At 47.9% G+C, this 70,938-nt stretch overlaps 2 protein-coding genes across 3 annotated transcripts; both read right to left on the reverse strand.

The window, feature by feature from the left end:
- Nucleotides 1-312: 312 nt before the first annotated feature.
- FBXO41 (F-box protein 41) lies at nucleotides 313-27,997 on the reverse strand. The gene is made up of 13 exons (XM_043603686.1): nucleotides 27,554-27,997; nucleotides 12,959-13,989; nucleotides 11,248-11,473; nucleotides 10,678-10,751; nucleotides 10,049-10,407; nucleotides 8,975-9,216; nucleotides 8,645-8,760; nucleotides 8,370-8,522; nucleotides 8,094-8,189; nucleotides 6,631-6,749; nucleotides 6,294-6,452; nucleotides 4,736-4,851; nucleotides 313-4,603 (listed from the first exon to the last, which is right to left on the reverse strand). The coding sequence occupies exons 2-13, from the start codon at nucleotides 13,849-13,851 to the stop codon at nucleotides 4,541-4,543; spliced, it is 2,616 nt and encodes an 871-aa protein (XP_043459621.1). The 5' UTR covers nucleotides 13,852-13,989; nucleotides 27,554-27,997; the 3' UTR covers nucleotides 313-4,540.
- Nucleotides 27,998-34,100: 6,103 nt separating this feature from the next.
- EGR4 (early growth response 4) lies at nucleotides 34,101-36,895 on the reverse strand. 2 transcript variants are annotated; one of them, XM_043603691.1, is made up of 2 exons: nucleotides 36,348-36,895; nucleotides 34,101-35,946 (listed from the first exon to the last, which is right to left on the reverse strand). In XM_043603691.1, exons 1-2 carry the CDS (start codon nucleotides 36,787-36,789, stop codon nucleotides 34,628-34,630), a joined length of 1,761 nt encoding a protein of 586 aa, XP_043459626.1. In that variant the 5' UTR covers nucleotides 36,790-36,895; the 3' UTR covers nucleotides 34,101-34,627. The 2 variants fall into 2 exon arrangements, with proteins under 2 accessions (XP_043459626.1, XP_043459627.1); XM_043603692.1 differs by having other exon boundaries at nucleotides 34,101-35,943; nucleotides 36,348-36,543.
- Nucleotides 36,896-70,938: the final 34,043 nt, after the last annotated feature.

Genomic DNA, 70,938 nt, shown 5'->3' on the forward strand with positions numbered 1-70,938 from the left:
GCCCGCTGCTCCTTCGTCCTTGTGCAGGGATTGTCCTTAAAGATGGCATCTCCCAGCTGAATCAGAAACGACACCCCAAGGTTTTTTGTCTGCATGCAGACGCTGAGAAAGTGAACTGGGACAGGGATAGTGACCTGCATGGCTTTCAGCGACGACTGCAGTCCTGACAGGTCTTCTTAATGCTTTATTCACTCTGTTGATGCCATTCAGGTCATCCAGCCACTTCCTGCCTCAGTGCAGTTTTGCTGCAGAAAGGCTTGGTGACGCAGATGGACAAATACGGCCACCTACCATTTACTTCCCTGGCAGATATTCCAGTTTCACCACCTTTTTATTGGATACAAAGTCATAAATTCTCTGATGCCCATGTGAGTCCTTTTAAATACATACACTCAGGTACATTCGGCACAGGGCATCTGTGGATAATGTGGAGCAAAGTGCTGGGATGGTGATGCCTGGGTGGGGCAGAGAAGTGGGGCCAGGGAAGGCCCCCTGGGGGCTGGAGGTACAGGCACCACTTCAGAAACAAAACCAAAAAATGCTCTCCACCCCTCCACCTCATTTGCTGGGGGTGGGGGGAGCTACCCTCTCACGGCTCAGGCGCATTGGAGCCTGGCTGTGCGGGGAAGGCAGGCCTGGGGGCCACTTGTGGAGGTCCCCGCTAGCGGTGCCCACTAGAGCCAGGCCTACCGGTGCCAGTCATGAGGCAAGCCTAGGTCACCTCAGGCCTCTGCACCGAAAAGCAGGAACCCTGCTAGGGCAGGGCTGAGGCCAGGGAGCCCGAGGCCAAGCCTCCTGGAGCCATGCCAGCAATGGCAGACAAGGCTTGGGCTCATGGTGGGGAAGCCTGCCTGATTGTCAGGGCAGTCTTGGGACTGGCCAGGGTCCCGGGGGGTTGGGGAAGAAATAGGAGCTGGTTGCCTTAGTCGGCCCTGGTATTCTGGTCTTCACCCAGTCCTAAACCTTATCCTCAGGCAAAGGCTGCAGATGAATACACTTGTCCAGGAATAAATACATACACACGATACACAGCAGTATATACAGAAATGCGGGCCTGGAACAAGGCTGGGTGAGAAAGCATGACCACCAGGGTTAAGGAGAAGTGCCGCCAGGCCCCTGGGGGAGGGAATTCTACTCCTCAAGGACTGATGGGCTAGACAGATCCCATCAGTTTGAGTTAACTCCTCTGGGCACGTGGGCCCTGCACCCGCTCACCATCTCCCATCTTCAACCCAAGTCCACCAGGAATTGGGTCTTTGGCACCAATAGTCACTCTGGAGAGGTCTTCAGCTTAGTGCCTTAGAGGAACTTAGGGACTGGGCAGCTTCCCACCCATGGCCCAAAGGACCAGGGGAACAAGCAGAACCCAAAGGAAAAGGATGGAGCCAAACCTTGGAGCAGCAGGCGTTGGGAAGGAGGTGGCTTTTTCGTTGTTGAAGGACTTCCCATGAGAGGCCGGCTCAAACCACTCACAGGACCAGGAAATCCTGGACTGCCTTGCTCCTTAGGTGGTTTCTCGGCCAGTGAAAAGCCATGGTTCTGGGCAGCACATTTCCTCTCCCCGGGGGGTCAGACATACACAGCATCTCCTTTGTTCCCTGCTGGTGCCATGGGGAGACAGCCCAAGCAAAGCCTGATGAGTCAGCCTACCATTGCAGGCTATATAACAGGGAGAGGTGGTAGGGACACCAAGTGCTGGGGCCCATGGGACCTCTGCATGTGCCCGGGACCCCCGAGCAGGGCCTGCCTTGATTGGGTCTCTCAGGTACTCCTCTCCCTTGCATCTTACTAGGTGTGAGATGGAGGAGGAGGATTCTCCTTTGAGTGAGTGAGGGATAAGGTGCCTCAGGGATGGCCAGGCCCTCCGTCCCTGTTTTCCATCCTCAGCCTGCTGTGTGGTTGCCAAAGAAGTGAACAAATGGAACAGGCCTGCAGACGAGCTCCCCGCACAGCAGCAGGGCTCATCCCGCTGAGAGTCAAAAAATAGCTTTGAGTTGGGGGACAGGGGGCCTGCAACTTTCCGGTTCTCAGCACACCTGAAGTCCAGGGTGCAGGAGTCTGTCAGCCCCAGGGGCAGCTGTGCAGTAGAACACGCTGTGACCCATCGTTCCCGTCGGCAGGAGCCTGTGCAATACGTACTCCCATACATCCTTTACACACACACTAAGCTGGCAAATACAAGGTGGGGACTTGCTGGCCAAACTTCCTGCCAGCCAGGAGAGGGGAGGCCCTGTTCACTCTTCTGCCCCCAGTGCTGGTGGTGGTCAGGGCTGTTGCAAGGATGTGTGGATGGGTGGGTGGAGTGGGTGAATGAACCTACTCCTGGAATCAGTTCTTTCAGCACTTTCTCCCACTCTAGCTCACTGCCCATGCACCCTGACCTCCTTTCCTAACATTCCAGTGGCTGCCCACCCCGGGAGAAATTACCCAAAGCCGCCTATTCAGGGATGGAAGCTTCCTGGGGCAAAAAAATCCCTCAGTAAGGCAGGCTCAGGCCAAGCAGGGCATCCCTTTGTGCTTTGTCCAGGAGATGGGGGGGGGGGGGGGACGACGGGGGCATGGGTGGGCAGCACCTCCGGTCCTAAGGTCTCAAGCGGGAGCTGTAAAGGGTGCAGTTGGCAAGGCAGGACAGATGCACCCAGGGTACCCTCATATCTTTTCCAGGTCCCTGGAGGACAGAGAAAAGTTGTGCTTCTTCCTGTGACTCCGGGGGACAAGGCCGGGGAGGTGGGAGCCAGTGGAGCCAGCCGCTCTGGAGTGGGGGATGCCACACAGCCAAGGCTTTGTGCACGACTGGACAGGGAATTGCCGACATGACACCCTTGGTATTTGGGGTCTTCAAAGGGCAAGGCCAGAATAAGCCACGGGAGGAAAAGTCATCAACAAGAGCTGGGACAGAGCTGGGTGTGGAGCCAGGGGAGCTGGATGCTGAGCCTGTGGGGTCCCTGCTCTGGAGGACTCATTACAGGGTAACCCAGGCTGGGTCTTGATGTCTAAGCCAGGCTGTGGCAGAAAGTTGGGTCACTGCAAAGGGCTGAGAAACTAGAGGAGTCCAGCCCCAGCCAGGACCAGCAACCTAATGGTTAGGGCAAAGCTGGTCCTGTATAGGAGAGAAGGAAACCCTAAGATGGATTGAGGCTAATGTTTGAAAGAACTTTCCAAATGAATGTTGGCAGGACCCGTGGCCTCTACACCACCGTGAGGGTTCTGAGAGTGGGAACTGGGGAGACCTGAGTCTTTGGAGCCTTAGTGCCAGAACCTGGTCTTGCTGGAACCGTGCAAGTCTGTGAAAACCTGCTTGCGTTCTGTGACTTCTAAGCCAAATGGCTGTGGCTCAGGCCCCAGCACTGCCCCTAGGCTAAAGAACTCCAGCATAGCCCCCAATCCATAGGGCCAGTGGAGACTGGGGAGGGAGGCAAGTCTGATGAGGGTGCTCTTCCTCATTCTTGGCCTCATGCGTCTGGTTCCCTACCAAGGCTACATCTTCAAGCAAGCTAGCCAGACAAGGAAGCAGCCCAAACCACCCTCCTGGCCTCCTCCAGACCCCAGCACAGAAGGCAGCCCAGTGACTCCCTCCCACCACAGCACTGGAGATCCAGAGGCCATTACATTGCTGCCCAAGCACCTGGAATAGAAGTTGTTTCTTGAGGACAGGAACTGCTTCTCACTGCTGATAAAATTTCCAGAGCTAGTTCCTTGCCTCACCAGAGGCTCAGGATTGGTGGAAGGTATAGAAACATGCACCTTTTAGCTCTGAATTTAGCTCTGGTGTGCCATGGGGGTATGTGGTTGTTGGGAGGAGGGGTCTTGTTTCTACAGCAATAAAAACTAAGTTTTCTCTACTTGGCAATTTCCCCACTTTGGGAGTGGTAGTTTCAGTATCCTGGGGAAAAGTTCTAGATGAATGTTTTGCCATTCCAAGCCCATTCCACTACCTCACTGCCCCCTACCCCCCACTTTTGGCTGACCACATTCCCAGACCCCCAAGGCCTGTCTGTGTTATCCCTGGAGAATGTGGACCCAGAGCCTCGGCAGGCTGTCTGATGGGGGTGCCCCTCAGAGGGCTGGAACAGGGCAGGGGGAGGAAAAGAGCCCTTCTTGCCAAGTCTGAGCTGCTTTGGGGAGCCCCGTCTGGCCTGGGGACTAGCAGAGGCCCCTGACAAGGGGAGGCCTGCCCCAGCAACCCAAGCAGCCGAGGAGCCACTCAGTGATTATGGCACGTCCTCGGGGCGATGACACCGGGTGCTGGTGGTGACTCAGCTCCTTCCTGGCTGTGCCCAGAAGGCTGCTCCAGTTGGGGGTGGAGTGGGGGTCGGAGGGCAGCTTCTGTCCAAGCCCTTGCCCTGAAGAGCCAGTGCCCGACGTCAGGCCCGTTGCTCTGCTGTCCCAAGAGGAGGACAGGAAACTGTCAACCCCTCCCTCGAAGCTAGGGATAACACAAGGCCTCCGAAGGTCTAGTCCAAATCAGGGTCCCTCTGGAGGTCCAAAGAGAGTGCCCTGGTGTGGGGCCGGCAGGGGCCCTGCCGCCCCCCACCCCGGGTTAGCAGCCGCCGTCCACCTTGATGTGCAGGATCTTAGAGAAGCCGGGCCTCCGTCGTAGGGCCTGTAGACCGAACCCTGGTTAGTTCCCCTCAGGTCAAGGCAAGTGGGGCCCTCCCATCACACACCCAGGTCACCAACCCCAGCCCAGGGATGCCACCTGGGGTTTTGGTTGGCCTAAGAGCCAACTCCTTACCTGGAGTTTTGTCACCATGTCCTCAAACAGCTTCTGGGCCTCAGGACTGCTGGGCTCTTTGAAATAATCAGCAATCCCAATCTGGACCACGATGGACTTGAGGTTCCGGCAAATGCCTGGGAAAAGGTGGGTAATAAGGTGATGGCTCATGTTTGGCTTGGGCAATGGGGCTGCTCTTCTATCGCTAATTCATGAAATCAGAACCCTACGGAGATGGTCACGTGCCAGGCGTTGGGAACCACCTAGAGGAGAGCACACTGGTGGCACCCAGGGGATCAACCACATGGGAATGCAGGGGAGGAGGAGGGCAAGGTCATAGAGCAGAGGCTGCAGTGAACTCTGGGAGGATGAGTGGGAAGCAGCCAATTGTGCAGGGACTCTAGGAACTTCCCTGGCAGAGAGGACAGCTGTGCCATGGCCTGGGCATCTGGAAATGAATTAAAAGGACAGAGTGGCTGAGGTGAGGCTGATGGCTCTTCTCTGGAGCATGGAGGAGGGGACAGGCAGCAAACAAGTTGGGAGCAGAGGGCTTAAGGGACTAGATGTTGCCATGAAGTCAGTGGAGGAGGAAGAAGAAAATCAGGTGGCTGAGAAGGTTCTGGAGGTCATGATTTTAGAGGTTGAGCAGTTCTGGTGGTCAGTCCAGGGCCAGGCCATGAGGCTGATGGGGAAGGAAGAAGAGGATCCTAGAAATAATAAGAAAGTCAGGGAGCCTTCAGTGCTGACGATGTAGGTGTGACCAGGGCCTCAGGAAGGGGAGGCCTGCCCCAGCAGCCTGAGGAGCTGAGGAGCCACTCGGTGGTTACTGCAGATCCTCGGGGCGATGACACTGGGTGCCGGTGGTGACTCAACTGTGCTGGCTGTGCCCAGAAGGCTGCTCCAGTTGTGGGGGGGGGGGGGGGTCGGAGGGCAGCTCCTGTCCAAGACATTGCCCTGAAGGAGTGTGAGCAGCCTGAGCTGGACACCCATGTCCTCAGTGAAGGTGGAGGAGTGGCCAGGAGTGAAGTAGGTGGCTAGAGGGAGGTGGGCTCAGAGGAGGCATGGAGTCTACACCATGGAGAAAGGAGTCTTCACCCTGAGAATGGTCCTCACCCTCCCACCCACTCCAGAGGGTCAGCTTAGAAGAAGGGGATACAGAATCCAGAGAAGTACAGTAACTTGCCCAGTCACACAGCTAATAAGCAGTAGAGCCAAAATTGAGACCTAGGTCAGTCCAGCTCCAGAACCTGTGCTCCTAACCTGTCTGTTCTGCCTCTGCCCTTGGCCAGAGGCTCATGTGGGGCAGATGGCATTGTACAGCTCGTGTCTCCAACGTACGTAGAGCATAGGGCAATAAATGTTGAACCGAACCGTTTGGACCAGATGCTGGCAAGACTTGAACACCACACTGCCCGCAGAAGACACTTGTGGCAAAGCCAGGATTAGCGTCTCGTTGGTCTGCCCCCAGTGCTGGCTTGCTGACTAGGAGCGACAGACAGGGAGCTGGCTATGCTACTTGCTGACGTGGCACAGTAAGTGGTGACAGTGGTAGCCCCCCTCCTGCATTCCCATCGCTCACTGTTGAAATGCAGCAGGGCCTTGGGGGTGACGGGGGTGGCCGTGAGCACCAACATCTCCAGTCCCTTCAGGCCTTCCCGGCAGACCTCAGCTGCCACCTCCTGGGTGATCTCCGACACATGGTCCAGCTCCAGGACCTGCAGCCGCATGCAGTTTCTTGCTAGGAAGGGGGAGGAAGAGGGGAGGTCCTGCTGACAAACTCCCTAGGCTGCCTCCCGCCCAGTGCCTTGGTGCTCCTGCCACCACCCAGGCTGCAGCCCCAAACCCCCTGGGATTTCAGTGTTGCACCCACACCTGCTTCCCACCACCCTCCACCCCAGTCCCAAGGAAGGACTCACCGAGTGATGCCAGGCCCTGCACCCCACAGCCAGCGCCCCCAACCCCCAGGGCCCGAAGGTGGGGCCAACAGCGGCCGATCATCTGCAGGCAGCGGTTACTGAAGCGCGTGGGCTGCTGGCTGGAGAATGGGGCGGAGAGAAGGCTGTCAAGGAAGTTTCTGGTTGCATGACGCCCCAAGCCAGCTCCTCTTTCATGCCCTGCCTTAGGCTGGGGCCCCCGCCAACCACCCAGCTGCTCCAGTTAGAAACCTGGAATCATCCCTGACTCTTCCTCCCTCACCTCCTGCCAAGACCTACAGATTTTGATTCCTGGATAACTCTTCGACCTCTCAATTCAGGCCACCATGCATATTCATCTGGATTCATCTAGAAGAATCCTACACACTGCTGACAGTGAGTCATTCATTCCTACATTCTCTCAGTCATTCAACAAATGGGCCTCAAGTGTCCACTCCAGCCAACAACTGAACTAGCCCCTGGGGATACATCAGTGACAATATAAACATGGTCCCTTCCCTCAAGGAGTTGGGGGAGGGAGGGACACAGAAGGTAACCAATCTGATATAATCCTGTTTTTAAGATCTAAGATACCCCAGTGGCTTCCCAAGCACTCTTTAGATGAAATGCAAAAATCTAAACCCCTTAGGCCAGACCTGCCTAACCTTGCCCCAACCTTCCTTTCCACACTCATTGCTCTCCTCTGCCCACCACCCACATCAAACTCTCTATTTCCCTGAACACTTCATCCCTCAATATTCGCCCTGGCAGCAGGTTCTCTGGCGTCTGCTTGCACTTGGAAGCAGAGATATGGAAATGGGCATTCAGAGCCCCTACTCTGAGAACTGCGAGTACACCGTGAACTGAAACATGGAGAAATTATTGCAAAACAAATGACAACAGGGGTTGGGACAGGGTGCAGTAGGACTGGAGGCGGGGAGCAGTGCCAAGTTCTACCAGGTGTTCACAAAGGACACTGGATGCCCTGGGAGGAGTTGTTCTGTGGAGAGAGGGCTTGGGGGACAAAGCGCAGGGACAAAAACGCCTGGTCTGAGGAACTCCGAGTAGAGCGGTGAATGATCTGGATTCTCTAAAAACCAGCTCAAACAAATGTGGCTATTTCTAGCTAGCGTTGCCTGAACACCTACTGTGGCCCCTGCAGGCTTTATGTACACATCTCACTGGAGCCAGCTACAGTCCTCCCAAAACTGAAAGATCTCTAATACCATCTTCACTCTGCACTTGAGAAACTAAGACATGACTGGATTGCCCAAAGTCTCACTGCCAGTAAGCCAGGGCATCACCCCCTGTCTGATTTGGAAGCCCTGCTCCCAACACTTACTTACACCGACTAATGAATGTGAATCTGTCTCCCCAGTCAGCTTTTGGAATGGCTCAGATCTGCTCAGTCCTCAGCCCCAGCCCCAGCCCCACCCTGTCCCCACCTGACCCCTGCCAGGGCTCACCAAGGGTGAAGTGGCGCCACCTGGAGGGAGACAATCTCTCTGCAGCCTGCACCCAGAGCCCAAATGACTTCGTGGCCCACGGGGTCTGTGGCACTCCTGTTGAAAAGACAAAGGTGAGACCACCCACCCTAGTGGCCTTTGCTCCCTTCCCTTGGACCATAGAACTCTTGAGTCCCTTTGCCTAAGACCCCTGGGGAAAGAGTATGCAGACCCGAGGGATCCCTTTGGCCCGAGGCCAAGAGGGTGTGGACCTTGAGTCTAGTGGTGTGCACCTACCTGTAGGTGACGGCCTGCAGGGCACGGCAGTAGCAGCTGGCCAGCCAGAGTGAGCGGTCAGTGAGGATGTTGGGACAGTGGGAGATGCGCAGGATCAGCAGGTTCCCCCCAGCGGCCTTCAACAGGGACTCCAGCCCTGCTTCCAGGCAGCCTCTGGGGATGGCCAAGAGGTCAGGGCATTGCCTGTGGCCACCTCCCCCTCTGGGAAGCAACCCCCAATGGAATTCTGGGTCTGCAGCCTGCAACACCCACCCGCCCACCCGCCATGGGCTCACCGGGTGCTCCGGGCATATTCTTCCTTGCTCTCCTTCTTGCCCCGCTGCCGGGGCTTCAGGTTCTGCAGCGTCAGCGAGTGGGCCTGGGTGCACCACTGAGCCAGCATCGCCAGGAACTGCAGGGAGACAAGGGTTACCTGGGGATGAAGGGGTCTGTGCTTGCCTGCCTAGAGGCAGACCAGCCCCTAGACAGGAGGCCCCATGAGAGCATTGTGGGGAGTCAGGCTGAAGCTGGGGTATTGTAAGCATTTCAAAGACCTGACCTTGAGGGGCCAGATTCTGCTGGGAGAAAGGTGGGTTCACAGCAGGGGCAGTGGACAGGGACAGCACCTTGGAACAGACGCGGGCATTCTCCAGCAGCACCCGTGTCCAGACCGCGGGGTGACGAGCCACAAAGCGCCAGTCCCGGCAGACCTCGGCAGCGTGCAGCAGCGTGCGTGTGTCCAGATAGGTGAAGATGCAGAACAGGGCGGCTCGCATCTTGAGGATCTCTGGGCTGATGACCTCGTTGGAGCGTGAGGGGCTGCCCCTCTCAGCTCGCCGACCCCGCCCACTGCCTCCCTCGGGGCGGGCTGCACAGTACCAGAGGGTCAAAAGTCAGTGTGGAGGGTCAAAGGCCAGTGTGGAGGTGCGGGTGGGGAGATGGGGGGGGGGGGGCTAGGAGCTGCCAAAGGAATAGTCACGAAAGACTCATGCTGGAGGGCCAGTGACTTGGGAGGAAGGACAAGGGGCCTCTGCTTCCCCCTCCTCTGCCACACTCTATCTCTATACAAATTAGAAAAAGGTGACCCTTCCTCAAGCAAACTGTCTTTTTAAGATCATATATCATCACAGAGTCCAAACTCACCCCTTAGATGAATCAACTGAGTCAAGAGTGGGAAGGGTTTGGAGGGTAAGGGTACAGATGGTTAGAAACCCAGCCTCTGTGAACAGAAGGCCAGGGTGAGGCTGCCCAGAGCACTCACTCTACAGCAGTCACGCACCTGATCTCAGCCCTCTAACCTCCTGACCCTGACCCACCCACATATGCACATGGCCTTGTCCGTATACAGAAGGGGGCTCTCCCTGCTGCTCCGGGACTTCAGCCTGCAGTTAACATTCAACTACTCTCCTGTAAATGTCAACGAGCCCACCATGTGAATGGACCCCTGAGATGTGGCATCCTTGTGCAATACCCAACCTGAGCGCCCCTGTGCTGCAGCCCTGCTCTGTCACGTGAGTTCCTTGCCCAAGCTCACAGGGCACTTGTAGGACAGTTTGTCATTCTCACTGTGGGGAGTCTGGGACAGGGGGGGAAACAGGTGTGGGAGCCCAAGGGATTTACCGCCTCAGCCCTGTGTCCCCTGAGAGGGCCCAGCACCAAGGAAAGACTGGCCTCTCTGGCCTACCCTCCCCAGGACTCACCTGAGAGCCGGCAGCTGCTCAGTGGCCCGGCCATAGCAGGCCCAGAGCGGGGGGCATCTGAGGGGCCCTCAGCCTCTGACTCCGTGGTTCGGGAGCCCACGTCCGAGACATCACCCTCCTCCCCCTCCGTGCTGTGTCGGCGGGGTCTGCGCTGCCAGTTCTGGATGGCCTGGCGCCGCAGGCCTGAGCTGCGAGGGGGCTGGGTACGCTCCGAGCCGCCGTTGGCAGCCTGGGCCCGTGTGCTCAAGCCCCCAGGGCCACTGTCCTCGGGGGCCCCCTCTTCTGGCCGGGGTAGCTCCAGACTGTCACTGTCATAGCAGCCTGAGCTCTGGGATGCAGCAGGGACACGGCTGGAGGCCCTGGGGTGGGGTGGACCAGACGGTGAGGAGCGAGGGGCACCAGGACTGCCCGAACTCCCCATGCCACCCCTACCACCGGCCAAGGGCAACCCACTCCCCCTACTTTCCAAGAGCCCCCTTCCAACAGTGTGGAAAGGCAGACATAGGTGACCCAAGGAATATGGGGAAAGGACAAGGAGCCAAGGCCTCAGATGGGCCAGCCATCCAGTGGGCCAGTGGATCTTTCCAGGGAGAGGGTGGGCTGTGGGGCGGGCCAGGCCCGAGGCTTACCCTGTGCTGGGAGAGGAGCCATGCCTTGACACGGCGTATGTGCTAGGCATGGCCGGGCCCACGTGGTGTTCTCGCTGTGGGCCCCCAGAGCGGGAGGGAGAGGCAGGGGGCAGAGGAGGCCAAAGGGTGAGAAGGAACGGGAGAAACAGGGCACAAGATGGAGAGAAGAGAGGAGGGAGAGGAGAGAGAAGGAAAAAAGTTGGGAAAGATGGACAAATAGACAGACAGCCCAGAGAGGCAGGCTCCCCGGCCCCCTCCCCACACCCACCCAGCACCCCAGACCCCGAATTGTGGCTCCCGGGCTCTCATTTGAGTGGAGACAGGCCCCTGAGAACCGGAGCAGCTGGATCACACTTCACTGGATCACAGCCTCAGGGGCCGGCACGTCTGCCCAATCAGAGGGGCCCCTACTTCAGGCCTCGAGTCTGCTCGTGGGGAAGAGCCAAAGAAGGGAAGCACGGAGCATGACGGGGGGGGGGGGGGGGGGGGGGGGGATGCCAGGCAGTGTGTGAGGTGAGGCTGCACGGGGCAGGGGCACAAGCAGAGGGGGGAAGGCAGGCAGGCACTCACCATTCTGCCTGGACCCCGGGGGCCGGGCCCGGCACCGCTTCCCCCGGCTCCACGGCCCAGGCTGGCGCTGGGCGTGCTGCCACAGCTGCTGCTGATGACCTGCAGCTGCCGCTCGGCCCGGTCAGCCCGCTCGAGCAGCTCCTCGATGAACTGCTGCAGCCGCAGCTTGGCGCTGGCCTCCCGTGCCGCCGTCTCCTTCAGGAACTGGTCGATCTGTACCACCTCCCTGGGCCCAGAGCAGTCTCTTACCCCCGTGCCTTGGCCTGGCCGCCCACCCACCCTCCGGAGGGGACCCCGAGCAGTGGGGAGAGACACGGGCACAGCTGCCTGTGGTCACGTGGGTGCACGCGGAACAGGCCCAGGCACAATGCCCCATAGGACAGCACACACAGAAATGCGAACATCCACCCCGAGTCACACACTCACACCCCGCTGACCCAGCCCCAACACTCCTGCCAGACACCCCTCCTCCCCACCGAAACAGTCATACTCAGTGGCACTCAGAGCCACCCCCTCCCTCCAGCAACGCTCACAGGCACACAGCCACGCACACTCATGTACGTGTCAAGTTCGTGTCATGCTCGTGTCAAGTTCACCCGCAGGCACACACGCAGTCTGAGGCAGGCACAGTCCCAACGACACATTCCAACACACACACACACACACACACACACACACACACACACACACATTTTCAGAACCATTCTCAGACGCAGAAGCCTCCGGGAAGTGCATGTACACACAGCATGCTTCAGAGTGACTTCAGGATTCACAGTTGGTCATGCATCCACTCAACATTTACTGGGCACCTTCTAGGTGTCTGGCACTGTATTAGGGACACAGCAGTGGACAAGCCTGAGAAAAATCCCTGCCCGTGTGGAGCTTACGTCACAAGGGGGACAGATAAATAACATCCATCTACTTCGAAATTCTACATTTAAAGACCAGGGAAATAAAGAGAAGCCAGCAAAGAAAACCGAGGAGGAGCAGACAGGAAAAAAGAAGGACATTCCAGGAGAGTGTCCTGGATGCCAAGTGAAAAAGGGGTTTCAAGGTTATCGCTGTGTCAACGATGTGAGACGCTGAGATGATGACTAGTGGCCTTGGCAACGTGAAGGTCGTTGGTGACACAGAGGACAGTGGTGGAGGTGGACATCTGATCAGAGTGCATTGAAGACGGAAAGTGGGGAAGGAAACTGGAGACAAGGGATATAAACAATACTTTCAAGGAGTTGTTCTGGAAGGAGAGAAAAGGGGCTGTAGCCTAAGGGGGGCAGTGGGGTTAGGGCAGATGGGAGTAATGATCTTATGTCTGGATGCTTTTAGGAATGATACAGTTGACGAGGAAAGTCTGGTGATGGCAAAGGGGGAGAGCAGAACTGCGCTATGTCTTTGAGTAGGCAAAAGTAGGAAGAGGGTCTGGTGCCACAATGTAGGAGCTGGCCTTCGCTAGAGAGACAGAAAGGGAGAGAAACAATTTTCACAGCAGGCCCGTGGTCACACTTGCATGTACTCACAGTCCCAAACACATACCTTCATGACACTCTTGGCCCCACCCACACCGTCATTACAGGCTTGTGGCTATTGATGCCATATTACAAAGCCATGGCCACACAGACACAAACAGACACACTCAGGCCCAGTCACAGTGGTGGCAGCGGCAGTGACACACACGGGCACACCCGCCCACAGGGCCCTGCGGGCCACTCACTGCTGCTTGCGGCTCAGCTCCTGTTCCTTGTGCACCAGGTCCTGCTTGAGTGAGGCGAGCAGCTCCACACTCACGTCCACCTGGCGCGAGAGCTCAGAAGCACGCTCCTCCAGCTCCTCCTTCTCGCGCCCCAGCCGCGCACTCTCCTGTCGCGCCGTCTCCAGCTCTGCAGCCTTGCGTTCCAGCTCGGCTTGCAGCCGACCCACCTGGCCTGCGATCTTCTGCTCCACCTCTTCGCTCAGCCGCTCCAGCCGCCGGTCGACCTCCAGCTTCTCCAGCGCACGGATCTTGAGGCGCGCCAGGCCCTCCTCGTAAGCCACATCAGCGGGTGACGGGGACGCGGGGGAGGCGGAGGCGGGCCCGGGTCCCGGCCCGGGCGGCGGCGTCGAGCAAGCCGAGGAGGCCACGGACTTGCGGGCGAACAGCTCCCCCAGCGGGATTTCGATCTCTCTCAGCGCGTAGCGCGCGGCGGCTGCGGGCACGAGGCCGGGCTCAGCCAGCTCCTCGCAGGGCAGGCTGGCGGGAACCAGGTCGCCGGCAAAGTGGGCGAGGGGCGCGTGGTGGTGATGGTGGTGCAGCAGGTGCGGCGTAGCGGGCGACGGCCCGGCCGCCTGCTCCTTGCCCTGGAAGGACGTGCTCTCGAAGACCTCGCGCCGGGCGCCCGGCACTGCCAGCAGGGCGGCGGGCTCGGGCGTCAGCGGGAAGCCCGAGGCGGCGGCAGCGGCGGCTGCAGCGGCTGCGGCGCCGTCGCAGATGCTGTTGGTCTTGGAGAGGATGTAGAGCGTCTCGTACGTGTGGCTGTACTCCAGGTGCGCGCGCAGCGACGACAGGCTCCGGAAGCGCTTGTGCTCCCCGCAGCGGGGGCAGCGGTACGGCAGGTCCAGCGAGGCCATGGCCCCGCCGCCCCCGCGGCGCCTGGGCTCCACCGCGGCCGGCCCGCCGGTCAGCCGGGCGCGCTCATGGGGGGCTGCGGGCGAGCCCCCCTGCGGGGTCAGGAAGGCCCAGGGCGCTCACGGCCAGGGGCGAGGAGGCTAGAAGAGAGGGAGTAAGACTTAGGAGGGTGGTATCCCCACCCGTGAGGAAATGTACTTCCCCAGGAAACCCATGCCCATAATAGAGGGGTGAGGGGATACCAATGGCTTGACCTCCTGGAGGAGGCTGGCCTGCTCTGGTACTGGTGGGAGGGCCTGTACGTGTATGAGAGTGAGAAAGAATGAGGATTCTTTAAGGGGGGAGAGGGGGGAGAGAAAGGCATTAATATTATGTATAACACTTCCAAGCTATATTCCAACTTAACCCAAATGCCCAACACCGGTAGAATGGATAATTTGTAATATATTCATAATGGAATTTTATCCAGCGATAAGAAAAGGAAGCACTGGTACATTCAACAACGTGGATGAATCCATTCAATATTATGTTGCATGAAAGGAGCCAGAGGGCGTGCATACTAGAGGATTCCATACATATGGAATTCAAGAACAGACTAAATTGATCATGACAGAAGTCAGAATAGAAGTTACTCCTGGGGACGATAAACTGAGAAGGGGCTGGAGGGAACCACATGTGATGCTGAAAATGCTCTAGATCTTGATATGAGTGGTGGTTTTACATGTGAGTACGTGTATACATAAACAATCAAGCTGTATACATAAGGTTAGTGTACTATGTGTATTTGGCTGTATGTATGTTACCTCTGAAAACAAATCTTTGGGGCGTCTGGGTGGCTCAGTTGGTTGAGCATCCCAACTCTTGATTTCAGCTCAGGTCATGATCTCCTGGTTCTTGAGATCAAACCCCACATCGGGCTCAGTGCTGACAGCACACAGCCTGCTTGGGATTCTCTCTCTCCCTTCCCTCTCTCTCTCTGTTCCTCCCCTGCTCACGCACACACACTGCTCTCTCGCTCTCTGTCTCTCCAAATAAATAAATATACTTTAAGAAATCCTTAAAAGAAGGTGTTATTTCCACCTTGATGGAAATACCCATCAAGACAAACTATTGGTACCATGTTGCAGTGACCAAATTGTCACCTCACCTGATGATACCTGTGTGTGTGTCCCTGTTTGTTCCTGTCCTGTTTCTGTACCACATACTCCCATCCCTGCCCTGCTAGGCACGTAGCTCCTTTTTCAAATTTCTTTGCTAGGTTGGTCTCCAGTAAGTGCCCCTGCCCTGCCCTTTACTCCAAGGGCCACCGTATTTGTCCTCTTCAGGCTTCTAGCACAAGACACCACCCTTCCTGGCATCCTAACCCTGCTCACTCTCAACTCCTGCTGCCCATCCTCCCTCATCTCTGGCTTCTGGTCACACCACTCCTGCCTTGTGGAATCTCTACCCTATTCGTCACTGCTCTCCTCTTCCTAACTGCCTTCAACCACCCTCTGCTGTCCCTGTGCTCCTCCGGGTCACAGACCACTGCTTATCAATCCAGTTGTCATCAAGGATCTTCCCCCACTGGTCCCACCACTCATACTAATGACCAGTCTGTCTTTACAGGCTGCCATGAAGCTGCCCCATTTGGGTTCTCTGACCTCCTCTTCTTACTGCCTTCTGAATCTTCCTGTCTCCTGATGGGAAGTCCACCTTCATATCTACCCTCTCCCCAGCAGTCTGGTTTGCTCCCATTCACTCCCAGCTTTAAGCCACTAACTCTCAGCTCTGCCTCTCTATCCTGACTTGCTCTTGACTTCCCTTTGCCTTCAGGCATTTCCACATGGATATATGGGTGAACATCTGTTCCCTTTACCAGCCCAGAACCCAGTCCTCCTGGTAAAATCATTCTGCTTTGCCCTTGGGGAACCATCCTTCCTTCCCCACTTTCTCAGTCCCTGTGGTCTGAGTGGGGGTTGACGGTCCACCCCCGACTCCAGGGGTAAGAAAGTAATATAGACCTGGCCAAACAGAGTCCTGGGTTGGGCAGAGATCGCCCAAGTTGAGTCAATGAGTCATTCCTCCAGGACTTTTCTGCAACTACTGGGGAAAAGCATCCTCTTTGCATTCAGGTTTCTAAGCTGATGGGGAAGGCTAGAGCCGCAAGGGCTATCTTTGTCTCTTTGGGGAGGAACCTCCTGGGAATGAAGCCAATACAGAGAAGCAGAGCTGAGATGGACAGATTTCTCACAGATACTGTTTGAGATTCTGGTCTGTTCAGTTGGGTGAGCCAATCAGTTCCCCTTTTTTCTTGACCATTTGGAGTTGGGTCTGTGGCACTTGCACTAGAAAGAAGTCCGAAGCCAGAAATTAGAGTGAGAAATTGAATGTTTTAAAGGAATAGGCCCTAAGGAAGAATTAGCTGAATTAAGTGGGGAAGTAAGATAGTACCAGATCCCTCCTCAGAAGCTGGTGAGCCCTACTACATAGCAGCAAAGCAGCTAATTAAACTCTTGCACTATCTCCCGAGCTCAGCTGATGTTCGTACCTGGAACTTTAGGGGACCTGTAGAAAAATGTCACCATATGGGGTGTGGCCTTTCCCATGGCCTCAGTAAGGTCCGACAAGAACGAGACACACTCTGGCCGAAAGGGGCACATCTGAAAGCAGACAGGAAGAAAATGCTGCTTTGCCTAGAGAGGCCCTTTCTGCCTGAGGCCAGTAATCCAATATGGCTGAGAGTCAGATAATTAAGAGCCAGTTCTCTGCTTCTAGCTAAAGTCAACTCAAGCAAAGACAGGGAGGCTGGAAACACAGACAGAGACAAACCTGGGCCCTCACAGGCTCCTGACTCCTCAGGCTCTCCAAGAACCCCTCCTGCTGTACCCTCCCAGCTCAACAGAGGTTATCATTGCTTTCATCAAAAGAGCCTTCCACTGGGATACAGCTTGAGTGAGAGAGGACAAATGAACTCTAGACTAGGGGTTTGCATTGCCCTTTGCAGAGGCCTAGCTAGAGGCAACAGAGCCATGGCTCCTGGGAAGGGCAGAGCACCAAGAACTGTTGCTAAGAGACAACTCCTGCTCCTCCCCCAACACTATCACCAGGGACTTGATTCACGAATTACAACTTCCAATGAGGTCTCTAGTTTGGTTAATGGCTCTGGGGACAACTGAATGCAAACTGACTGAAAGCTTCCTACTGATTAAGGGGATTGTATTGCCAGAAAAACCCACAAACCTGGAAAACAAAGGCCGGGGATTACTCAGCTACTAAAGTTCCTCACCCCTTAAACTTGCCGTCAGTGGGAGGTGACTCCCCCCACCCCGCCCCGCCGCAATGCCCCTTTTTGCGTGTGGCACAGAGCATGAAGAACAACGAAGGCTCCTCGAGATGGCAGAACCATAGCAGCCAAATAGATGAGCCAGGGAACCTCATCCTTGCCAACTGGTCAAGCATGTGGACCATGCTATGGGTCTGTGACCACTGAGCATTTTTCCTCATCTCCCCTCTTGAGCTGGGAGGGTTTTGTTCTTTCAGCGATCCGATCTTTCCTCCATCATAGTCTGGCCGTAAATTAAAAGACCATGAGTGGCTAGCTGAGTACCTTGCCAAACAGCCCATCACCAAGATCTTGAATTGGGTCTAGATGTGGTAAGTGGATGAGAACTTGGAACATCTCCTTCTGGAGATGGGACAAGTGTGTTTGACGTTTTGTGAGGGATAGTTGCCTTATCATAAACAGAAACATTTTAAAAAATTGTACAAGTGGGGGGGGTCTGTGTAGATCTTGTTCAGACATGGAATGTAGAGGACATTTATTGTTTTTGCTGTTCAGCTCCAGCCCTGCTTTGTGGATAGACCCCCAGTTTTCCCTTGAGAACCATTGCCCCCACTTTGGGTGGGGCTCTGGGGGAGCACATATGACCTTAGCCTGTTCGTCAGTCACAGCGCCAACTCCAGGCCAATATAGCCACTCCAGGACCTGTGCTCAGCTGGTAGAATGTGAGCCTGGAGCTGCTTGTGGCCACTTCTTTTTTTTTTTTTTTTTTTTTAATTTTTTAATGTTTATTTATTTTTAGAGAGAGACAGAGTGTGAGAGGGGGAAGGGGCAGAGAGAGAGACACACACAGAATTCAAAGCTGTGCGAGCTGTCAGCACAGAGCCTGACACGAGGCTCAAACCCACACACTGTGAGATCATGACCTGAGCCGAACTTGGATGCTTAACTGACTGAGCCACCCAGGTGCCCCTGCTTGTGGCCACTTCTATCCTCCTTGGGCAAGATGAACAACAAGGCTCCTGATGACCTCCCTTGAGCATCCAGATCCAGATCTGCCTAAAACTTTAAGCCAGGACTTGTCAATTGTGTGAGGCAACAAATTCTTTTTGTAGCCTAAATCATCTGAGTCAGTGGCCAGTCACTAGTGATGAAGCTCTAGACTAACACAGTGACCCACAGTGTAAAAAGCAAACCTTGGACTTCTCCTCACCCACTCCCCAGCGTCCATCCCTGTTCTCTTCAACAGTGCCACTGTCCTCCCAGTCATACCACACCACTGGCCATCTTGGCTTTGCTCTCTGCTAACCATCAAGACCTGCTCATTTTCTCCATCGGTTCTCTTCTGCTCTGTGCTCTTCCTCACACCCAGACTGCTGGCCCAGGCTTCAGCTCAGAGCTCTATCTCGTCCCATATTAGGCACCAGATTCCTCTGTCTACCGAGAACTCATGCTCCTTCAATGGCTCCCAGCATCTACCAACTACAGCCAAACTCAGCTTCACCTTTGGCCTCGCTGTACTCTCTCTTTTTTAAGTTTATTTATTTATTTTGAGGGAGAGAGGGGGAGAGAGAGAATCCAAAGCAGGCTCCGCACTGCGGAGCCCGATATGGGGTTCGAACTCACGAACCACGAGATCGTGACCTGAGCAGAAATCAAGAGTCAGAGGTTTAACCTACTGAGCCACCCAGGTGCCCCCTGGCCTCACTTTACTCTTGCCAATTTGAGAGCGAAAAGTGGCCTGGCTCTTTTGCTTGCATTTCTCTGATTATTATGGCTGGATATTTTTTTTCCCACATATTGAGCAGTCATTTATATTTCTTTGGTGACTTGCTTATGTACTATTCTTTGCTCATTTTTATACTGAACGTTCACATTTTCTTACTGATTTGCAAAGGCTTTTTATAATGTTGATCCCTTGTCATTTATATACTACGAATGTTTTACTCAAGTCTGTCAATTGGCTCGTTTACAGTCTTTACTGATATAATAAAGCTTATAGTTGGCTTCAGTAAAAATCTTTAGCATTTCTGATTTTGTTATCATGCTTAGGAAGTCCAGCCTTACCAAAGATTTTATAAACAGTTATATATGTTTTCCTTTCATACTTTGTGTGATTACCTTTTTTTTAAAAGTCTAGAACAATTTTTTAAAATTAAGGGCCTTAGGGGCGCCTGGGTGGCTCTGTCGGTTAAGCGTCCGACTTCAGCTCAGGTCACGATCTCACGGCCCGTGAGTTCGAGCCCCACATCGGGCTCTGTGCTGACAGCTTGGAACCTGGAGCCTGCTTCAGATTCTGTGACTCCCTCACTCTCTGCCCCTCCCCTGCTCACACTCTGTCTCTGTCTCTCTCAAAAATAAATAAAAAATGTTTTAAAAAAATTGTTTTTAATTAAGGGCCTTAAACAAATAATCATCCATAAACTGACAATGACTTGGTAGCATACACATACTTCAGGCTGTATGGTTTCCTTTTATACAATGGAGTTTTAAATCCATCTAAAAATTTTTGGTATGCATGGTGAGACAAGGATTAAAACAAAACAAAACAAAACAAAACAAAACAAAACAAAACAAAACACTCCCTCTCTCTCTGCCCCTCCCCAGCTTGTACTCTGTCTTTCTCTCAAAAACTCAATAAAACATTAAAAAATTTTAAAAAGACACAACTTTTTGTTACGGACATCTTCACATATATTCAAAAATACAATATAAGGATAAACTATGTTATATGCCCATCAACCAACTTCAACAGTTACCAACTCATGATGCTTTTGTTTTATCTGTATACCTGCTCCCCTGCTTTGTACTTCCCCCACCCCCACCACTAGATAATTTTGAGCAAATCCAAGTTTTATTTTACCCAAAAACAACTTAGTTATCTATAAGCCAAGGACTTAAATTAAAAAAAAAAAAACAAAAAAAACAAAAAAAAAAACTTAGCAGGTGCCTGGGTGGCTCAGTCAGTTAAGCATCCTACTTCGGCTCAGGTCATGATCTTATGGTTCACAGGTTCGAGCCCTGCATCAGGCTCTGTGCTGACGGCTCAAAGCCTGGAGCCTGCTTCAGATTCTGTGTCTCCCTCTCTCTCTCTGCCCCCCCGCCCACTCATGCTCTGTCTCTCTCTCTCTCTTAAAAATAAATAAACATTAAAAAAAAATTTTTTTTTTAAATACTTAGTCACTGTTCTAACATCACCATCGTTTAGGTATATTAACATCAAAATCATTATCATCCATCACCGTTATCATTAGGTATATTAACACCAAAAAAGTAGCCTTGGGAGGGAAATCCAGAAGAGAGTTCTCTGAACAGACCAACAAAATAAATAGTCCTGTGGCAAATCTATTCAAAGTGCAAAAAAGAAAGAAAGAAAACAAATACATAACACTGTGAATGAGAAAAGGGATATAACCACTGACACAGAGATTTTTTTTTAATTACTAAAATGCCACCAGGTACAATTCTTGGCCCAAATTGTTGAAAATCTGGATGAACTGAATATTTTTCTAGGAAAATATAAATTATCAAAATTGACTCAAGAAGAAGTAGAAAACCTGAATGGATTAATAAGTATAGATAAAATTGAAGAAGTTGGCAAGGTGACCAGAGATGTTATAAATAGAATTCAGTTCACACACACACACACAACTGTTCAGGAACAGGGTTATTCTGTGATGTATGGTCAGCTTGGTATCGGGGCACCCGGGGGTACCTGCCCATCCCAACTAAGTGCTGAGCCCTCCAGTGGGGGCACTTTCAGGGATCAGAACTGGCCAACCTGTTCCGTCCCCTCCCCACATACTTTTGAAGCATCCTTTTCCTACACAGCACCCTGCTAGCCAGGCTCTGACAAAGGGGAAAGTCTGGGGGTGCAGGCCTATGTGTGGACGTGCAAGGTAGAAGTAGGAAGGGACTTCTTGGGTCCAGGTGGCTCTTCCCCTGAGGCCAGCCTGCCCCACAGTTTCCCTCCATATGCTGGAGCTGGAGGAAGGACTATGAATCATTCTTAGGAATATTTTTGCCTAGATGTATGTACTCCCTCAGCATGAGCATAAGCTTTGCCTGGATGCAGGCAAGAAGGTGATGGAGGCAGGGGGAGGTAGAAGAGGAAGAAAAAGAAAAATAGAAGTGTTGCCTGTTCAAATTCTATCACAGTCCTGTATTAGGAGTATCATGACAGAACAGTTGGAGATTTTCCTTTGCATTCTAGTCTCTTCAAATCAGCAACCTCTGCATTCCTAAGACCTGCCTCCTTTTTCAGCCTGGCCCTGCCCCTTGCCCCCATCCCCAGGACCTGTTATGCTCCTGCCATCTTTCTGAAATGCCTATCTCAAGTCTACTTTCTTTCAAATCCAGCTGAAGGTTTGCATTAGGTAGAAGGATTCTACAAGATGAACCACAGGATCTTTTTTTTTTTTTTTTTTTTTTTTTTTTTTAAGGCTTTCAGGTGTGTGAATCTCATCTCCTCAAACAAGACCAACCATTTCAAGATGTGTGTCTTCTCTGGCTCCTGTCTACTGTCACGTTCTCACTGACTCTGACAGAAACACAGATTATCTTGCATTTTCATGGCTTCCACTACCATGTAATCATTGAGAATTCCTGCAGTGGATATTAGTATTTTTATCTGCTCAGCAAGTCTTCTTCACCTTCCGGTAATACATCTCATTCTTTCTTTGGTAAGCTGGCCCTCCCCATTCCATGTGGTTCTGACAGGGCTGCATGACCCAGGCCTAGCCAATCATGTCAACCATGGTGCCCCCATCTCCTTGGCCACAATGAACGACCCAGGAATGGACACATTCCTCAAGCTGAGCCAACAGAGCCATTCAGTGGGAATATAAATGAAAGACTGAGGAGTCTCTTATTCCTCTGGAATTACATATTAGGATGCTAAAGCTATCTATGGCCTTGTGTAACCCCCACCTACTACATGGAGAAAGCCCATGCATGGCGGGGGAAAAATATGGCCACACTCAGAGTGCAGCTGAGCTAAAAGCTAGAAAGAGTCCTCACCACATTTTTGAGAACCCAGGTACAGTCATACCCCAAACACACCCATCCCCCTTCTTTCCAGTTACATGAGTTGGTACATATCCCTTTTTGCAAAAAAATAATTTGAGTGGGATTTCTGTCACTTGTAATCAAAAGTCCTAATAATCTCGCAAATCTGTATTTCTAGCCTAGCATTCTCTCCTGAGCTCTATTAAAACATGAATTCATTCAGTGTATGTTTACTGAATACCTGCTCTGGGCCATGAATTTTATCAGGTGCTGTGCTAGGTATGCTAAGGATATCTTGAGATCTTGCCTTCAAACAGCTTGGGGTTCCCTGGGACAGACTAAGTAAGGTATTAGATGATACAGCAATAAAATAAATGCTGGGCAAGAGGCTAGTATGGGATTCTACACTCAACTTAGCTTGAGGAATTGGGGAACCCCCAGAGGCAGTAGCATCTAAATGACTGGAAGAGTCGAGTCAGGTGAGAAAGTGTAATTATGAGATTGGGGGAGGAGAAGGAAGGCATTCTGAGTAGTGGAAACAGGATGTGCAAAGGCAAAAAAAAAAAAACATCTCTCTCTGGGAACTAAACCCTAAGCTCTGTCTCAACCACTGCCACTTCCCCAGCACTTCCAACACTGCCTGGCATGGGGCAGGTGCTTGGGTAAGTGTTTGTGGAATGAAGGAAGGGCAAGGACTTAATCAGATATACAGTTTAGAAAATGGACTACTGAGGGCCAAGGTCAAGCAGAAGGCTGTTGGAGGCAGAAATTGTTAGCCAAGGTAGCAGGAGTGCAATGAGGACAAGGATGGATACGGGCGCAACATAGGAAGGAGAGTCATGGGGCGCCTGGATGGCTCAGTCGGTTAAGCGGCCAACTTCGGCTCAGGTCATGATCTCGCGGTCCGTGAGTTCGAGCCCCGCGTCAGGCTCTGTGCTGATGGCTCAGAGCCTGGAGCCTGTTTCGGATTCTGTGTCTCCCTCTCTCTCTGCCCCTCCCCCGTTCATGCTCTGTCTCTCTCTGTCTCAATAATAAATAAACGTTAAAAAAAAAAAAAAAGGAAGGAGAGTCAAGAAGGCTTGGTGACAGAATGATTGTGGCTCATACTAAAGGGAAGAGTCGAAGATCAAGCTCAGGTTTGGGTTTTGAGCATGTAGATAAATGGGGCTGTGGTTAAGGTAGGAGGGAAAGTGAAGGAAAGCAGGTTTGGGGGAGAGACGAGCCTGGTTGTAAATTCCATGAGTTTGAGGTTCCAGAGGGCCTTGGAAATAGAGATAGTCGTTGATACATAGTTTGCAGTATGGAGCCAAAAATATAGGTCTGGCAACTTAAGCATAAAAGTGGATGAGTAGGACCAGGGAGAGGGTGCAGAGAGAGGAGAGCAGAGTAATAAAGGTGGACCCTCAGAAAAGCAGGGGAGGGAGAAGAACCAAGAAGTTTCTAAGAACCAGAAGCAGCAATGGGAATTCTGGTAGGAAACCTTTTGGAAGAGAGGATGTCAAGGAGGGAAGAAGTGGGCAGTAGTGTAAATGACAGTGTAAACAACAGGAGTTGATGACACAAGTCATAGCAGAGGTGGCAAGGGTCCACTGGGGACTTCAGGGAAGACCTCTTTGATGAGCCCAGCTGATGGGGGCTGAGGGGAGAGTGAGGTGGAGACAGTGAGTACATACAGGAAGCTCAACTATGAAGGGGAAGAGGCAGCATGGGAGATTCCAGAAGGAATTTTTAAGATGAGAGACACCAGAACATATTTAAATGCTTCTTAGAGATAACCTAATTCTAATCTCTACTATCACTTCCACTAGCATGAGGCATACATAACCCATGCCTTAGACCTGACATTTATAGCAATCTTTTTTTTTTTTTAAGTGCTCCTTAGAAGCAGCCTGTAGAGAGGGAGACCATGAAAAGGTGGTATTTTAATGTAGGTGGCTCAGAGCTTAATGTGGCTAATAGTGTACTCATAATACATGATTCCTTCAAGCCCGCATCTTTCTCCTGTTTCCCATCTTGACCAACATCTTCATTATCTACTCAGCACCCTGGATGCAACCCCCAAGGCACCTCTGCATTCTCAAAGTCCTCTTCAGACCTCATCAATCACCGGTTTTCTACTGCCTTCTAGGTATTTGATTCTTATTTCCTCTAGTCCCTCCCCCAGACCATAATTATCGGCTTCTATCTGGTCTGTTGATACTGTTTCTAACTGAAGTCTCTAACTCCTCCTGCTTTTTCTGAAAATACCAATCCAGTCATGTCACTCTTCTTCCAAAATAAATCTCTGAGGGCAGGCCATTTTCTGGGAGGTAAAGTCCACCCTGCTTTGACTGCCCTCAAGCCTGGCCAGGACCAGACCACCAGACAGCCTTGCCAGCCTAGCTTTTGTGTCCTGCTTCCCATGTGCATCCTTAATGAGCCCTGCAGGGCTCAGCTTCACTGAGAAGTGCCATGTGCTGTCACACCCTCAAATCTTGGCTCATCCTGGTCCCTCTTCCTGGGACTCCCTGCACCAAATGGTGAATTCTGCAGGGCCACCTCAAATGCTACCCTTTCCGTGAAGCCTTCCTTGACCCCCTCCTTCAGCTCAAATCACATCACAGCGTGAATCACTCCTTACCACAGCTCTTCACATACGGTAACAGGTGTCACATGCTGGATGGTCATGGACTTGTTTGCACATCAGATCCCACCCTATTCGTACACTGGAAGGCAAGGACAATGCAAATGATTCACCCTCACACCTTTCTCACCCACAGCAGACATCAGTATATCATTCTTGGAGGAATCACACTGAATAATGGATGAACTGATTGATTTCATGTAACCAAAGTGATTTCTATCACTCATTATCATGGAACTGGATGAATCTGGTTATAATTAAGTCCATCTAAGAATCACCTGGAATTACAAGTGCTTCCCTGGTTCGGCTTACGTCCCACCCACTGGGAAGTAAGAACTTGCTGTGTCTTCTTGCCTCTGTCACTCTAACAGAGCTCCAAGGCTTAGGGCTTCTGTGCTTCATTCTGTTTTATCCGCCCGACAAAAAGATATCAAACACAAGGGCCATGCCAGCCACTGGGAGACACAGGGATGAATAAGACAGTCAAGCCCTCAAGACGCTTACAGTCTAATAATCTAAACAGTGAACACTTACCTACTAATTATTCTGATCAGATACCATGCTTCTCATTTAGTCTTCATGACAGTGCTGCCACATAGGTGGTATTATCTCTATTTTAGGAGGAAAATGAGGCTCAGAGTGGCCAAATCACTTGCCCAAGGCCAGGAAGTGACTGTAATAGACTTTGCTCTGATGGCCTCCCTGGAACCATGCTTCCAGGATTCTTGCCCTTATGTTGTGCCCTCCCACACTGACTCAAAAGTTGGCCATGTAGTAGCAGAGGTTTGATAAGCAATTGTACCTTAGAGCTTATAACCTCTTACAGTATTTCTCTAGGGATACAGCTGCCATAAAAAAAACAAAACAAAACAAAAAAACAAAACAAAAAAAAAAACAACCTCCGGCTGAATTACTGAATGATTAGATATTGTGTGTAGAGAGACCCTGAAGGATGAAAGACCACCTTGATGTTCCTTTCCAGCCAGTCCCTCAACTGAATGCTGCTGAGAGGTGCCAAGTGAACCCACAGCCACGGCCATAGTCATGGCCAACACACAGACCATGAAAAATAATAAAGCATTATTGTTTTAAGCCCCTACATTCTGAGGTGGTTTGTTGCACCACTGAATAATTGAAACAGTTACAAGTCAGGATTTGACTTGTAAGTCTACCTGATCAAGTACTACCTGATTTCAAAACCCATACTAAGAGTATATCAACGTATGTTACTTCTAATTGGGAGGGGAATGTGGCACCAACTCTACAATATTCACAGTAAATATTCGTTGATTGAATGAAGGGAGTGGGGCACTTCCATACAGACAGGAAAGTCCAGGGAATTCAAAGGCAGGATAGCAATTACCTTTCAACAACTACCACCCCCTTCCAGCTACAAATATTCCAAAAACAAAAATATACTAGGCATCCCTAAATCTAGAAACATTTGTGTGGTCATCACCAAACTTCCTCTCTGTCTCTTTTTCTGTTAAATTCAGATCAGGCAAAATCGAGAAGTTAGCAGAGTTTGGTTTTTGATGGTCACCCACCCTGCCCTCGACATCCCCAACATGTCTCTGGCACCTCCTCTACCCTCTCACTTGGCCCTCTAGGCCCAAGAGCTCTTTCTCCCTCTTTCCATCTAAAATCCACATGCAGAGGAGGGGAAGAGGATTTGGATGTTAATAGATGGCTTTACAGGCCAAAGAAATGAAGCCCTAAGTTCAGTGCTTTCAGGAGACATCTGCCAGCAGGTGGAGGAGGTGTTCTAAGGATGGGGAGGCAGCTGGAAGTGTCCCTGTGGATGGAGAATAAAGGAATGCCCCCCCCCCCCTTCAAAGCCCTCCAAATCCCCAAGAAGGAGGGGGTTGTGGCTCTCCACACCTGGGGCTGTGGTCCCCACTTGTGTACCTCCCAGGGCAATCACTATAGTCTAGTGAAGACCCACAGGGGTCAATGCATCCAGTCCCCTGCTTCCTGGCAGCCCTGACACTGCCTTTTCTGTTCTAAGCTCCCCTTCCCTCTTGTGCTCCTGCAAACATGCACACACCTCCCAAGGTCACACACACATGGCTCCAGCACCTGGATCCCACACCCGGAAAACCATCGGGCCCCTCACAGCACACTCTACCTAAGGAGAGCAGGCCCCACTCCCGCTCCCAGGCACACCATGGCAAGTGCACACAGGCGCCGTGCCACACACTCACATGCAAAGCAATGCAGTGGGGCGCGCACATCCAGATCACTGTGGGTAGTCACCAGCGGAGGCACTGGGATATGAGGAGACAGAAACATGCGTGCACACACATGCACACCTCCAGATCATCCTGACTATCACACGTGCACGCCGGCACGCACACAGACACCCAAAGCCTCCCACCCTCAGACACCCGCACAGGTGCCCAGCCAGGCCTCAACACCAAGCCCCTCCCCCACCCCTTTTCAGAAGCAGGTGAAGAGGGCTGGGTTTGAGGGCGCTCCCCTTCCTCCCTCCCTCTGGCCCTGCTCTCCAAGGTCCAGAGTCCCAGAGGGGTCTGGAGCCCGCCCCCGCCCCCCAACCTGGCGCGGGGAGCAACTGGAGAGAAGCCGGGGGGATGGGAAGCCTGGTCTCAAAACGTTCTGATTTTAATTCCTTAAATTAACCCCTTCCTTGCCTCTGGCCTGGCCTGCCCAGAATCCCTCCCTGTCCGGCAGCCTCGGGGGCCTCCCGAGGGCTGTGGGGGAGAAGGAAGAGGAGGAGGAGGCAGCGGCTGGGGTCCTCCCTGCCTTCTCTCTCCAGGAGCGGTCCCGCAGCGCGCCCATGACTCGCCCTTACCTCCTCCACCCCGCGGCGAGGCCAGGCCCCGCGGCCCTCGGCTGGGGGTGCACAGGCAGCCCCCGCGTGCCGTGTCCAGATGCAGGGCCGCCCTGGGGCCTCGGATCTCGTTCCCCTCCGCAGCCTCGGGTGGCCGCCGCGGCTTGCGCCCCCGCCTCCCTCCCGGGGCGGGGGCGGCCGAGCCTCCCAGCCAGTCGCAGCGGGAGGGGCACACAAACCGGGTGGGGGAAGGATGGAGGAGGAGGTGGGAGGAGGAGGGGGCTCGCGGCCGGAGGAAAGGAACAGAAGGGGGAGGGAGGCAGCGAGGAGGTGGGGCGGAGTCGGCCCCTCCTTCGGGGCGGGCTCTCCTGCGAGATGGGGAGCGGCAGATGCCGCCAGAAGCGGCTGCGCCGGGACCCCACGTTTTCCGCCGAAGGTGGCTTCGATGGGGGAGGGGTCCGCGGCGCCGCCCTGGGGGTGCAGGGGCCGTTTGGCCGAGCCCTTCCTTGGTCCCGGTCTTCCAGGCTCCCGGCACCGCCCAGTGCACTCTCCCTGCCCCAGGCACCTCTTCTGCCCACCTTTAATTCAAACCGCTCCGCCCTAGCTCTACCACTCCGGCTTGGGCCTGCTCCCACCCGGGGCAGATCCCGGGCGTAGGGGGGCGGTTCTGTGGGTCAGGAAGAGGGCGGGTGCGCTGCAATGCTCCTAGGATATGCGCCACGGTCACTAAGCAGCCTCGTGGGCCGCGCCCTAGGTTGTGCACCCGGCGACCTCCGGCCAGATGCGTGGTCTCTGCGGCGATTGCTTGAGTCAATCTCCTCTGGGCATCCCTAGGGAACCAGGAAAGCTTCGAGTGGCTGCTTTCCCAGGACCCAATTTCGCCCTTGAGGATGCCATCGAGGAGCACCTGTCCCCATCACAAATCCCATCCCGGACCTAGAGGAGGAAAAAAGAGGCGGTGGTCTGTAGCCCTGGTTCCTTCCCACCCACTCCACCCCATCTCCCTACCCCCCCCCCCCACCTCCCACCCCCGCATCGAACTTGGTTAGGAGAGAAGCCTAACTCCCTAGGCCTGGAGCATCTGGAGGGCCTGGCCCTTGGCTTAAGGCCTATCCAGCCGAAGTAGAAACAATCTGGCTGTTCCAGGCTTGGAGGAAGTCCACAGGGCTGCAGTGGGGCCTGAGAAATCAGACATGGTGTTGGGGCTATCGAGCCCAGGGCGAGCTGGGCTTTAGAAGAGGAGAAGGACAGATGGAATTTCAGGCTAGGGGCAGTACTTGGGCAAAGGCACAGAGCCAAGCTTGGGCAGGGTTGAGCACCAGGGCTAAGAGGGGCAGTCTGGCTGCAACAGCCTAGGAATCCAGCATAGCCACAGGATTCTCCAATAGAGGCTGATGGGGACTTTCCTTGACCCCCTCCTACTCCTGCTCTGGCAAAGGCATTGGGCATTTAGTATCAGGAAAGATAATTTGTAAACTTGCCTGGTGGCTTTTGGGGATAGGCAAATTTAAGAAAGACAGGCTGAATAGTGGCCAATCAGGTCAAACTACCACCCCCCCCACCCCTCCCCACTTTTCTCTTCCTTCCCCTGGCTGAATTTTTTTCCTCCTTCGGAAAGTCTTCTTAGTGGGAGTGGGAAATCACTTCCTCTAAGACCTAAATGATAACAGCTCCTCTTGGCCAAGTGCCAAGCATCATACTAAGCATTTTTATGCATATCATTCAATTGTCCTAACAAATATATCAAGTGTATATTATTATTCCTACTTTACAGACAGGGGAGCTAAAATTCAGAGCCCAACAAATGGCACAGTCAGAATTTGAACTCAAGTCAATAAACTCCAATGTCTGTGCTTAAACACGGTGCCTTCCTGCAACCCTTTTGCTGTATTAGGCTTACTGAACCCTCCTCTTCTAAAGTACAGATTCCCTAAGTCCACCTGCTTTTGCAGAGAACCAAAAATGTCCATATATTGTCTGGTTCTATCTTTGTTCTCGTAATGTTTGTTCGTCCTCATTCTATGTTTCTTATGAATATGCAAAAATAATACAGGACATGCTTGTGTATGTATGCATGTGCTTTTGTGCATATATGTATGCATACAGGTATATATCTGTGCATATGCACATGTGTGCATGTGTGTACGTGCACAGGTGAGTGTGTGCATGTGCATACATGTGGGTGTACATTGCATGTTGTGAATGTCTATTAGTGAATGCTCATGTGGATGTATGTGGGTGTGCATGCATTTGAATATATGGGGGGGCTGTGCACGTGTATGTGCACATGCGCATATGTGTGTATGCATGTGTGCATGTGCGCATGTGTGCTCGTGCTACATTTCACAGACAACAATTCCTGCTTGGTTGTTATGGGAACCACAGTTCTAAAAATGTTAAACTGAATCCCACTCCATGTGGGCCAGAGAAACCAAAAGAGAAAGAGCTGAGTGACAGACATATCTGGGGGCCCAGAGCTAAGGTAGAGAATCACGGGCTTAGCAAGACCTGGACAGGCACAGAGCAGCCAAAAGTGTGGTCCCACTCATAAGACCCCCATGACTTGGATCAGGACCTCAGTCCTGCTTCTGCCCAACTCTCCCTCCTGATCTTTTCTCAGCTTCATGCTCTCCAACCACCTTCCTTCCTTGCTCTTTCCCCCTTCTCTTTTCCTTTCCCCTTTTAGCACTTTAGGCCTTTTTTTGGCCAACCAATCCACACAATAATTAGGCCCTTGAATGTGCTGGGCAGTAGGCATGGTGATATGGAGCCCACACATGTGGATCAGACATGGTCTCTGCTCTTGAAGGAGCTCAGGGTGGGAGGATTTGGATAATTCATGGTCGGGGGGGTGGTAGGAAAGAGCAAAAGTAGGGATGACAGAGGAGGGTAAAGATGAATTTGGATCAGACATGTAAGGCTTTAACTGAAGTGTATTTTTTGTAGGAAGGGGGAAGTTGTGGTCAGTTGGGATAAAACACCATGAACAATGGTTTAGGGAAATTATATCAGTAGTGATGTGCAATGTGGAATGGAGGAAGAGAGACCACAGGGAGTAGTTTGGTACAGTGCAGGCTTGTCTCAAACAGGGCACAGGGGGTGGGGGGATGAGGGAAGAAATAGCAGGCATTCTAGGTTGCTTTGTCACTCTCTTCCCCCATATCCCACCTCATCAAGATTCTCATTACTCTTCCCTGTCTCTCCATGGTGAAAATGGGGATTAGAGTGACCACTGTTACTAATGTCTGTGTTGAGTTCTTCAAGTATACTGGGAAGGAAACAGGTTAGGGGCCACTGGCCTGGCCTATGGTAGGCACTCAATAATACTTGTGGAACGAGTAGATACAGGGATATACACTGGTCTTGGAACTGGATGGCCCAGGTTCAAGGCCCATTTCAGTCTCCCACCATCTGTGTGCCCTGAAGAAAATCCCTAAATCTCTTGGGCCTCAGTTTCTTTCTCTACACATTGAGAGGTCAGAAATTCTGTTCTTCTAAATTCCGTCCAACTACATGTTATTATCATGTGCTTCTATGTGCTTGTCATAGCCACAGTATTTGTGTATGTGCAGGGAGTGGCATGGACTGAGGTACTGGCAACAGGCAAAGAGAAGATAAACATGGGAAACATTTTAATAGAGGAACCAATATTTCTGGCTTCAGTGTTAATCAATATTGTCGAATGGATAAGCCAAAGACCCTCCTGCTACAGAATATGTGGACTGATTCACAAAACATAACAGACCTCTGAAACGCTTAACCAAGATTGCAGTAAAGGAAAGAAAATCTATATGGGCCAAAACTGGGAAGAGAAATGAGACCAAGAAATGTAAGCAAGGGATGTGCTATGACTAACCCCAGGAGATATGGGGAGGGAGGCTTATTGCTTATGTGCTCTGACCTGGGCTCTGACTGGGGGAGTTGCCTATGAGAATGTATAACAATATGGGTTAGACTTTGAACTCACAACTCCTGTGTGATATAGGAACCGTGGGCTGAAAATTAACATAAAGACTGATGTCCACCAGTTGGTACTCTTAGGGTGCATGGCACAAGCACACACAAAACTTCTCAGGAAAAACATACCCTCAAGCCAGGCCACGGAGTATTTTTGCCCAGGTAAATCCCCACTGAAGATGAACTCACAAGCTAAAAATTACAATAGACAAAAGGAAATATGTACCATAAATGAGAGTAGATAAGACCCTGAAGAACTCCAGGAAGGTCCAACAGGTCTGAGTGACAGCCTGGATACAGGAGGAGGGATCAAAGGTGAATCCCACAGAACTGTTAAGTTATTTGGATGAGACCAGGGACCCAAACAAATGATAGTCACCATTATCAGAAATTGGGTATATGGAAGAATGATTTGGTTTTAGACAGATAGTATTTGAAATGGCAGTGGGACACCCATATGGAGGTGTTCATTAGTCCAACCAAGTGGCTACAGCTGGGGTAGAGACCAGGGCTGGATGGCTTAGAAGTCATTTATGCAGCAGTGATAGCTAAAGGCCTTGAAGTGAATGTGCTTTCCAAAAACACTGTTGAAATAGGGAAGGTGAGAGCTAGGAACCAAGTCTGGAAAAACACCCATATTTTGAGGGCCAGATGAAAAAGAGGCTCAAGTAAGGAAAGAGCTCTCTGTTAGTCCCTAGTTCTGTGTGGGCCTGGCCTAATATTCTCTTCCCTCAGAATCCCTAGAGGAAGGTCCAGTAAATGGAACAATTTCTCTTGGGAGTGACAGGAGGGGCTTTTCAGCTGGGAGTTCTAGAGTCAGGCAGGGCTCTGATACCAGCACCACTACTTCTGTGGGGGTTCAATTTTCTCACCCGTGGTATTTAGGCCTAGGTGTGCGTGAGGACAAGAGAGGGGCACGATAGAGTTGACGGTACCTGACAGAATGCTATAAAGGGGGTAAGGGTGGGGTGGTTAGACACTACCCACCCACAGTCTGTCTGCCCTTCTCTCTTTTCTTAGGTTGTATGGTTTGCAATCAGTTACTTGAAATCTGAGCCTCTGTGCTCTTCCTTACATTGCATGGGAAATGAAGTCAGGTGGTCCATACCTATAAGTGAAAGGTATCGTCACTTCAATAGTAAGCTAATGAAAATCATCATCTTACATCTTTGCAAATCTGCCACTTACCTATTACAATACCTGATGGTCCACCATTTGAGCCTCTCTACAGGGTTAAACATTGCCCTCTGCAGGCTACTTTTAAAAATGCTAACTCTTCTAGAAGAGGTAATGTGGAGTGGAGTCCTTTACCACAAATTGGTCTATTCGATACAAGATATTCAACCATGTGGAAGTACTTAATACCTGGGGAAACAAATGGGTGGAATTCTCGGACTTGATCATTTTGTCTCTGGTACACTTGACTGTGGGGTGGAAGGTGAGCATGTCTGACAGTGAAGAGACAAAGAAGCCAAAGGATCAGAAGCCGGCTTGATCTGGCATCAGAGGGCTGTAAGGCATTCTTAACTCAGGAATAGCTCAGTGCAAAAGAGAAAAGAATAAAGCCTGAAGACAGGCCCTATCCTTTCCTTAGCAGAGAGGAGTTACTGGGGAGGAGAGATGGGGTGGCAGAGCAGGCTTTTAATGTTCCAGGTTGTGCCCAAGGTGGCCAGAAAGAGTATAAAAGCTTTTGAGTTGTAAGCTCAGGGAGTAAAGGGGGAGCAAGTTGCATCCATTCCCCATCTTCTCCATCACAAAATCATGTTTTCCTCTCTTCTTGCTCCAAACCCCCTCCTCAAGCCATGAAGGATTCACCTGGAAGAAGAGCTAGGGAAAAGGGACTGTGGCAGGTGCATGGCTGGATGGTAAATGGGCTGCTGCCACCTGGAAAAGATCCTTTGTGAGCAACTAGCCTGTGAGAATCTGGAAAGCACCCTCTCTTTGCTGGGCTTGGCTCTGCCCATCCATGGTCTAGCTGAACGCTGAATCCCTTTTGGCCATGACAGCATGTGCTTCTCATACAGATGCACAGGCACTGGCTGGAGCCTCTGTGATACCCAAGACTCTGGGTGTTCACAAACAGCACTGACATATTGCAGTCTTCTGTTGCTGTCGCTACTGCTTGGGGCTCCCTCTAGTTGCGGAACCTATTTCACTTCTTGGCAGGAAGCCTTTCCAAACAGTGCTCTTAAGCTGAGGTGCCACCATTCTGGGGTTGGTAAAAAAAAGCACTGGCTCTGGAGCCAGATAGATCTGAGTTTGACCTTGTTTGTTCCTAGCTGGGTTACCCAGCAAGTTACCTACTTTCCTGCCTCATCTTTGAAATGGAATTTCAGGATTGTGAGGATTAAGGATAATATATGATCAATGTTTAACACCTAAGCCTCTCAATCACTCTCAAGTTTCAGAAACACCTTGAGCCCTTAGGTCAGTTGTGATTAAATGCATCTGTTAATTCAGTACATATTTATTGAATGCCTACTGTGTTCCACAGTGCCTGACAGAAGCTGCATAATGATTCCATTGGCGTCATATCTCCCTTCTCTTCTGGCACATATTCTCCTGGGGGAGTGGTTGGGGAATGGGTCAGAAGCTTGGATGGCAGATTCGGTAAGCTTTTAGCACAATAATTTTAATTGCAAAAATAAACAGTTTTGTCAACTGCTCGAGAGTAGCGTCTGCTTTACAAAAATTAACAACAACAAAAGGAAATAACCCCAAAGCAAAACGTTACATCCAATGGCTGCTGGAAACGACATTGCTGTACAAAATCCCGCGCGAGACCGGCTCGGCGCTGCCCCAGCCTGCCTCTGGGGGGGGGGGGTCTAATGGGGGGCGTGGGGCGTGCGCCAAGCCAGTTACAAAACACTGTCTTAAGTCCCAAGGAAGTGCCCGCTCAGTGCATGAGAGGGCTTCCCTCGTAGCGCGGCTAACGCGGGAGTTGGAGCCCGGACCGCAGGAGCTGTCCACGGAGCTGGTGCTGAACGAGGCGTGAACGACGGGCGCTTCAAGGGAACTGGAAGGGGGACCAGAGGCCGGCCCCGGGACGTGCCGGAAAGAGGAGAGGGGAGGGGGGCAGACCAGGTCGCCTCTTTCGTGCCAGGAGGCGGCGCCCCAATCTACAAACCCATTTCTCCCTCACAGGGCGGCGAAAGAGAGGCCCAAAGAGTAAAAGCCAAGGCCCTTGAGCCGTTCCTCGGCGCGCGCCTTCTGCTTGAGGTGCACCTTGCTGTGCCGTTTCTTCTCATCACTGCGCGCGAAGCGGCGGCCGCACACGTCGCAGGCGAAAGGCTTCTCACCCGTGTGAGTGCGCACGTGTGTGGTAAGGTGGTCGCTTCTGCTGAAGTTGCGTAGGCAGATGCGGCACTGGAAGGGCTTGTGGCCCGTGTGAATGCGCAGGTGGCGGTTGAGCTCGTCGGAGCGCGCAAAGCTGCGCACACAGCTCTCCACTGGGCAAGCAAAGGCCTTGGCATGCGGCCGCGGGCAGAAGCAGCGCGCGCTGCACTTGCCGCCCCTGCGCCCCTTACGCCGCGCCTTGGTAGGGGGGAATGGGACCGACGGCGGTGGCCCAGGAGGCTCAGGCACCCCACTGCTCCCAGGGATGTCTGCCACCAGAGGTTTCGGGAAGTCCGCCGCGGCGCTGCGGAGGCCTAGGGGGGAAACCTGAGGCTGAGTAGCGGTCAGAAACTCTCCACTGTCACCGCTACTCCCTCCCTCCCCGCTAGGAGGGGTCAGGAGACCTGGGAGGCCTTCGGCCACCTCCCCTAAGTCACCCGGGGCCAGCGGGAAAGCGTCGTAAGCCCCCGTGGGGTAGAGTCTGTTGGCGGGGCCGGCTGGCAGCTCCGCCGGGCAGCTGATCGATAGCAGGTCTTCAATCTTGGCCCCCATCGAGGGGAAGCGGGCGTCGGGGGCCGCCTGGTAACCTCCTTGTGACCCACAGCTCCCTGGGGCTCCAGCTGAAAGTAGCTCCCAGGGAGCATAGGGGCCTTTGAAGGCCGAGGCAGTGTCCAGCGCTGGAGAGGCCGGAGGCGCCCGAAGGCCTGGCTTGACGTCGGGTGGGGAGAGCTGAGGCTCATACAGGCACTGTGAGGGGGCGCCTGCTGAGGGAGAGACCTCCCAGAACGCCTCTGGGAAGGTGGCAGCGCCCAGATCCGGGGAGTAAAGGTCCGCTGGACCCGGCAGCAAGGCGTCGGGGCCTGCGGGAAAAGAGGCGTCCAGCGGAGACCGAGATGCTGCCGCCTCAGGGCCGGGAAAAGGTGCCAGACCTAGGATGCCCGACATGAGGTTGAAGAGTGCCTCCGGGTCGTGCGGGTGTTCGGGTACTGCTTGGATGAAGAAGCTACCGCTGTAGCTGAGGCCAGGAGGGGGCGTGGGTGCAGGCCCCTCCAGGAAGCAGGAATCGGCTAAGTCCCCCCCGGCGCCGCAGCTGCTCAAAGCCCAGCTCAAGAAGTCGCCTGCTGAGGAGGGAGCAGGAATCAGCTTCGGGCACATCAAAGGGTGCGCCTCCGGAGTCTGCAAGCCCCCACCCACTAGGCCCTTGGGGCGCACGGACACATAAAAGGTGCCTTTTCCACATTCTGATCCAGCCTGAGCCCGCATACGCCCCAAGACGCACACACAAACATGCACACGCAAAACACACGTGCACGGGCAAAAGGACGCCTTGATACACCCACAGGTTCCTGCGGAGGCGCTGGAGGCACAGTGGGGCAGGGAATGGGGGTGAGCACCCCAGGACCCCCGAGCCTCCTATCACCCCTACCCCCACGGCTCTAGCGTTTCCGTCCCTGCCGGTTTTCAGGCACCATGCGCCCCCGCGCTGCGCCGCCGTCTGAGCACCCTCGGCCGTTCTCCTTACCTCCGGGGTAGCCGGCTGCCGCCGGCGCGTCTCTGCCGGGCAACCGGGACACGTCGGTACTGGGTTCCGCGCAACAGCCCTCGGTGGACTTGACCAGGAGCGCGTCGGGGCCGGAAAACTCGCTAAGGTGGAGCATGGCGCGGCAGCGGCTGCGGGGCGCCGGGGGCCTCGCCCGCTGGGCTTGGCGCGCCGGTGACGGGGAGGCCAGTAGTTGGGGTGCCCTGCGCCTCACAGACCCAGGCGGCCGGGCTCCTGGCTCCAGGCGCTCACCTCTGGGAAAGAGGTCCCGGGGTCGAGGCTCCCTTGCTCGCCGGGACCCGCCTCGGGCGGCGGCTCCTCGCCTCTCCAAAGCGCAGCCGGGCTCCCCCGATCCGCGGCCCCCCCACTTATATAGCAGCGGCCGCGCTGGCTCCGGGCTTCCGACTCCCCGGGCCACTGCCATTTCGGGAGGCCCCGGCCCTGCCGCCGTGACGTAAATGCCCAAACATGGACACAGGATGTGTGCCGGGGACTCCCGAAAAGGAAAGCTCGGGCTGTGACGTCGCCGCCGCCGCCGCCGCCGCCGAGCCCGCGCCGCTGCGTGCGCGCGCGCTCCCCGAGCGTGGAGCCCCGTGCGCGCCGGGGCCGCGGGTGCGCCTGACTGGGGCGCTGCGCCACGTGGGGCCCGGCGTTCAGTTAGTGCACTTCCCGCCTGTAGGCAGAGGCCGGGGGTTGGCGAGGAAAAGCTGCCTGGGCTTTGGATTCCACAGTTGGGGATTTCAGTCTGTACAACCTGTGTCACTTAATCTACCTGAATGTCAGTTTCCTCACCTGTGAAATGGAGCTATGTGTACCTACTTCATAAATTTACTGTAAACAGTAATTGGGTTAGAGCATATTAAATGCTACGCATGGGCACACAGTAAACTACAGAGATGTTTGCCATTATTCATTATTTGCTTCCACCTGTGTGTTTTTTCATTTTCTTAATAGTTTTTTTTTCCTTTAGTTTGTTCCAGGAAAAATAACAATTCAATTAAAAAGGACCATAACGCTTGCTACCGATGAGAGGAAAAATCAATTAGTACAAAAGGGTATATTCTAAATTGAAAATAAAAGTCTCTTCCCTCCCCATATACCTCCTGAGGTAGCAACATCTAAGTGTCTTGTGTATTCTTTCAGAAAAAAATATGCATATGCTGGCATACTCACTGTCTTGCAATATAATTTTTTTCCATTTATAATAGTTGAGAGATTGCTCCATGTCTGAACATAAAGAGCTTTGTCATTCTTTTCTAAGGCTGCTTAGTACTCCATTATGAGGGAAGTCAGTTTGTCCCCTATCCATGAGCACGTAGAAGCTTACAACCTTTGGTTTTTACCAACCTTGTTGTACTAAACGTTCTTGACTATATAAATGCGAATATATCTGTGGGATAAATTCCAATGAATGTAATTCTGGGTCAAGGGCATGTGGAATTTTGATAGACAATTGGCAAATTGTCCTCCAAAGAAGTAGGGCCTATTCCTGCTCCCTCCTCCTTCACCTACAGGGTATGAAATGCTTTTGTAGACTTTTTTTCTGCCTTGACTTTTACTCTAAGGATGCTGTTCCCAGCAACACACCGATAATCCACAGGATATATTTCCCTGAAATCAGCACCTGGACTAATTGGAAGATTTTGTTTCCAGAAGAATTTTTTTCTTCTGGGAAAAAAAACAAAAACAAAAACAAAAAAAACCCTTATCTTAAGGTGGCTGTGAATCTTGGCTGCAGAAGGTCAGTCACTTCCAGCAAAGAAGCCTGCCTACTCTCCTGATCTCTTCTATCTTCCACTGTGGTTTTCCCTCTGTCTTATTTTCTTTAAATAGTTGTGGTTTTATTTTGTTGTATAGTTCACTTAACTCCTTTCTGGAACCAAATTAGGAGATTAAATCAATACACAGGATAGCATGTTTTTCTTTACAAAGAGCATCTGTTCTTGGGACTCTAGGAGTTGGAAGTGGGGAGGGCAGGGCTGGGGTTCCCTCTTCTTTCTCTGCTTTCCTAGGAATAGGAACAAAGCCATTCAGGGGTGATGGGCTACAGAATGGTTTGCAGTGTATCTCCCAGCCTCTCTCGCCCACTGGTATTCTCATTTTTGAGAGAATGCCAAAAATGCCCCAACCTCACCAAATTCTCAGGCCTTTCACCCTATGTCCATCATCCAAACATTCATTCATGCGTTCATTTTCTCAATGTTCATTCACACAGTATTCCTTCCTTAAGTGCTTACTAAGGGTCAGAGGTAGATTTTGGTTTTGAGTCCACCAGGACCCTGAGACCCTTCTCCATCCCTAAGTGCCCTAACCCCACTCTACTATGACCCCACAAGTATGGTCACAGAATATGCCATCACATAATCACTTGCAAAATCTATGCTGACACACTTGCACTCACCTTCTCCCCATGTCTGGAAATCATACAAAGGTTTTCAAGAGTCATGTATGAGCAGCATGTCCTAACAAACGCCACAGATATAATTCTATGTTAGCTACACACATGTTTGCATGTCGGAAATGCAGAAACCCAGCACAGATCTGTAAGGATGAAACACACAGATCACTACTTCCATTATACACTATTTCAGACCGGGGGATTGATTGTAATCCAAATGCATTGCCAAGGCCAGGTGAGCCCACACCAGACACACAGGGCACACATGTCTCAAATCCATTCTGGCATCTTACTGCCTGGGAGGGAGGAGGAATGGAGGGGTTTGGCTAGGCCGGTGTCCAGGGCTCCCCAGGCTGCCCCGTCGGGCCAGATTGGCCAGCCCCAGGTTCCCCGTCCCTTCTGTTGTTCTTCCCTCTGCCACAGCATTCCTCCTCCTTCTTAGTCATGGATAATTCCCCTACTCCTTTGGCAAGTTTCCAGACCTTTGCTGCTCTCTGCCAAGGGCTGTTGGGCTAGGTCTGTGTTGATAAGGGTCCAAGTCACCCCAACTTCTTGTTACAGGTCAGGCCTGGGAGTAGGGCTGTGGAGGGAAGACTGAATAGGAGAGGAAATGAGGAACACAGCTTGCACTCTGGGTGTGGGCTGGCCCACACACCCATCTCTGACCCACTCACCTTCAGTGGACACGCATACACACACTCTCACATATGGGATGGTTACCTCTGGAGGGTAATTGCATCTGCATTTGGTTCCTTGAGGAGAAGAAGGGGGGACTATAAAGAGAATGGGCATTTTATAGCCCTTCCTAGCTCAGCCCCACTTACCTCTAAATTTTAACAGCTCTAAAAGAGATTCTGGGCCTAGATAGAATAAAGTCTTTGAGAGGGGAAGAAAGAGGAGCTTAGACCTATGAGTTCTACTTTAATTCACCACTTTAAATATAAAAACACAAACTGGAAGGGAAAAAAGGAAATCACACACTTTGAGCATCTTATAAACATATCATTTAATCATCCCAAAGCTCTATGGAATAAGGAATTGGAGACCTATTTCACAGATGAAGAAACAGACTAGGCGTGCCTGGATGGCTCAGTTGGTTAAGCATCTGACTCTTGATTTCAGCTCAGGTCATGATCTCATGGTTCATGAGATCGAGCCCTGTGTGGGCTCTGCACTGACAGTCCAGAACCTGCTTGAGATTCTCTCTCTCTCTCTCTCTCTCTCTCTCTCCCTCTCTCCCTCTCTCTTTCTCTCTGCCCCTCCCCCACTCTCTCCTGGGTGTGCTTTCTCTCTCTCTCTCTCTCTCTCTCTCTCTCTCTCAAAATAAATAAATAAACATTTTTTTAAAAAAAGGAACAGACTAGATAAGGTTAAATAACTTGCTCAAGACCACACTTCTATTCAGTGATAGGATGGACTAGCTAGCCTACTCCACAAGATAATTTAGGAAAAGATTATTCATTTTACAAAAGGATTCACTCTAGGATTGCCTAGATGGATGACATCCCTCTAGCTTTTCAAGTAGGGTATGATGTACAAACTTGATCTGGCTGGTGTCCATCCCTGCAAAGGTTCCATGGAGTGACTGCCATGGATAGGATGGATAGGAGCACTGTGGGTCACATCAGACATGTGCTGAGGAGAAGCAACGCAAGGTCCTTGGGAACCAGTGTGGAAGTTGTCATTGGTGGTAGTGTGTGTGTGTGTGTGTGTGTGTGTGTGTGTGTGGCCTTGGGGAGGGTGAGAGGAAATTTCCATGGGATTTCCATGGGAAAAGGTTGGGGAAGCAGAGTTTACCTTCTGGACAAGCATGGAACAGACAATTACTGAATGAATTAATGAATGAAAAAATTCATTCATCAAATGTTCATTGAGTACAGCCTTGTGCCAGGCACTGCGCAGGCTCCTGGGACACTGTTACTGATGCTGCGGTGGATAAGACTGGAAGCTCTGGATCCAGGGTGGGAGGAGGGAGGAGGAGGAGAATGGGGAGGAGTGAGCCTCCCTCTTCTCTCTTCTAAGAAGGCCCCAGCCCCTGTCATCATTCTGGTAATGCTACTGCCCCCTCCTCCACCCCCCACCTTGATCTTTCTGCTCTAAATATCATTGTGTTCAAATAATAGTGTATATATTTAAAAAGACTCCAAGAAGACAGCTGCCTCAGAGTATTAATCATGAAGAGGCCAGCACTCAGTCTCCATGGCGACTCCTGACAGAGCTGAGGAGCAGCTTCTCGGCCCACTTCCTGGGGCCATGGAGATGCAGGGACACAGCATCTCTCACCCTTCTCTTTCCTCTCTGCCCCTCCCCTCTCCCTCCTGCCTCTCCTTTCTTCTCTCCCCACCTTCCCTCTCCACTTCCTCTCTTTTTCCCTTCTTAAAAGATTTAGTTAAAAGCAGGGACAGAGGCAGGATCCAGCCATCAGCCTAACAAGGAACAAGGCCAGTGAGACTACAGCAGGGATGAAGTATGTCTCCAACTGCCACCTCTGCAGAACACAAGTCCCATCCCGGAGACCCCTGCAGCGCCCCTTAGGCTGCACTGACCACTGTGATGGATGCAGTCTGATCATCTGTCCTGAGGCAAGGGACCCACTGCCAGGGTCCTTCTCTGTCCCCTCCCCTGGCCATGGCCAGTCATTGGTTTATAATTTGTCTTTACCATTTTTAATGCTCATTGGAAAATGATAAACATGTTTTTTTAAATATTTTTTTATGTTTAAGTTTATTTATTTTAAAGAAAGAGACAGAGGGAGTGAGTGGGGGAGGGGAAGAGAGAAGGAGAGAGAGAATCCCAAGCAGGCTCTGCATTGTCAGCACGGAGCCGATGTGGGACTCGAACTCACAAACCATGAGATTGTGACCTGAGCCAAAACCAAGAGTCAGACTCTTAACCAACTGAGCCGCCCAGGCGCCCCAAGATAAACATGTTAAAATGAAAATATCTTCCCCAATTCTATACCCAGATAAATACATTTCAATAGTTTCAAGTTGATTCCTATAGCCTTTTCTTCATGCATATTCATTCAACATTCCTCTATCCAACTGTAACACTACCATCATCATCATTATTTATACCAATGGTGTCACACTATACATACTCTTGTTAGTTATAAGACATTGTACCTTAAACGGTTTTTCTTTTCCCCATCATGATACAGATTAATCGATAGTGCTGTTAACAACCGCTCCAGCGTATTCCATCATGTAGATGTACATAAGTTTTTAACTCAATTGTTTTCTGTTTTTCAGTATTATATAATGAATCTGGCTGTGCATAGTCTTTTTTGTGTACTTGGTTCACTGATGGAGGTAATAATACTAAGTATGCTAGTTAACATTTGTATACCACTTACTATGGGCACTATTCACCAGGTATTGAGAGTTTTACATACACTCACCATTTAATTCTCACAATGTGTTGAGTACTATTATTATCTCTATTTCATAGAAGGGGAAATCGAGGCATGGGGAGGTTAAGAAGCTTGCCCAAGCTTACGGGGTTAGTAAACGATGGTGCCAGCATCTGAACCTACAGTAAAACTATAGGCTAGATTCCAAAGAGTGGAATTCCTAGGTCAAAGGTGCAAACATTCAGAATTATAATATATAATGTCAAATGTTCCCCTAAGAAAATTGTTTCAATTTTGGAGCCAGACAGCAGCATGTGAGAGTCAACTGGTAAGCACCAAGAGGTATCCTGGTGATATTTTAATTTGCATTGTAAATTTAATTTGCATTGTAAACATTATAGGAATCTCTCCACAGGGCCTTAGTATTTCCTTTTCTGTGATCCAGGGGAAGCTTCCTAATGCTCTTCACATTCCCACAAGGGACACTGGAGATCAGGCTGTTCTGGCATTGACTAGAGTGGGTTGTGGGGTGTGGGGGGCTTCTGTACCCTTCTTCCTTTTGTGATTTTTAGTTCCGGGTCATGGGGGAAGCAGAGAAGAGAACAAGGTGGCTGTGAACCATTTAGAAAAAGCTTCCTAGACTCTTCCAAGGCAGCTTCTAGTTGTTCTGTCACAGGACAGAGGGAGGTTATTCCTTCTCCCGTCTTCCATTCAACTCCCATGGGCAAAGTCAACACTGGACAGAACTGAGAGGTAGATGATCACAGGAGAGCTGTGACTGGAATGGGTTCCAGAAGGGTCAGAGGCAGTGTCGGGGGGATGGACTTAGTGACTTCTCCACACTGCTACCCACCCTGGGATTTGGAATCAGCCTTCTTCCACCCCTTTGTGTCTAAGTCTGGTTCCTCCTTTGTCGGTAATAATGGACTTGAACCTTGATATACGTTTTTATTTGATTAGGTAATGGTGTTCAGAGCATTGCGTTTCAGTTCTTGAGTTGAGAAGGTGAAAAAGAGGCTGACAGAGTGGCCTGAGAGGCTTTAGCTTTGGAACAGAATTAGAATCAGAAATAAGCCTGCTACGCCTCTCCTCCCCGGTGTATTCCTCTCCCCCCTGGCCTCTCCTGCTTCCACTGACCTGACTTCATCTCACTGTCTTCTATCCTCTATCCTCCCCCGCCCTGTCTCACAATAGTTCTCTTTATTTTATTTTATTTTTAATTTTCTTTTCAACGTTTTTTATTTATTTTTGGGACAGAGAGAAACAGAGCATGAACGGGGGAGGGGCAGAGAGAGAGGGAGACACAGAATCGGAAACAGGCTCCAGGCTCTGAGCCATCAGCCCAGAGCCTGACGCGGGCTCGAACTCACGGACCGCGAGATCGTGACCTGGCTGAAGTCGGACGCTTAACCGACTGCGCCACCCAGGCGCCCCACAATAGTGCTCTTTAAACTGCTTTAAATGTTTATTTATTTTTGAGAGAGGGAGAGAGCACTAGCAGGGGAGGGGCAGTGAGAGGGGGAGACAGAGGAGTCAGTGCAAGCCATCCAGGTGCCCTACTGCTTTAAAGTAGATTGGCCAATGTACTAGAACCAGACAGCGTAACTCCAAAATACCCAGGCAGTTTATCCACAGATGGGCCACTGAGCCATAGCCTGAGTCCTCTGTGTGTCCTCAAACCCTGACAACCATCAGAAGGTCAGGCTTCTGGTTGAAAGTGGCAGAAATGCAGCCTGAACTAGTTTAGGCCAAACAAATTAATTACACCTCCCCCCACCCCAAACGGAATTTATCAGCTCACAGAATCCAAAGGCGTGTCGACCAACCAACCAACCTACAGGGGAGGGGAGGGACACAGCTGCGTGTCATGAGCTAGTGGAACCAGGGGCTAAGAGTTTTTCAAATGCTCTCAGCTCTTCCTCTTTTCTCTCCCTGATGACTGAAAACCTGGCTGATGCTCTCCGTATCAGCCTGCTGTGATAAATGGATTCTCATTCTCAGTTCCAGGTAGGAAATACCAAGAAAGACCTGTGCTATCCTCCTGAGGACAATTATCTGGCTAGGGGGAGGGTAATATACAGCTGATGAGACCACAAGGGGCTTGTGCTTGTGTTTCAAGGGCCTTCCCAAAGAAAAGGAAACCACTGGGAGCCAGGAAAACTTCCAAGAGGCCTCTGCCTTGGGCTCTGCAGGCAGGAGCTAGGCAGCAATGGCTCTGGCATGTTCTCATAACAGGGGCAGAAATGGATAGTTCCTTTTGCTTTAACAGTGCCCCTGGAGCAAGTCGCCTACTCCCTCTGTCTGCCAGCTCCAAGGAACACTGCCCAAAATAAAAATCCCTAATTAGCAATTCCTGCAATCCAGAGCAAAACAATGTATTTATTTCCTAGAATAATCTGGAGCCATATTCAGCTTGGCAACCAGTGGGTCCCACACATTCATGCGGGGTGCCATGTGAAGACTCCAGCAGAGGCTTATACTCAGTGAGGGTATGAGGGGCAGGGCTGCCGGGGTCCCCTGCCCGGGCAGCAGCAAGCAGGGGCCCAGAACAGAACTGGCTTTGTCAATGATGTACAGCGGGTTTCTGGTACAGGGTACGTAGGGAATGAAAGGAGCTTCAATAGGATTTCTAAACACCAGTTCCCATAAAGGCCAGTCTAGGGACACATGGCATACAGGGTCACAGAGAACCCCATTATGGAGAAGTGACCCCCAGCCTGGGAGCCTAGGGAACTCATTCCAAACCAGCTCTACTGTTAACTTGTTCTGTGGCTTTGAACAAATTACCAGTGCTTTCTGCGCTTGCATTTTTCTCACCTGCATAATGGGAATATGCGTTATTTGCTCACCTACAGTCTGACGATCAAGAATCAACCAATCAGGCAGTTGAAGGACAAGCACATGCTATAAAATTGAGAGGCGATGAGATGCAATATATCCAGTTAAGAAACAGTAGATAACCCTGCTCACCCCAAATGTGCTTCTGGTTTCCTGGGTACCATCTCATATGGGAGTGGGATTGGTCACCATGACCAGGATTTTGTGACTAGCTTCCCCCCACCCAATCCTTGCTCTCATTCATTCACTTATTCATCTAAATACTTATTGAGGAGTTACTGTATCAGCTGCTTTAACAAATTATTACAGAAAGGTGTGATGCATGTGACAGGGTGGTTTGGGATCATACCATGAGGCAGGAGATAATAATCTAGTTAAGACTTTCAGGGGAGGCTTCCCTTGAGGAAGCAACATTTCATTTGAGACCAGAAGGTTGAGTAAAAGTTAGCCATGGGAAAAGGACAGGTTGAGTGGGGAGAATGTTCCAAGCAAAAGATCAAAAAGTGAGTGAGTGAGAGAGAGAGAGAGAGAGAGAGAGAGAGAGAGGATTGAAGGACAGAGAGAGAGGATTCAGGAAACTGAAGGAAGTCTGTAATGGCTGGACCACAAGGAGTAAAAAAAGCCAGAAAGGAGAAGTGGGGCCAGGTGGGAGACAGGGGCAAGCTCAGGGTCACGGAGGATCTTTTAAAGCATATTTATGCATCAAGACTGTATCCTTGGGGCAATAAGATGCCTTTGAAGGGGGTTAAGCTGTGTAGGACATGTAGTTTTTATTTTAGAAAGACCAGTGTGCCTACTGTATGGAAGGTGATCTGGAGGGGAAATCACTTAGGAGGACACTGCAGCAAATCAGGTGACAGAGGTCTTGAGGCCTGAGCCATGGTGATAGTAACAGGAAAGGAGAAGCGTCAATGGTCATTTAGGAGCTAGAATATAATGGACATACATGGGTGATTAGCCACTCTATGGGGCAGAAGGGAGAGGAGGGAATCTCAGGTTCTGGAATTGACAGTGGGGTAGTCATTTATTTAGGTGGAGAACCAACAGGAAAAGCAGACTCCTCCAACCAAACGCACTGGGTTTTATTTATGGAATTATAACTTACATACAGCGAAAGGAGCAAATCTTAAGTGTACAGTTTGAGGACTTTTTACCCAAATCAAGATACAGAACAGTGACTTACCCCAGAAAGTTCCCTTGTGCCCTTTTCAAGTTAACAGACATCCCTCTCTGAGGTAACTGCTTTTTTCCATGCTATCCCTATTGATTAGTTTTGCCTCTTTTTGAACTTCATATACATGGAATAATTTAGTATGTGTTGTTTTGCATCTGGCTTCTTTTGCTCAACACAAAGTCTGTGAGTTTATCCATTCCATGTTTTGCGTGTATCAGTAGTTTGTGCTTTGTTTTTGTTTTCGTTTTTAAATCACAGACTAATATTCTATTGTTTGAATATATCACAGTTTGCTTATCCATTCTCCTACCGATGGAGGCAGGTTTTTGTTGTTGTTGTTGGCCTTTATGTTTGTTTGTTTGTTTGAAGAAACCAAAAGAAAAATGATTTAGAAATGAATGATAATGAAAAGATATAACAGTTTTAAACCCTTACGACCTACAATGTAGCTTTAAAATATATAAATAAGGGATGCCTGGGTGGCTCAGTCAGTTAAGCAATCGACTCTTGATTTTGGCTTGGGTCATAGTCTCATGATTTGTGGGGTTGAGCCCCACACTAGCCTGCTTGGGATTCTCTCTCCCTTTCTCTCTGCTCCTCCCCCCACTCACACATGTGTGCATGCTCTTTCATAATAAATAAACTTCAAATAAAGTAAAATACGTAAATAAAAGGTATGAATGAGAGATAGCATTTACTTAAGCAAAAAAAAAAAACTTAAAAATTTAGTAATGAACTGAAGAATGTGCAAGATGAATAAGAAGAAAACTATAAAATCTTCCTGAAGGGCATTTAAGAATAGAATAAGTGGGGAGATATATTTTCTTGGATGGAAAGGCTCATTATAAATATGTCAATGTGTCAAAGTCAGTGGGTTCTCTGTGAAGCAGACAATGAGATGGAGTCAGGAGTACAAGGGGCTTATTTGGGAGTGATACACAGGGAGGAGAGCCTCAGCCGCATTGCATATCTGACAAAGTCTCAGGAAACCCAGTGATGAATTTCAGAGCAAAACTTGCCCGTTAGTAAAGCCTTGCACTGAGAAGAATCGGCCTGTTCCCGTAGTTCGCACTCTGTACTCAGTCAGTGGGGAGGGCCTTCCTGGAAAAAGCATGGCCTTGGCTTGAAAGCTGAGGTGAACCTGAAAGGTGCTAACAGCTGGGAGCTCAGCTACACCTCTGCTCCTTGCAGCTGGGTCCCATGTCCTTTCCTGAAGGGGGACTCCACAGCTGCTAGTCAGGTCTCTCCAGAGTAATCTGTACATTTACTGCAACTTCAGTAACAACACACATATGATATGATTATATACAGCAAACAATCTAAAGGAACAAACAGATGAATTATGAGAAATCATATGAGAGTTTGTAAGTCTCTTGGTGCGAAGTCATGTTGACTATTCTTTCTGGGGCATCTGGGTGGCTCAGTAGGTGAAGCATCTGACTTTGGCTCAGGTCATGATCTCACGGTTTGTGGGTTCGAGCCCCAAGTCAGGCTCTGTGCTGATAGCTCAGAGCCTGGAGCCTGCTTCAGATTCTGTGTCTCCCTGTCTCTCTGCCCCTCCCCGGTTCATGCTCTGTCTGTCTCTCTTTCAAATATAAACATTAAAAAAAAATTTTTTTCTAGATCTATTCTTTCTATATATCAGCAGCAATGAACCAGAAATTGAAATGTAAAAGGAAAAGAAAATGAAGCAGAATTTTAAAAATTCTATCATAAGAACAACAAAAATATGAAATACTGACACATAACATAACAAAAAAGTAATATCTGTATAAAGAAATTGATATCTGGGGCGCCTGGGTGGCTCAGTCGGTTGAGTATCCAACTCTTGATTCTGGCTCAGGTCATGATCCCTGGGTCGTGGGATCGAAGCCCCATTATGGGGCTCCGTGCTGAGCATGGAGTCTGCTTGAGAATTTCTCTCTTTCTCCTTCCGCCCCCTCCTCTACTAGCACTCTCTCTCTCTCTCTCTCAAATAAAAAAAAATATTTTTAAAAAATAAATTGATAACATTTTATTGAAAGATACTATATGAAGCTTTAATTAAATGGAGAGATCTATCATTTTCATGTACTGAAAATTAAGAAATTGTGAGAACTGACCCACACAAATTTATTGATAGTGTAAACAAATTAATGGTGGTTCTTGACAAGTTGATTATGAGATATTTATGAAAGCGCAAAGAACAAAGAGCAGTTAATATGCTTTTTGAAAATAATAAGGTTGGGGAGGGAATCATGCTGTTAAATATCAAGACAACTTATAAATGTAGAGTAAATAGTGTATTATCACAAGTATTAGAAATAGAACAGGGAGTCTGAAAGTGTACCCATGAATGTAAGAAAAAAGCCAATAAGGTGTGGGATTTTTTAGGAATTGGGGTGCAATTTGACAAATTAGTTCTGAAGTATGTTTGGAAGAACACGAACGAATAATAAGATAATTTTTATTATTATGACTAATGCTTTTTAAACATAAAAATCTATTAAAATAATGTAGTGCTAGAGCGAGGGATACTCAGATGGATTAATGGAATAGTCAAGAAACCAACCCACATATATAAGGAATTTAGTGTGATAAAAGTAGAATTTCACATGAATGGCAACATTTTGATTACTGAACGAGTGGCATTGAGAGAATGGGTAGACCTGTAAGAAAAAGTAGAGTACATATTTTGTAAGATATTCAAAAGTAAATTCAAGATGTATTAAAAATGTAATAACAGGTGCACTTGGGTGGCTCGGTGGGTTGACTGTCTGACTTTGGCTGAAGTCATGATCTCATGGTTTGTGGGTTCATGCCCTGTGTTGGGCTCTGTGCTGACTGCTCCAAGCCTGCTTCAGATTCTCTGTCTCCCTCTCTTTCTGCCCCTCCCTCCCCACCTCTCTCTATCTCAAAAATAAATAATAAACATTAAAAAAAGAAAAATAAGGGCACCTGGGTGGGTCAGTTGGTTAAGCATCCAACTTCGGTTCAGGTCATGATCTCCCGGTTCATGAGTTCAAGCTCCACATCGGGCTCTCTGCTGTCAGCACGGAGCCCGCTTCGGATCCTCTGTCCCTCTCTCTGCCCCTTTCCAGCTTGTGTGTGCACACGCTCTCTCACTTTGTCTCTCACAAAAATAAACATTTTAAAAAATAAAAATAAAATAAGAATAAAAATGTAATAATGAACCTAAAGCTATAAAATAGCAAAACATGTATAGGAGAATATTTTTATAATCTTGGCATGAGGAAGGTCTTAGCAAGCATAAGACTCAGAAGCCACATTAGAAAGATTGGCAACTTTGTCTATGTGAAAATTTTTAACGTTTTTTGACAAAAGCCATAATAAAATCTAAAACAAAGTACACTTTTGGAGGAAAAAAAATCTCTCTGCATATAGTAGACATGGCTTAATATTGAAAGAGTGCTTACAAATAACTTAAAAAGGCAAATCATAGAGAGATAGCCAGAAGTTATGATAGGCAACTTAAAGAAGGAAAAATACAAATAATAAAGAGATAAAATGATGTTCAACCTCATTACTAATAAAATAAATGCAAATCAAACAACAAGATATACAAGATAAATATTTTTACCCTCCAGATAAGCAAGAGTTGAAAAGGTTAATAATAATCAGCATTTGGCATTAAAAGAGTGAGGTGTATCTAAACAGAAAGTTATTTATGATAATGTTTATTATTATACATTTAATTTTATTATACTGTTAGGTTTAAAGGCAACCTAGAAATAAATATAAAATGATCCCATTTTTTAAAAAACAGACAATTATATTTACATGTTTCTGGAGTGTGTGTTTGTCTCTGTACAGACCAAGATCTTGAAGGACATACATTAAACTGTTGAGTGTATAATTCTGGGGAAGTATATATGGAGGGATTTCTGTATTTCACTTTATGTAACTCCTTGTTAGAATTTTTAAACAATAAGAGGGCATTTAAACATAAAGAAAAACATAGCTACACTTCCAGAATCTATTCCAAACCAAACTTCCCGCAATGTAGACGTGAATAAAGATTCCTGATAGCATTGATAGTAGCAGAAAAACATTTGAAGCAAGCTATATATCAACCAGAAGATTACATAATTACAGTAATTCTTGGCATTGAGAAACTTGTAGCTGTTAAAAATGAGATAGTATATCTCATTTATATACTGTTACATGTAATACGTATCTCATATATACTGTTAGAAAGGTGTTTTGATACATCATAACAAAATTGCAGAACAATATGGATGTCCAGCCTATTAAATTTTTGTGAGTATAAAAATATTGATGTTATTAGTTAGGAGAGACCAGATGGGTCCTGCAGGTGCCCCTGGGTGCAGAAGACTCTGATCGCCCCTGTGTGGAGGATTCACTCTCCTCAGCGCGATCGTGATTACATCCATTAATGCTGCTGCCCCGTATAAAAACAAATCATGAAGAGCAAAGTAATAGAGATGGAGAAGAGAAGAAAAGGAGATGTAAAATGAAATAAAAGCATAGTTTTTATGTTTGTGGCTACTTTCGGCTGATCGCTCAATCTCTATTTCACCCTGCCTTTAAGGGCTTCCCTGTATGGCAGAGGCCTGGAAGCCGAAATTGATGGGTCTCAGACTCCTTTGCAGCTAGAATTCAGAATGCAAATTAGGTAATGCCAAGTAGTGTTGTGAGATTCGGAAGGCGGGCGTGGGGCCGAAGTCATCTTCGTGCCTCTTTGGGTTGTTTTTCTGCTGCCAAGTCACGTCAAGGAGACACAAGGTTTTCCCACAACAGTGGCCAGTGTCCAATCCCTGGCTTCTTAGTCATTGAAAGGTGGTTGTGTTGGCCAGTAGGAACTTTCTAGTTCACTCCTAGATTATATCTTCTGTAGTGTTTTTGAGCTCAATGATTTACATTCTGGGGTTCATTCCAGCCCTTCCAAACATTTTGTAAGTACCCAATCTCCTCTAGTAAACCTCTTCCTCTTTAAAATACCTAAGGTAGTTTCTATTTCTTTGTTTTGGTTATTTTATTGCTACATAATACAGCACCCAACACTTAGTGGTTTAAAACAGCAACAAGTGAGGCCCCTGAGTGGCTCAGTTGGTTAAGCGTTAGACTTTGGCTCAGGTCATGATCTCGAGGTTTGTGAGTTTGAGCCCTGCACTGGGCTCTGTGCTGACATCCCAGAGCCTGGAGCCTACTTTGGATTCTGTGTCTCCCTCCCTACTCGTGCTCTATCTCTCTTTGTCTCTCAAAAATAAATAAACATTAAAAAAATTTTTTTTAACAGCCACAATTATTTCTTTTGCTCACAAACCTGTGACTTGGGCAGGGCTTGCTTGTCGGGGAAAGCTCAGCTCTGTTCCATACCTTGTAAATTGAAGGGGCTCTCCTGAAGGCTGGACCATCTACTTCCAGGAGGGCAAAGTGGTGCTGGCTGTCAGCTGAGTTGCTTGCTTCCTAGTCACGTGGGCCTCTCCTCACTGCATAGTGGCTGCAATCCAAGGTGGAGTGTGTGTGTGTGTGTGTGTGTGTGTGTGTGATCATCTTTATCATTTACCTTCAGGAGTGCCATAGCATTACTTCTACCATACTGTAGTAGTTGAGACAGTCACAAAGACTCACCCAGGTTCAAGGCAAGGGGACTTAGATGCCTCCTCTTGATGGAGGAGCAGCAAAGTTCTGGAAGAGCATGTGGGATGAAAATATTGTGGCCTTTTTTAGGAAGTACAATCTGCCACATTCCTGCTCTGAAACATAATTGATACAGTTAATAATAACTTTTTGTAAAAAAAAAAAAACCCTTTAAGAATAAAACATTGAGCTAAAACTAAATGCAATAGAAATTAAATCTGTAAATATCTAAACAAGTAATCTTTTAAAGGAATGTACAGGAAAATTAAAGAAAAGTCAGATTTTTAAAAGATTTAAAAGTGTAAATAGAAAGGCTACCATATAGAAGCAAATAGTTTTCTAAAGAATAAAGTTTAATACTTGGGGCGCCTGGGTGGCATGGTTGGTTAAGAGTCCGACTTCGGCTCAGGTCATGATCTCACAGTCCCTGAGTTCGAGCCCCGCGTCGGGCTCTGTGCTGACCGCTCAGAGCCTGGAGCCTGTTTCAGATTCTGTGTCTCCCTCTCTCTCTGCCCCTCCCCTGTTCATGCTCTGTCTCTCTCTCTCAAAAATAAATAAACGTTAAAAAAAATTAATACCTAAGGTGTGAAGTTGAGGGAAAATAATAGAAGGTAGCATGAGAAGACTGAAAATTAGAAAAAGAAACAATAAACTAAGGATAAGGATAGAAAAAGAAGAATTAAAATAGGCCACATCAAGACAACGAAATGTTTAAATAGCACTGACACAAAAGTCTACTAAATCAAATATATCTTTGTTATAACAAGGAGAGAAGAAAGGGGTGGACTAGAGGTCAGTTCAATGTGGCTTCTGGCCCTAGACAGAAGGAGTCTCTCTTCAAAGGCCCTGAGTGGCCGGGATTGGCTTTCAGGGCTGGTGCTGGGAACTCTGCCATACATCCTGGCTTTGGAGGTCCCATCTCTTTGGCCAATCTCTCTCTCTCTCTCTCTCTCTCTCTCTCTCTCTCTCTCTCTCTTTCTCTCTGGATAGGCCTCTCTTGACCATTTCTTCTCCATGCTAATTTTAGACTTCTGTCCAAGCAAATCTTTTTCGACTTGGCTGCCTATATCCAGATCTTTCCTGGTTCTTGTGGCCATCGCCACTGGCTCATCATCCTGGAGAGAAGAGAACAGAGCCCCATTGAGCTACCTCATGTGGGGGCCATTTTGCCATCAGGCAGATTAAGGTAGAAAGTATTCTGGGAATTGATGTGGGCAAGTTTTCATGAGGACCCAGGAGTCCACTGTATCTTCATAAATGTATGCTGTTAGTTCATTTCTCTTCCTTCATTTCTCTTGTCGAATCTGCCATTTCTCTTATGGTTGCTTTGTTTTAATGACAGTGATTAAGTGAAGAACCAGTCATCACCCCAAGCACACATTTTCCATTTCTAAATGGGACAATCTGGGCCGATTCCCTTCCCTGGACGGTGCCTTTGTGCTGTCTCCTTCTGCTCGTATGTCCCTGTCTTCGCTTGGCAGCTTTTACTTCCACCACGGAAGCCCTCTTGTTGAGCCCCCAAGTCCCACCCCTGTGCAAGACCCAGGCTTCCCCCAGGGCTGTTTGGGAAACACATGTGAGCAGAATTCACCCAGCTATTGGGTGCCGGCAGCAAATCCTCCAAAGCAGCCCCACGCAGAGCAGGAGCTGGGGGTGGAGGTGTGAGAGGTGAGCCTGGCAGGCTTCAATTACGTTGCTAAGTTCTGAGTTGCTCGTTTCCTGAACGGCTGTGTCAGTTCACCCTGGAAACAGTCACTTCCCTGGCAGCTCCATATATAGGCTGTGCGCTGCCTGCTGCCAGCCCCTTCGCCTCGGAGCTCCCGAGCTGCCTGGTGGGTCTGCTGCCTTCAAGAAGAGCCACGTGTCTCTTGTGTTATCAGAGGCCGAGCCTTCTCCAGAGCAGTAGGAGTGTCAAGACTCTCTTCTTTGGAGTGTCAGCTTTGAGGGAGGGGCTGGAGGAGATGGGAAGGTGGGTGGAAAGAAGAGGGACTCAAACCTGTGATTGAACGTATTTCATGACTCTTCCTATTTTAGAGAATTTAAGAATGGTGGGAGTGGTGGGGTCCAAAGTGATTGTTCAATGGGGCGATAAGGTCCCTGCCCACTCCTGCTTTTTCTACAGGGCCTCTCGTGACCAAGGGTGGCACCTGCTTTCCAATAGCTGACCGCCCCCCCCCCACCCCCCATGGGTCTGTCCTGCGGTGTGCTTCATCTTTGATGTAGAAAGAAGAAACAGTAATGGATCCATGGAGAGCCTGAGCCCCAGTCCACTGGCCTCAGGAGTCCACTTTTTTTTTTAATGTTTATTTATTTATTTTGAGAGAGAGAGAGCGCGCGCATGCACACACAATTGGAGGAGGGGCAGAGAGAGAGGTTGAGAGAGAGAATCCCAAGCAAGTTTCACGCTGTCAGCACGGGGCCCAATGCAGAGCTTGATCCCATGACTGTGAGATCATGACCTGAGCCAAAATCAATAGTCAGACACTTAACTGAGCCACCATGGCATCCCAGGGGTCCACATATTGACCAATTGAATGACTTGACCCTGAATTAAAATGGAATGGATTTTTGGAGGCGCCCAGATGGCTCAATCAGTTAAGTGTCTGACTCTTCGTTCCGGCTCAGGTCATGATCTCACAGTTTCGTGAGTTCTAGCCCCACATCGGGCTCCACACTGTCAGCGTGGAGCCTGCTTGGGATTCTCTCTCCACCCCCTCTCTCTGCCCCTTCCCTGCTCATGTGCTCTCTCAAAATAAAACAAACAAAAAAATGGAATGGATTTTTGAAAATATCAGTGGGGATAGAGAAGATAGGATGGGCACTCACATCAAATGACTAGGGAATAATCCTAGCTAACACCGATGACTACCAGCTGTGTGCTATTCTTTTATACTTGTCAGCTCATTTCCTGCCCATCACAGTTCTAAGCGGTGGGTGATTTTACTCTGCACACTTTAAAGATGAGCAATCTGAGGAACAGAGTTTGCATTTTCATCCAAGATCAGAGAGATAGGAAGTGGGAAATCTGGGACGTGAATGCAAAAGTTGGGTTCCAGATCTTTGTCCCTAAGCACCGCACACTACTGTCTATACTTTCTCACATCCCGTGCAGCGCCTTCCTACGGTTTCCTGACCCAGCCCCCGATTTGGTTCTCAAACCAGAGAATCTCCTGCCTACACCAGATCTGCCTCTCCAGACACAGCCTCCCCAGGTGGCGGGTCCCAGGGCTCCTGCAGCCTTTCCTTTTCTCCTTAGGAGCATCTGACTGAGCGTCCATGCCCGGTCTTTCTATCACTTTGGCCACGTGAGCTTCATCTTTCTGGAAAGCCCAGGAGTGTGACTCAGATGTAGAGTTTGCCCTTCCTCATGCCCCTTGTCCTTGCTCCTTCTCACCCACCCTTCCTAAGCCTTCAAGCCTACAGGGTCCCTGTGTCTTCTCTAAGCGGGTCACTCAGCGACTTCTCCAGTGACACTCTGCCTGGCTCTTCCTCAAGGCCCCAGCACAAGGTGATACAAATTCTCACACTATTCAAATCCTCCATTTCTAATCTACGTTCTTGGCCCACCCCTTTCCTCTGCCTTTTTTGATGTCTAAATCAGGTTTTGTGTTTTTGCATAAAATAGCTATTGGCATAGACATCTGTCTCCCCTATGAGACTCAATCTCCTTGAGGGCAGGCACTGACACTTACTCACTTTGCAGCCATTTCAGCACCCAGTCTGGGGTTCGGTGCACATCAGACACAATCCACGTCTGTCCGTCTGTCCGGATGACCTGCCAGTGGGGTACAGATTATGTCTGGCTCCACAGTTTACTCACCACCCATTAAATGTCCTTTACCTGTTTGTGTTTTGTTTTGTTTTTTGCTTGAACCAAATGAAAGTGAACTTCTTTGTGTATTTATTTGATAACTGGGGTCCAGTCTTTCCCAATCATTCCTAAATTGCAAGCTCATGGGAGTTCCAGATTCACCTCACTTTGATCATCACTTAAACTCATACCATGGCAACTACATATGTGTAAACATTTTTGAAGACTTTAAAGGGAGGGCACCTGGCTGGCTTAGTGGAGTGTGCAACTCTTGATCTCAGGGTTGAGGGTTTGAGCCCCACTTTGGGTACAGATTTTAAAGGGATATTTTTACCAAGTGGATCAATAGAGTTGAGGAAGCTGAAGGTTTCCCTGTTATATTGCTGTTTTATAATTGAGGAAGTGCCTGTCCCAAACTGAGACCTCCTGGATTTGCAGAGATAGCAGGGAGACATTTATAATCTCCATGCCCAAAACATGATGGCATTATGGAGATATTTACTCTTTTGTAAGTCTAGTATTTTCTAGGCATGAAAGACAATCCCATTTGAAAGATAGGGACACGGAGTTGCTGAGGGCTTAGTGACTCTTCCATCCCATTCCTCATCCTCATTTATAACTTACTTTTATTTAGTTGCTTTTAGTAGTGTCATAAACACCCACAAACTCAGAACTCAAATAAAACGAGGCCCTTGGCAATAACCCAAATCCAATTATGTGGTCCTCCGCCCCACCTCCTCATCTTGACACACCCAAGGTGACTTTCCATGCTGTACCCAAATCAGGTTTGGCGTTAGAAGCCCATCGTGTTATTTCACTTTCTCCTCTGCCCTCATTGTCACTGATAGGACAAATCTGCTCTGGCGGGCTTAACATTTTTTAAAAAATCCTTAAATGGCCTCACTTGGCAGGGACTAAAGCTCAGATTAAATGCTATTTCTTGCAGCATAATTTTCTATGTTTGAGAGGAGCTCAAATATAGCTGAGATATTATTCATCTTGAAGCCATCACCCACCAATTTGGATATAACTTCCTTTGTCACATTCCAGAAATTCTTTCTTCTAGGATAGGATCAGGGCAGCTGACTAAGAGATCCCCACCCCACACTCCCGACCCACTTCCTCTCCAATACTGATTAGTGTTTTTCCCTCAGCCTTTGCCATGGGGCAGAATGGCTGCTGAGTGACATTCTCCTTCTAGGCTCACAATTTAGAGATTGCTTCATGGAGTGACACATGCTGCCATTAGTCCCTCCTCCCAGAAGAGTTTGTACCTGTGTTTCCCAGTTATAGATAGCAAGTCGGAGTCATAAGACACTCGCCCAGACTTGGGGATAAAAAGAGTGATATGTGCTGTGGAAACCCCTTACTACATCTTTACCCTTGTGGGGGAGTGGGTCCTTAGAATCAAAATGACTTGTGGGAGGTGATATGAATTGGTAGAACAAAGGTCTGTTTGTCTTGTAAGTATTTTACTCTGAAGAATCTGCAAGACCTAAAGTTATTTACACTTCAGGTGCTATAAGAAGGCTCCACTGGCCGGCAAGACAACATATTCTCTAAGATAATGACCACCAGGGCCTCTGTCACAATGGAACCCAGAGTCTGAAGCCTGGGGTAGGGTGAGGGCATGGATGGGGGGGGGGGGCGGGTAAGTGTGAGCAGAAGAGTAGAAAAGATGAGAAGAAGGGGGCCAGAGGAAGAAGGACTTCGGGCTTTTCAAATAAGACTGATTAAGTCTAGAGGAGGAGACCTGGCCCAGGTTGGGCCAGTTGTATCCTGTCTTCTAGGAGGATCTAGAAGATGGAACAAAAAGACAATGGACTGGGAGTCCCTAGAGTGGAGTCAAATCAATGATGATGTTCTAGAGGGAAGTGGATCCTCTAACCTCAGTCAGGCGTTCAGGCCAACATCTTGACTTTAACCTCATGAAATTTTCACCAGAGCCTGAATTCCTGATCCATAGAAACTGTATGAGATAAATATTTTTTTGTTGTTGTTTTAAGTTGCATGTTTTGGGAGTTTTTTTTTTTTCTTATATAGTAGTAAATTACACTAATGTATATGTATCTCGTGTGTATCAATTAGCAATGTGTTTGGCAGTAACAGAACACCTGGCCACAGTGGCAAATCTTGAGGACATTTAATGCCGTATTAGCTTCCTAGAGCTGCCATAACAAAAGCCAGAGTCTGAAAACAAGGTGTCAGCGGGGCAATGCTCCTTCTGAAGGAAGTAGGGAAGAATCTGTCCAGGTGTCTCTCCTCACTTCTGGTAGCCTCAGGCATCCCTTGGCTTGTAGGTGGCTGTATTCTCCCTGTGTCTCTTCATATTGTCTTACCTCTGTACACATGTCTGTCCAAATTTTCCCTTTTTATAAGGACAACAGTCAAATTGGATTAAGGCTCACACTGATGACCTGACAGTCTCCTAAGAGCTAAGTATTTTTTTAAATATGTTTATTTAATTTAAGAGAGAGAGCGAGTGAGCAGGGGAGCAGTAGAGAGAGAGGGTGAGAGAGAATCCCGAGCAGGCTCCATGCTGTCAGCACAGAGCCCAATGTGAGAAACGTGAGATCATGACCTGAGCTGAAATCAAAAGTCAGTTGTTTAACTGACTGAGCCACCCAGGCGCCCAGAGAGCTAAGTATTTATATCTGATTTCCAGATGAGAAATTGACTCTGAAAGAAGTTAATGATTCAAGGCCCCCTGGCTGGTGAATTAGGAGCAGAGCTGGGCAAGAGTCCAGGCACTTGACTTCCAGTCAAGGGCTATTTATTTACAAACGGAGAGGGTTTCGGGAGAGAAGGTAGTGTGATTCAAAGAAAGAAGCAGAATGTGGAAGGAAGGACTTTTGAAGTACAACTCAGAAGGAGAGAAGAGGTGATTTCCCTGTGCCGGCTCCTATTCACTGCTGCCCATCCAGAAAATGCCTCCTTTCTTTCAATCACCTCCTTTTTATTGTCGAAGCCACATAGGCTCATCATAAATGATTTAATCGGAACAGAAGGATAGTTACATGCAAAACTCCCCTGCTCTGGCCCATCTCAAAACTTTCTCTGAATGTCTCAGAAGTGCCTGGATTAGTGTTGCCATCTTTTCTGTAGTCCCTGGGAGGGGTCATGTACTCTTAAAATTCTCATGAGCGTAACAAGTTCTGTCCCACATATCCCCTATTTCAATTTGGGGTGGGATTTTGGTGTCTGGATTATACCATGTGTCCCTTATCTATTTTGGGGTTCCCTCAGCTATACATAGAGGTGGGCATCTATGTTAATAGAGCATCACATTATTAATAGTGCACAAGTAGAAGTCACCTACCAAAAGCAGGGCTTCTCTGGGCTGGAGTGTGTGGCTTAGTTCTGAAAGCCTGGGAGGTGCTTCCTATACTGTCTCTTCTGAAGTGAGGATAACTGAGAGTCTACACTGCAGAGTCTACACACACCCCTCCCTCCCACAGGTCCGGGTAGAGAATATAGGACAGGGGGGTTGACCAGAAGGACAGCCAAGCCTGCTCTGCTCACTGCTTGGAGGCAGGGAGTAAAAGAGTGGAACTCAAACTCTCACCTGTTGCAAGTTTTGTCCACCAGTGAAACATGGCTCAGGAATGTCCTAGGCTTTGAGCAACTCGTACACTCTCAGAAAGGACTAATAATGTGGTATTTCCTTCCTTGGGGGCAAAAATGGACATAGGAGCAAAGTAGTGGAAATATCCCTGCCTTCCATATAACTGAGGTATCCCTGATTTAAGTCATACCTTTTGTTTAGGGCACAGTCCTTCCAACAGCCTCACTGAAACATACAAATACCCTTTGAGCAGGATGTATTAATACCTACTGAGTTAGGAACTGGGAGTCAGAGATGTCAAAGCTGTAGTCCCTGCTTTCAAGGAGCTTACCATCCAGAATGGGAGTCAGACATCCACCCAATGGTTGAAATAAAGTTCTGTCGGAATAGCAATGACAATGGCTAAATGTCCACAGGACAATTACTGTGTACAGGTGTTATCCCAACCATGTTACAAGTTTTATCTTTAGTCCTTCCAACAGCCAATCTAAGATAATTGTAGTATTATTAGTTTTCAGATGAGGGGACTGAGGCTTAGAGAGGTTAAGTGCCTGGCCCAAGGTCACACAGAGCAAGAGGCAGAGCCTGGAGCTGCACCAAGTCTGACCGAAGCCTCCATGAGTGATCACTACATTCTATTCCTGCAATGGAGTACAGCATGGTTTGCCACACAAGCCTCGAGAAGGGCAGTCACCCACACTGTAGAGGTCAGGGCAGGATCACAAAGAAGCTCACACACCACTCTGCCAATGCTTGAGCACATATTAGGGGCCAGCCAGATAAATGGGGGAAGAAAGAGGGAGCATTAGTAGGTCAGGTCCTCACAGGACACCTCAGTGGGAGAGAGAGTGGGGGAGGCTGCTGAAAGGGGCAAGAGGAGCCTGGAAAGGGGAGAGATGAAGGCTGAACCTCACGAGTGTACATGATTGAACTCATTCACCTCCAGGTTAACCCAGAAATGTTCAATAATGACCACTATTGAGGCTGCTTGACATAAAAATATTTATCTCTGAGGAGAACACAAATGAAAATATCTAAGAGGGGAGGGAGGGGGAGACATCAGGGCATCAGGAGCCGGAATCTCAACCATCTGGAATCCTACTGTGATTTGGCGGCCCATTCCAGAGTCTCAGGTATCTTGCCAAAATATTTTTTAAAGGAGAAAAAAACAATAATGTTGCCTGCTATAATAATGCACCAGAAACTCCTCACATTGACATTTACAGATTTCCTGCCAATGGCCCGGAGAGCATATAATGGACGGATTGCAAAGGCAGCTGGGGGGGAAAAAGCAACCGAGTGATTGAGCTGTGCCTCCTTGGGTTTTTATTATCATTGCTGCCTTTAGCCATATGCTTTTCAAAGGCACTGACAAGCCTGGACCGATTTCAAAGGAATTCCTAAACCCAGATTTCAAAATCGTCATTACATCTCCGGATTGTCAGTGCTCTGTACAGGAAACACAAATTTATGGAAGTTCCTAAATGTTTTTCCATAAATGTTGATCAACCTCTCCTCTCATTACATGAGATGCCTGCGATGTTGAAATAGATGCTAATAAATCGCCAATCCAGCTTATTGCCAAGTAATGAAAAGCATTTCTCTTCCTTGGAATAGGATGTCTTACCACTTAAGTGGGTTCCAGAAGCTGCATAAAAAAGGGAATAAGATTGTTTTGTTTCTAGTCTGTTTGCTTGTTCCTTACCACCCCCACCCCCATTGCCACTTTTTAAAACTGAATATAAACAGATCCAATCTTCCGGGAACGCCGGGTTTTATGTACAGCGTGGACCCTGATTGTGCTGCACCTGTCACCCAAGACTTTTGTCATTCTTTGCCACCACTGGATATCCCATTCTGGGTCTTTTCCCCACCTTTTTCCTGGCCCCTTCCACAAACCAGCCTTGAGCAAACTTCACGAACAGAAAAAAAACTAAACCAGAGGCTAGTAAGTCAGGTGACTGATGAATCAGGAACAGAGCCTGGGAGCCCCCCCCCCCCCCCCCCCCACCAAATGGGGCTCCGGAACTCTGCAGTGTCCCTGACTCTATCTCCATTCCAAAGGACAGCATGCTACTTTGCAAGAATGGTGGCATCATACCAAAGGCTCTGGAGAACTAAAAGCCACAAGTACATAGGGTATTTTGTGAAATTTCATGGGAAGGGAGCAAAGCAAAGAGGTTGTCCTGTGAAATACAGGAGTCTGCCATTTTACAGAAATTCTTGGATGGATGGAGTGTGAAAAGATCTGGGGTATGTTGGGATACTCCATCCAGAATGAAAGGCAAGTTGTTTCGCCTGGTGCCTCATCACTAAGAAGAAAACCAATGTTTCAAGGACACCTGTGAATGTTGGAGGCAGTCTTATAATGCTTATATTTGAGGGTCTGCTCCATGCCACTAATTGGAAAACACGAAATGCTTCCCAGGAACCAATATAAAGTCATCTTCAGCCCCTTGAGATAAAAGCTTGGGACCATTATGTTTTTTCTTTAGCACCTACTGTGTGGCAGGCATTTTTCTAAGTACTTTAGATGTATTTACTCAGTTCATCCTCACAGGGGCACATAGGTTGTATGGCATTTGAACCCGAGCTTGTGGCTCCCAAATCCATTGTTCTTATTCTCTGCTGTTTTCATTTTAGAATCGTTAATCTTGGAGATTGGCCATTCCTCATCTAGTCTATCATAATTCCAGTATTCTTTGACCTATGGAGTGAATGATAAATTTAACTACCACCTCCACACCCACTTACAATAGTGAGAGGCGGGAATGAGTAGGAGGAAGAACTTTGCCGTAACTAGTATTTTAAAGAAAAGTAAAAGGAGAAGTAATGATTCACTCTTCATATACCCCGGGAGCAGTAGAGAAAGATACAGTTAAGAATATGGTAATCCATACAAATGGATTTTGTGCCTTTTTCTTTACTACCACAACTCGGGAAGTATGTAAGCTCCAGGATTGGGGGATGATTCCAATTACCGATAATTTGTAAAGCAATATGTTTGCAGCATTTGCCTTCAGAACTGTGACTTCAGATAAAGCATTCCTTGTTCATGGCTCACACAGACTCGAGTACTTTAAAGTTCTGGTATGATCTTCCTTTCTTATATCCTACCCATGAAAGAAAACACCTTCCTTTCAGCCCTCTTTCATGCTTCAGTAAATGGAGGGTCTCTAAAGTCAATTTTTCAGGGCTTATTTGGTGCAACTCTCAAATGTGCTAGAACAAAATTTTGCTGTTATGAAAAAAAAATGCTATTATCTTTAATCTCCCACTGCCCTCTAAGGATGGTGGGACCTTTTGTTGGCTAAGTTCAAATGAAGACATTGCCCTTCGTATAATAGCCTTCTACATTCTTTTTTAAAATTTTTTTAATGTCTTATTATTTTTTTTTTGAGAGAAAGACAGACCGAGCATGAGCAGGGGAGGAGCAGAGAGAGAGAGAGAGAGAGAGAGAGAGAGATACAGAATTCGAAGCAGGCTCCAGGCTCTGAGCTGTCAGCACGGAGCCTGAGGTGGGGCTCGACTCCACAAACCGCGAGATCATGACCTGAGCCAAAGTCAGACGCTTAACTGACTGAGCCCCCCAGGTGTCCCAAACCTTCTACATTCTTGAAGGTAAAATTTAAATGCGGGGGGGGGGGGGGAGGGGTGACTGATAAGCAATTTTAGATACAGAAGCTAGAAGAGAGCAAAATTACTGTGTTTAAGGAGTGAGTAACCATAAAATAGAGATAATAATAGTTTCAAGACAGGGTTGTTTTGAGGGCTAAACGAGATAATGTAAAGTACCTGGGCACAGTTCTCAGCACATAGCGAGGGCTGAACCAATGTTAAAATGTTTTGTACTGCTGTCATTTTTGTTGTTGTTGTTGCTGTTGTTATATAAGCCTTTCTTGAAAAAAATATTTTAATGATAGAAATAGAATCAAGAAGAGAATCAAAATAAAGAACTAGAAATGATGTTTGGAAGTGTTATTTGCAATACCAATTTAAACATAGAGCTAGGAATAAACACTAAAGAAACTCAGGTTATAGAATGAAATGTCTATGTTATAAACCTTCACAATGGAAAATAAAATAGCATCTACTAAAAAGTCAGGAAATTGGAGGAAGTATAACAGTGCTAATTTGTTTTAGGTTTGTCTCAAGACTGTAACACAGTTGGCTTTTGTTTTGTGAGCCAATCTGAAAGTCTTTTTGTCTTAAAATTGAAATCTGGCTCATTTACATTAATTAATAGGAGGCTTTAGCTCTGTTTTTATAATATTTTGTTTTTGTTTTTTAATAATTTTTTAATGTTTATTTATTTTTGAAAGAGAGGGGCGGGAAGGAGGGGCAGAGAGAGAGGGAGACACAGAATCCCAAGCAAGCTCCAGGCTCTGAGTTGTCAGCACAGAGCCCAATGTGGGGCTCAAACTCACGAACGCCCCTGTAATATTTTGTTTTTTTACTGTTTTTTAGCTTTAAAATATTTTTGCACTGGGGGACCTGGGTAGCTCAGTCGGTTAAGCCTCCGACTTGGGCTCAGGTCATGATCTCACAGTTCACAGTTTATGAGTTTGAGCCCTGCATTGGGCTCTGTGCTGATAACTGAGAGCTCGGAGCCTGCTTCAGATTCTGTGTCTCCCCCTCTCTCTGCCCTCCCCTGCTCACGCTCTGTCTCTCATACTGTTTTCCGTAATGATTATATCAGTTTACATTGCCACCGACAACACAAAAGGGTTTCTTTTTCTCCATATCCAGACTAACACTTGTTATTTCTTGTCTTTTTTTATATTTATGTAACTATCTTAATCTTCTATTTCTTTAGTAGAGTCTATTAATTTTCCACTATGAGCAATGGTAAAATTGGAATATTTCTACTTCTTTCCCCTTTCCTTTACCCCCACTTAATTTTAATTGATACTTTCATTTTCTTAGAGTTAAACTTTGTACTTTTTTTGAAAACGGTTTATTTATTTACTTTAGGAGAGAGAGAGGGAGGGAAGGGCAGAAAGAGAGGGAGAGAGAGAATCCTAAGCCTGTTCCTCAGTGTCAACGCAGAGCTCGACAAGGGGCTCAAACTCACAAACCATGAGATCATGGCCTGAGCTGAAACCAAGAGTCAGACTTTTAACCGACTGAGCCGCTAGGGCGCCCCTAACCTTGGTATTATTAAGTATACTTCTTTCACTTGATTTGGCAGCTATGTAGTCCAAGCTATTAAAGATGAAGAAACACATTTATGCCACAATGTGTTTATACCTTATCCTATCTTTGTGCCCCCTTCCCCTCTGAAGTTTTGTCAGTTATATCATTTCTAGATCATTTCTAATCTGTTCTTCCACCATAGTCGCTGCATGTGTCCCGTCCTGGTCCACAGTAACATACATCCAATACTCTCTTGCCAATTCTTCAGGTAGACCTAAATTTATCTTCTAATAGAATCCTCCATTTGAACTCACAGGAACTCTCAGAAATATTTTATGTTCAAAGCTGCTTATCTGTTGGCTATGGATTTGAGTGACAGTTTGGCTTGGAATAAAATGTCACGTTTATTTTCCTGGAGGTTTTTGTGATTCTTTCTTCAGTATCCTAGAGCACTTATAAAGTTGCAGTGAAGTAATTATTTTTTGATGGCAATGAAGTTATTATTTTCAAGGAGAGAGGGAGAAGAGATGAGGAAAGAAAGACTAAGAAAAATAGAAGAGATTATTTAATAATATGAATAAAGAAAGAAGATTCATTAAAAAGAATACAATGAAAAAACTATAAAAGCATAGTTGATATAACAGATGGGATATAATGTATATAATTTATAGTTGGATTTTATATGTGTATATTATATATTAAAATAGATGGATTCACCCAAAGAACAAATTAGTGAGTCAGAAGATCACATTAAAAACTCCCAGAGGGTAGCAGAAAATGTAACATATAAAATGCAAGCTAAAAAGATATGAAGCATTGAAGTAGAAATGTTAACATCCAGATAGTGGGAGTCCCAGAATAAGAGAAGAATAAAATCATTGTTTTTTTTTTTTAATTTTTTCAATGTTTATTTATTTTTGAGAGACAGAGAGAGACAGAGCGTGAGTAGGGAAGGGGCAGAGAGAGAGGGAGACACAGAATTCAAAGCAGGCTCCAGGCTCTGAGCTGTTCAGCACAGAGCCCAACATGAGGCTCGAAACCACGAACCGTGAGATCATGACCTGGGCCGAAGTCGGACGCCCAACCAACTGACCCGCCCAGGAGCCCCATAGAAGAATAAAATTATTGTTAAGTTATGTTTGAAATAATAATGATGATAAAGTTCCCGGGATTGAAAAGTTTTATTATATATCAAGCTGGTGGGTGAGAAAATCAAAATCACATTTGTACACTTTATAGTGAAATATAAGAACATCAAAGAAAAAGACAAAATTCTAAAATCTTCCCCAAAACATTAAAGACAAACGATATCCAGGGGTGCCTGGGTGGCTCAATCAGTTAAGCATCTGACTCTTGATTTCAGTTCATGATCACATGATTTCAGCTCAGGTCATGATCTAAGGGTTTGTGAGATCAACCCTCCCACATCAGGCTCCAAACCTGGTTGGGATTCTCTCTCTCCCTCTCTTCCTGCCCCCCCCCCATAAATAAATAAACATAAAAAAATAAAGACAAAGAATCTCCAGAGTAAATGAGCTACAAAGGAAGAAGAATAATATTGACATCATTTTTTCCCACAGAAAAAGTGGATCCAAGTCAATGGGATAATAATTTTAGAGTATTAAATAAAAAGAACTTCAATTCCAGAATTTTTTATGGATCCATGTTATAATCTAAGTGTGAGACTATAATAAGATATTCTCTGGCACAAAAGGACTTAGAGGTTACACATAAAGAGCACTGGAAATGCTCTTAGGAGAAGTTTTAAAATAAGAGAAATAAACCAAGAGAATGCTACCAGGTGTATGGGACATACAAGGGCAGTTAAATAACTTAGCAAGTGTTATCTTTGTCTGAAACCTAAATGACCAAAGGAAAAAAAGAGAAAAAAGTATATCTATAACAACCTGGAACAAATTTTCTGGACAATATCAAATTGGTCATGGTCCTAAGGGACATAAAAGTATGTTAAAGCCAGGGCACCTTGTGGCTCAGTTGGTAAAGTGTCTGACTTTGGCTCAGGTCATGATCTCACAGTTTCTGAGTTTGAGCCCCACGTTGGGCTGTCTGCTGTCAATGCAGAGCCTGCTTTGGATCCTCTGTCTCCCTCTCTCTCTGCCCCTCCTTGACTTGTGTGCTCTCTTTCTCTCAAAAACAAATAAACTTTTTTTTTTAAAGGAGTATGTTAAAGTCATTGTTTTATTTGGAAGATAATATGTTAATAAGTTAAATAAATAGGGGTAAATAAATATATCAAACTTAAGGGTAATCATATAACAAAAAAAAAGCATTAAATTTTATCCCTCCATTAGAAATGAGCAAAGGATAAAAATGTAGGACAAAGAAAATACAAGGTAATTAAATAAAAAATAAAGAAAAAATGTTTAAAAAGAAAATATAAGAAAAGTCCCAGAAAGTTCAATAAATATAAATGAGTAAAATTTATCAATTAAAATCTAGAAGCTCTTGGGTCACCTGGGTGGCTCAGTCACTTGAACACACAACTCTTGATGTCAGCTCAGGTCATGATCCCAGGGTTGTGGGATCAAGCCCTGCATCTGGCTGTCTGCTGAGTGTGGAGCCTACTTGGGATTCTCTCTCTCTCTCTCTCTCTCTCTCTCTCTCTCTCTCTCTCCCTCAGCCCCTCTCCCCCACTCTTACCCCCCCAAATAAATAAAAAAAATAAAAAATAAAATCTAGAAGCTCTCAACTAGGATTAAAAAACAAAATAAAACAAGATCCAACAATGTGTAAGTACATTAGACACACTGAAAGCAAAGTAAAATCATAGGTTGAACATTAAACAATAGAAAAAGATATGAACAAAAAGAAAGTTGAGTAGCAATCTTTCTATCTGATGAAATAAATTCCTTGACAAGAATAAGATTTCAATGCTCTTTGCAGGGATTCGGGGGGCAATCTATGTGTTGCTCTCTGGGGATTGTATAGTAAAATGCACTGGATAAATGCCAGGGAAGACTATGTAGCATATAGAAGGAAGAAACTAGATGTGCCCAAGCAATACAAATATTATTATTATTAGTTATCAATATGCTGAGTAATATTGAGAAATATGATAAAACATGAGAAATAGGATAAGGTCTAAAGCATAATAGTAATAATTTTTAAAACACGCAAAAAATACATGTTTTGTGAGACATGTATATGTTATATATGTATATATTAAACATGTTATGCATGTGCTATAATACATATATGTATGATATGTATGTATATTCCTATATATATATAAAGGATATGATACAAATTCATTAGAATAATTGCCTCTATGTGTGTGTGTCTGGGGTGTAGGGGATAGATAGGCTTTGGGGAATGAAGATAAAAAAAAGAACAAACTAGAGAAAAGCCTTGTCTGGACAAGCAAATAGACATGAAGTGATGAAAACGATTAATTCTGCATCTGAGGTCCAGGATGTTGCAGACCAGTTCCTGTAGAGTGTATACAGGAACTCATGTCTTTATGAGTACATTGATGTTTCATTCTCTGCCCATTCAGCAATTATAGTTTGATCATCACAGTTTAAATAGTTTCTAATATTGTGATTTATCTTTTGATAATTTTTTGGTATAGCTAGTTTTTTTGTCTAGGAATGGTATCTGGGTAGAACTACATAATCAGTTGATCCAATTGAATGGCTTCTCATGTTACATTGCAATCAAGAAAATTTTGCCCAAACTCAAAATGGATAAAGGACCTAAATGTGAGACAGGACACCATCAAAACCTTAGAGGAGAAAGCAGGAAAAGACCTCTCTGAACTCAGCCGTAGCAATCTCTTACTCGACACATCCCCAAAGGCAAGGGAATTAAAAGCAAAAGTGAATTACTGGGACCTTATGAAGATAAAAAGCTTCTGCACAGCAAAGGAAACAACCAACAAAACTAAAAGGCAACCAACGGAATGGGAAAAGATATTCGCAAATGACATATCGGACAAAGGGCTAGTATCCAATATCTATAAAGAGCTCACCAAACTCCACACCCGAAAAACAAATAACCCAGTGAAGAAATGGGCAGAAAACATGAATAGACACTTCTCTAAAGAAGACATCCGGATGGCCAACAGGCACATGAAAAGATGTTCAGCGTCGCTCCTTATCAGGGAAATACAAATCAAAACCACACTCAGGTATCACCTCACGCCAGTCAGAGTGGCCAAAATGAACAAATCAGGAGACTATAGATGCTGGAGAGGATGTGGAGAAACGGGAACCCTCTTGCACTGTTGGTGGGAATGCAAATTGGTGCAGCCGCTCTGGAAAGCAGTGTGGAGGTTCCTCAGAAAATTAAAAATAGACCTACCCTATGACCCAGCAATAGCACTGCTAGGAATTTATCCAAGGGATACAGGAGCACTGATGCATAGGGCCACTTGTACCCCAATGTTCATAGCAGCACTCTCAACAATAGCCAAATTATGGAAAGAGCCTAAATGTCCATCAACTGATGAATGGATAAAGAAATTGTGGTTTATATACACAATGGAATATTACGTGGCAATGAGAAAAAATGAAATATGGCCTTTTGTAGCAACGTGGATGGAACTGGAGAGGGTGATGCTAAGTGAAATAAGCCATACAGAGAAAGACAGATACCATATGGTTTCACTCTTATGTGGATCCTGAGAAACTGAACAGGAACCCATGGGGGAGGGGAAGGAAAAAAAAAAAAGAGGTTAGAATGGGAGAGAGTCAAAGCATAAGAGACTGTTAAAAACTGAGAACTGAGGGTTGATGGAGGGTGGGAGGGAGGAGAGGGTGGGTGATGGGTATTGAGGAGGGCACCTTTTGGGATGAGCACTGGGTGTTGTATGGAAACCAATTTGTCAATAAATTTCATAAAAAAAAAAAAAAAGAAAAGAAAATTTTGCCCAAATACGCATAACCCAATGAACAATATGACACAAAAATGTTCAAATTTTAAAACTTGGATTCACACTTTAAATATGTTAAAATTTTGTCAAATATACCTCAATAAATCTGAAAAAAAAGACTTGATAAAGTCTTATCATCAATCTTGAATTCTTTATTTTTATTTTTATTTTTTATTTTTTATTTTTGAGACAGATTGAGGCAGAGCATGAGCAGGGGAGGGGCAGAGAGAGGGAGACACAGAATCCAAAGCAGACTCCAGGCTCTGAGCTGTCAGCACAGAGCCTGATGCAGGGCTTGAACTCATGGAGTGTGAGATCATGACCTGAGCTGAAGTCGGACACTTAACTGACTAAGCCACCCAGGTGCCCCTCTTGAATTCTACTTTTAAAACTTATTGTACTTGTTTGCTTTTGATGTACTTGATGACTAAAAATACATAAGCTCCTATTAAAGACCTTGAAATCCATTTGTAGCAAATAAAATTGTTCTTGAGAATTCTTTAAAAATAGGTTTGGCTCGAGAGTTGAACTTACTAGCTATTCCAGTCTCAGGGAAGGGATATCATGTTTATAGGGCAAATACCATAAGGTAAGTCCTATACAAGTCCTTTTTTTTTTTAAAGTTTTTATTTTAAGTACACTTAACATACAGTGTTATATTAGTTCCAGGTGTACAATATAGGGGTTCAACAATTCTATACTTCACCCAGTGCTCAATATATATGTGTTATTTCAAGTAATCCTTACAAGTCTTTAAAGTAGGCAGTATAATCCCATTTTGCAGATGGAGAAACTAAGGTTCAGATAAACCAAGTAATTTGGCCAAGGTCTCATAGCTAGTAAGTGGTGGTGTAAGAATCTAACAATTGATTCCATGTATATATGTCCAGAAGAGGCAAATCCATAGAGACAGAAAGTAGATTTATGGTTTCCAGGGGGTGGAGGTGGAAGGAAATGGGCAGTGACTGCTAATGGGTATTAGGTTTCTTTTTGGGGTGATGAAAATGTTCTCAAATTAGATAGCGGTGATGAGTGCACAACTCTGTCAAAATACTAAAAATAACAATGTGTACACTTGGAAAGGGTGAATTGAATTGTATGGCCTGCGAATTAAATATGAAACCTGCATATATGCATAGAAATGCATCAAATGGTGTTCACCAAATGTGTGCAATTTAGGGTGATTTGTTGCTTTTACATATTGGATTTAGAAATAAGGAACATTAATTCATTTTTATAAAAATAAATCATTGCTTTCAAAGAAATTATGGGGTAAATGAATCCAGACTGTAGTGATCTCAAAACTAATGGAAGTTCAGCAGTAAGAGGAGCAGTAAGATTGGAAAAATCTTGTTTCCAGTGGCTCTTACCTGCTGTGCCTACGCTTGCTGAAGAAATGCAAACTTCCTTAGCGTGATTACAATTACTAACACGACTTCACTTTTATGTTCTCTTAAGCTGAGTAATTTTCAGATAAAAAAAACACAACAACTCCTCATGATACAATTTTACTGAACTCACAGAGAATCTCTTGGGACAGATAATTTGCAGACAGAAAAGGCACTTTCAAAGAGGCAAGAACAGAAATATATCCTTTCCACGGAGTGCCTCTGATTTAAGCATGGAAAAGTGTGCCTACAAACATTATCTCAGCAGGCCAATCCGTAATTAGAGCTCTAATTTTCCACCAGGCACTTTCTCCTGAATTGTCCAATGGACCCAAGGAGAGGTGCCTATGAAAGTATGATAATGGTTCTAAACATTTTCAGTGCCCGCACCACTACAGAGCCGATGCGTGGGA

The sequence above is a fragment of the Prionailurus bengalensis genome, chromosome A3 (assembly GCF_016509475.1).
Source record: "Prionailurus bengalensis isolate Pbe53 chromosome A3, Fcat_Pben_1.1_paternal_pri, whole genome shotgun sequence".
NCBI classification, from domain to species: domain Eukaryota; kingdom Metazoa; phylum Chordata; class Mammalia; order Carnivora; family Felidae; genus Prionailurus; species Prionailurus bengalensis.

Coding starts and splice junctions, on each gene's coding strand:
- FBXO41 (XM_043603686.1), bottom strand. CDS start 13,851: ATGGCCTCGCTGGACCTGCCGTACCGCTGCCCCCGCTGCGGGGAGCAC. Junction 8,190..8,369: donor CTGCAGGCCGTCACCTACAG/GTAGGTGCACAC, acceptor TCTTTTCAACAG/GAGTGCCACAGACCCCGTGG. Junction 4,852..6,293: donor GGCCCTGCTGCATTTCAACA/GTGAGCGATGGG, acceptor ACCTTTTCCCAG/GCATTTGCCGGAACCTCAAG.
- EGR4 (XM_043603691.1), bottom strand. CDS start 36,789: ATGGCAGTGGCCCGGGGAGTCGGAAGCCCGGAGCCAGCGCGGCCGCTG. Junction 35,947..36,347: donor GGCAGCCGGCTACCCCGGAG/GTAAGGAGAACG, acceptor CTCCCTCCTCAG/CAGGCGACTTCTTGAGCTGG.